The sequence below is a fragment of the Hevea brasiliensis genome, chromosome 15 (genome assembly GCF_030052815.1).
Source record: "Hevea brasiliensis isolate MT/VB/25A 57/8 chromosome 15, ASM3005281v1, whole genome shotgun sequence".
Taxonomy (NCBI): Eukaryota; Viridiplantae; Streptophyta; class Magnoliopsida; order Malpighiales; family Euphorbiaceae; genus Hevea; species Hevea brasiliensis.
In genome coordinates this window covers 51,275,050-51,344,523 of record NC_079507.1, presented here as the reverse complement: position 1 = coordinate 51,344,523, position 69,474 = coordinate 51,275,050, and the positions used below count along the sequence as shown (strand labels likewise).

The 69,474-nt window shown below is 32.8% G+C and overlaps 4 protein-coding genes, 1 non-coding gene and 1 pseudogene across 12 annotated transcripts; 3 read left to right on the top strand and 3 right to left on the bottom strand.

Moving 5' to 3' along the window:
- Positions 1–11,783: 11,783 nt before the first annotated feature.
- LOC131173950 (phosphoglucan phosphatase LSF1, chloroplastic-like) lies at positions 11,784–17,319 on the top strand (annotated as a pseudogene).
- Positions 17,320–18,920: 1,601 nt separating this feature from the next.
- LOC110660904 (carbonic anhydrase, chloroplastic) lies at positions 18,921–21,953 on the top strand. Of its 3 annotated transcripts, none has more exons than XM_021819355.2 (9): positions 18,921–19,266; positions 20,153–20,214; positions 20,326–20,472; positions 20,588–20,636; positions 20,759–20,875; positions 21,008–21,061; positions 21,141–21,226; positions 21,330–21,435; positions 21,627–21,953. In XM_021819355.2, exons 1-9 carry the CDS (start codon positions 19,075–19,077, stop codon positions 21,789–21,791), a joined length of 978 nt encoding a protein of 325 aa, XP_021675047.2. In that variant the 5' UTR covers positions 18,921–19,074; the 3' UTR covers positions 21,792–21,953. The 3 variants fall into 3 exon arrangements, with proteins under 3 accessions (XP_021675047.2, XP_021675049.2, XP_021675048.2); XM_021819357.2 differs by lacking the exon at positions 18,921–19,266 and adding an exon at positions 19,829–19,851; XM_021819356.2 differs by lacking the exon at positions 18,921–19,266 and adding an exon at positions 19,935–20,029.
- A 13,630-nt stretch (positions 21,954–35,583) lies between these two features.
- On the bottom strand, positions 35,584–38,616 carry LOC110660902 (transcription factor WER). The gene is made up of 3 exons (XM_021819354.2): positions 38,316–38,616; positions 38,091–38,220; positions 35,584–36,057 (listed from the first exon to the last, which is right to left on the bottom strand). Exons 1-3 carry the CDS (start codon positions 38,431–38,433, stop codon positions 35,682–35,684), a joined length of 624 nt encoding a protein of 207 aa, XP_021675046.2. The 5' UTR covers positions 38,434–38,616; the 3' UTR covers positions 35,584–35,681.
- Positions 38,617–45,272: 6,656 nt separating this feature from the next.
- On the top strand, positions 45,273–51,101 carry LOC131174160 (stress response protein NST1-like). Its single transcript, XM_058137275.1, has 2 exons — positions 45,273–45,711; positions 49,875–51,101. The coding sequence occupies exons 1-2, from the start codon at positions 45,465–45,467 to the stop codon at positions 50,135–50,137; spliced, it is 510 nt and encodes a 169-aa protein (XP_057993258.1). The 5' UTR covers positions 45,273–45,464; the 3' UTR covers positions 50,138–51,101.
- Positions 50,381–50,487, bottom strand: LOC131174367 (small nucleolar RNA R71). The gene has a single exon (XR_009144615.1). It is a non-coding gene; the product is annotated as a small nucleolar RNA R71 (small nucleolar RNA).
- A 6,442-nt stretch (positions 51,102–57,543) lies between the features above and the next one.
- LOC110660901 (protease Do-like 1, chloroplastic) lies at positions 57,544–66,035 on the bottom strand. 6 transcript variants are annotated; one of them, XM_021819351.2, is made up of 9 exons: positions 65,492–66,034; positions 65,274–65,396; positions 63,384–63,555; positions 62,948–62,985; positions 62,152–62,350; positions 61,857–62,009; positions 61,575–61,709; positions 57,970–58,050; positions 57,544–57,715 (listed from the first exon to the last, which is right to left on the bottom strand). In XM_021819351.2, exons 1-8 carry the CDS (start codon positions 65,935–65,937, stop codon positions 57,973–57,975), a joined length of 1,344 nt encoding a protein of 447 aa, XP_021675043.2. In that variant the 5' UTR covers positions 65,938–66,034; the 3' UTR covers positions 57,544–57,715; positions 57,970–57,972. The 6 variants fall into 6 exon arrangements, with proteins under 6 accessions (XP_021675043.2, XP_021675042.2, XP_021675044.2 ...); XM_021819350.2 differs by having other exon boundaries at positions 57,674–57,903; XM_021819352.2 differs by having other exon boundaries at positions 57,674–58,737.
- Between the last annotated feature and the right edge of the window lie 3,439 nt (positions 66,036–69,474).

Here is a 69,474-nt window from a genome sequence, read left to right as displayed (position 1 = left end):
TTGCTGTGCATATCTAGCTCTGACTCCCAAGTGTATCCCTCCACAGATTGACTCCTCCATAAGACTTTAACAATAGGGATCTGCCTTGACCGAAGCTGTCTCATCTGATAGTCTACTATGGGTACTGGTTGCTCCTCAAAGGTCAAATTCTCATTTAACTCCACTGTGTCTAGTTGCAGAAGATGAGAAGGATCGGGAATATACTTTCTAAGTATAGAAATGTGGAATACTAGGTGGACATGAGAAAGGTTTGGTGGTAACTCCAGCTGGTAGGCAATTGCTCCCACCCTATCTGTGATATCAAAATGTCCTATGTAACGGGGTGCGAACTTGCCTTTTTTTTTTTCCCCAAATCTCATAACCCCTTTCATAGGAGAAACCTTCAAGAACACATAGTCACGCATTGCAAATTCTACATTTTTCTGCTTTGGATCTGCATGGATGGTTAAAACATTTTACATCTATCTGCCCTTATTGTAGTACGCCAGCTACCATCCTCCTTCTGAGACTAAACCATCACATTTGACTACTCGTTTGCCTTTTTTTGACATCTTAAGCGCTGACTTTAACTCCACTGCTCTTGACTTGATATCTCATAACTTCAATCAACTTTGGCACTTACCTCACTTTCATTACATCCTAATGTGTCTCTTAGTGACTTTAGTCCCCATTCCTCTGTTTTAATAATCTCTGCTCCCCAAAGACATGACTTATGTTCCTTATCCTATAGTATCCTAGGAGATGCTTTCCTGTAGCACCTATCATATGCATCTCGTTCGAAATCTTTACTTGTCCTATGACTTCAATGATCAACACCTATGCATCTTCTCATCCCCCATGATACTTCAAATTTCTAATCTACTTCGTGTTATTAGTAAGGTCCTTAAACCAACTCCTATCAATCTTATGTAACTAGTCATGTAGAGTTCCATTCAAGTGCCAAGTATACCCTACACCATCTATCAACATTGGAAAGTGAACTAGGTCTCTTTTCCTATATGACAAAAGTGTTTGCATTCCCTGATAACTCGTTAACATGACCTTATCATTTTTCACTCCTTATCTACAATGAAAGTATCTTGACTTCTTTCTAATGCTTCGTATTATGCGATGTACTTTCTGTTATATTGACACTTAGATCGATGCTTTACTACTTCTTTAATCTATCATCTCACCATAACTTGTTTTAAACATCCCTTAGTGTTCCTATCATACTTATTCCTTCTTGTCTTCATCATTGTAACCATCTACCAAGCTTTTCTCCTGTCCTTTGGATCTTATTCACTTCCTTTTCCTTCTTTTTTTTTTCCTACTATTATTGATATCTTGCCAACCTACTGTACTTATTCTTTAACGTTTGACCTCTCTCACCCTTATACCTTTTCCTTTAAGGATGTTCATCCCATCATAAACTTTAACATACTTTTTATTTCTTAGTCCTATCTTGATTACTAGTTTCATTACTTCTGGAATTCTGACCTTATGATTGTTTCCTACCAGCACATCCTTTACATTATGTATCACTTGTAATTGGCCATAGAAAATTCTTCTTATATCTCTTAGCCCAACTTGACCATCTAGACATTATTATTCCCTACTACCCTTGTAGGAAATTACTAATTATGGTTAGATAGGAGACCTTGAAGCTATAAGTTTTACCTGAAATAACATAGCTGTGGGAAATGTGTGCCATGTTATAATTTCAGACAAGATGTTTCATGTATTCATTCTCCTTGATATAGCCACATCTACTGCCCACAGCTTTCCAAACTTCAGTCTCAAATTTATCCATCAGTAAGGTTTCATCCATCCTTGACATTAAGTATGCACTTACCATCATTTTCACCTCAGGAGATTAGGTACATACTAGCACCCATCAAATTTTCAATTAATTGGGTTACCTTAATATAGCCTCTCTTCTTAACATAATCTCCTATAACTGAAATACAAGCTAGTTTGGAAAGAAGGAGAAATCTTCTCCTTACACTTGGTTATATTCTAGAAGGTAAAGCACTAATAGATTCTTTCAGATATACTCCAATCTTACCGACAATCATTCCTCTAATCCATGTACTTCATAATAACTTGTAATTACATCTATACCTATCTTGTCTTATCCTAACCTATGCTAGCATTCTGCTACATATTATTATATGATTACTCATGTTTTCTTTCATAATTATTTTGTTAGTCACATTAAAAATACCTGCCTAACTCCAATTATAAACTCTATAACTAATGTCTTGCCATTCTAACTTTTTTACAGCAAGTCTCTATGCTATCATTCCTCATTCTTTTCCCTCATCATGCGTATTTGAATTCTTTATGCTGATTTTTGTTCAGCTTACTTCTACTAACCTTGCTTTTTGTCTGATAATACAATTCAAGTTACCACAGCATGCCGTACAGCTACTACCTACTTTAGTCGCACACTTCACCTAACTTGCCTTATGCTTTCAACAACCAAAAAGTGTTCTTATGTCATTGCCCCATTATTCTACCTTGGGGATAGAAAATAGATAAGATCTAATCCAGATCCTGTAACTCTAAGCCCTAGTTCAGGCTCCTACCATTACATTAATTATGACCTGCTCTAAGTTCTGCACTTCTGGGTTCTATATCTTGACAATGTCCTTCCTAATACCATCCTTTTCTATGCTTTCTATCCTTAGTTTTCTGTTTATCTCATTTACCTTTCTTAGAACCACATTCGTCTTCTCGGTATCTTGGCTTTATTCTTCCTAATCTTATCCTAGTCTGGCTTTCCAGTTTATTCTTTCTGAACCTAATTGTCATGTCAGAGACTTATACGTTTCACTAATGGACTCTCCTAAAATTGATTTCAATCATGCTTACTACCATAACTCTTATCTTTGTACTTTTTAGTGACTCTGCTAGGTTCTCTTCACCTTTGTACTACTCAGAATTGGTCTTTCGATTCGACCACTCTGATTAGCACTTCCACTGTCATTCGAATTTCTCTCCTTTTACATCTGAAAACTAACTATTCAAATTTTCATTTCTATATTTTCTTTTATCTACTGATATTCTATGACTTATTTTCGCTGATTTGCAGTCATTGTCCTTACCTCTACTTAACTACAAACTACCCCCTAATACTTCAAGGAGGAAATCTATAGGGATTCTATTTTCTTATATCCACTCAATTAGTCAAAACTTATAGTACTGAGTACCATAATGTTAGTAGTATGCCATAAAGCATATCATTTTGTATGTATCTTATACATATTTTATTAATAAAAGGCAATTTCACTTTTCCGTTTACATAATATATTTATGTGTAATAGAAAAGGTCCATTGATATTTTGTTAGAAATTCAATTCTTAAGTTGTTAAGAATATGAGTGACAATATTTCTAGCACAAAGTATCATAAATTGGTTCATAATCGAGGATACTTCACAAAGGACATGACTTATCCAGAAAGATTGTAATCATGTTTGTTCCCAAGTTATTTATATGAGATATAAATAAGATGGAGTGGTGAGTCTCATGCCACATAACAAACATGATAGACACTTATATATGATAAGTAGGCCGAACCGGTGACGATTATGACAAGCACATGGAGTTTATTCTTGTCAATGCATTGTCATATATCATATCAGTGTATATAATTTTTAGACCTGAGATAACACAGCTATCTTGTATATAGGTGGTTTGAGTTTGATACTACTTTCATACTTGTATTGTGTATGGGTATATGGGCATGTGTTGACTCCTACTAGTTATATATGGAGATAGGTGTTGATCAAGATGGAATCCATTACCCTAAGTAAATAGAGATAAAATCCTATGTTCATTTAATTGTTCTTGATATTTCAAGTTCCTGGCCAGGACAAACAGATTTAGTCAGAAAAGAGTTTCTGACAAGAAAATCTAATTAATCAAGAACTGGAATTAAAAGAGAACATAATGTTTATAGCAAATGGGGTTTGACATTAACCATGACTCCAGCTCGAATTGGGATTTTGTAACGGAGAGATTCTAGTGCATGGTAACATATGATTAAAGATTCATTTAAGATATTCCTTATTACTAATTGGGTGGCCATGACATACTATGTTAGATGTCAACCATAGTCTATGAGATGCCTGAAATGATTTAGAGAAATCATTTACGGTAAGAAGGAGTTCTAATGATATTAAGAGTTAATATCATTTCTCATTGCCAATAAGTAATGAGCCTAGTAAGTCACACATCTAGACAAGCTAATCACTATTTAAAATGTAATTTAATTGATTAATTAAAGAGTTTAATTAATTAATTAAAGATGTTTGGTTTGCAATAAGATTGCAAAGTCTCTAGCATGACTTGAAACCAAATCTAGATTATTGGATGTATAGTATAAATTAAATTTATATTTAATTTGATTAAATATGAATTTAATTATAAGAAATTAATTAATGGAGATTAATTAATTAATTAATTTATATTTGATATAAATTGATTTAAAGAGGAGAAATTATAATTTTGGGTTGAGAACTCAAATTAAAAAGTAAGGGCAAATTAGTCTTTTCACATGGTGACATGTGACACCATGAGATGGTGACACATGGCACCATATGATCTTGCCACTTGTCTTCCTATGATGGAAGACCACATGTCATGATTTAAATGGAGCTTGACACTTGGCTTCATAGGATTACATCAAACAATAACAAGATGAGATCTTGTGATGACATGTGGTAAGGGAGTTAGGGTTTGACCTAAGTATATAAATAGAGGTTATAAAGAAAAATCAGCCACACTCTCTCTTTTCTATTATATGGGATGGCAACATGGTGTCTCCTTCTCTTCTTCTATTTCTCAATTGATTCAAAGGGAAAAACTTAGATTTCCTCTTGAATTAAATTATTAGAAAGTATTTCTAACACTCAATATATTCATACAACCTTCACAAAGCATAAACCCCATCTTATAATTGGTTGACAAGGCTTGAAAAGCCAATCTAGAGGCTGCCATTGCTACTTTGGTGCATGCTTGTGGTGGACAAACTAGGGGAACAACATTTGGGGTCGTAAGAACATCCTAAGATTGCATCAATTGTGCATCAAGTTAGGGTTTAATTGAATTAAATATTACTTCATAATCTTTAATGACAAATGAAATTTTAATGCATGCTAAAATATGTTTTGGTATGCAATTGGGTATTGAAAGTTGATTAGGTTCATAGAAACTTGGTATGGTGCATGTAACTTTAGAAATAATTTTTGAAATTCAAGGTTGTAATGCCCAAAAATCACGCTTCCACTCCTTCACATAACCCATCATTCAATTCACTAGCTTTTCATCCATCATGAGCCAATCACTTATAGTTCCTATAATGAAACTTATACCCTCTTCAGGATACTTGAACCAATTACTCTCTACCACACTCTACAGTCCCATTTGGGACACTATTCTTTAGGTCACCATCGCTAGTAGTAATCTTCTGGCTTTCTTGAAAACATAAGATCATACTCTACATCATAACTGACTGCAACAGGGGTATTGCATCTGCCACCTTGCCAAAACCATGTTAGATCATTTACTCTCTTATCATACCACAACTTTTTAAATTATCATTTCATAGGCTATGAACTTTATTCCTAGTCTCTGGTCTTCTTTAGTTAATAAGGTTGTACTTGGCATCTTGCTGACACACGAGGGATATACTATTCTTACTAAGCTTTAAGCAAAATGTCTCTTGTAATGCTAAAACTGTCCAAAGCCCCATATCAGAGACCAGATGATCCCACTAAGTAGGTTTTATCATTACACTGCAGCCATACTAAAAACCTTTAGTCTCGTGCCACTTATGTTATAACTCTGTGCTCAAGTTAAGATAACTAAGTCACTGACTCTAGTTATCACCCAACTGCGACCTTTGATATTCGATTTCTAGGGTCTTAAACTGCTAACTAGGAGTCTCAAACTCTTCTGCATAAATAGAACTCTGTTTTGGCATAACTATACCAAAACAGAGGCTATTTGCAAACACCCTCATCATGGTGCACCACGGGAAAACACGCAGCTTTGTACAATAATTCCATGTCGGTACTATAATCTGTAACTTATAGCACAAACATCGAGAATATAGCATAGTTACTATGGTACATCCCAACAGACAAGTTTTCTCAATCTCTTATCTCTCTCGAATCCACTAATATCATAAACTTTTTCTAACTGGGCTATCCACTGATGACTGCCAACAGTGGCACCCTTGCTCCCATCTAGGGCAGCTATATTGTCATAATTCACCTTTAAGTATCCACTAGATAGGCACGCTAGTTAACCATATACTGACAAACACAACATTTCTTGGGGTATGTATTCCCATGGCAGACCTTAACACGTCTACTAACTCTAGTTCACATCATTATGTACTTTATAAAAACTGAGACACTAAATTTAAGTACTCTTACACTACTCAAGGAATAACGTTGAAGGTAGAAACAAGGATTTACAGAAGAAGATAAAATAAGATCCTATACTCCGCATGTGACCTCCTAAAAAGACCCTTTTTAAATTCCTAGACATGCACTTCCCATGAATTAGGAATCTAAGCTTTGATACCATTATTGTCATGACTCAATCCCATGGGCCGGACTGACATTAGGACTCGGGTCAGCATAAAGCCCCTAAAGTCCGTAGTAAGCCTAATTGTTCATTAGCCAAACCTTGAAGGCCATATACAAGCCCATTTTAAGAAATAACCAGACAAAGTCTGGCCATAACTTGAATTATCCAACAGAGAGTTTTTAGCTCGTTCTACCTATAATCACATAATACATATATTCGGGGAGCTCAGCTCACCCTCACCATTCCCAACATAGCAATATAAATCAAATGGGAGCTCAGCTCCCTCACCCAAGGTGAACATTCATCCACACATTCACACATACATAGATTAATAAGTTTACAATTCCAAAATAAATATTCTTTTATAGTCCCATACCAAATAAAATATTTCTAATACATGCGAAGATCTAGATTTTAAAATAAACAACACGAAATACGAAAATAGCAACTAATGGACCTACGAGGAAGAAAGCAGGTTAATGACAAAGAAAAGTCCTCCTGTAACTTGGAAAAATAGGGTGAACAGAAGTGAGCGTTCGACTCATAAAGTAAGATATTGATTTATATATAATTGCTATAACTATCTAGTACTAATACATCCCTAAGGATGAAATGCAGCATAGATCAGCAATTTCAAACAATTTCATCAATACTTGCACAAAGAATAATTTGGAGCACTCACACACCCATGTGTCACACCAGTATAAATACAATATGGGAGCTGATCCCCTATATAGCTCTCTTAATCCAAGGCCTGCCAGCGAGATCAACTCGAGCCGGACTTTCTCTTATAATCCAAGTTCGGGAGTAGCGAGATCAACTCAAAGCCGTACTCACCCTGACTTATCACAAAAGGACCAGGCCCCAAGCGAGACTAGCTCAAGCTGATTTGCCCGTCCTACCTATATCCACCACTAATATGCCACACGGACACCAACACACGCACACAGCTCTAAATTACCCCACGCGACACCCACATCAAACTATCAAGTAAAGATGCAACACAAAGCATGCCTATAGTAGCTAATACATATATCTATAAGTGATGCATGGGCATATTGTGACATATAATAACAATAATATTGAAATTGTAAATAAAATCAATATCTACTCACAATACTTCACAAGTTACTGCGACGGCTAGGCCGAGAAGAAAGGTTGGCCGGGCTCACCCAAACAATTACATTACAAATTGATTAATATCTACTTAAAATAAAACTTTGAAAGAGTCAAAAACAACCTAGGTTTTGCTGAAAATTCAGCAGAATTTTCCCTATACCTAGGATCTACTCAACCTGCAAAAGGGATCAAATAATACTTCTAAATTATACACCTTAATCCATATCCCTTCAGCATCATATGATCCCTTCTGGGTCTTTCAAAAATAGGCAAAACTCATATATTACACATAAATATAATTATTTAAAAATTCAAAGTGTTACAGGAAGGAGGTTGGCACCTCGTAGAAAGGGCAGAGAACAGCTGTTGATTGGCAATGGTAAGTGAACTAAACCCACAAAGCAAAGAGAGAGACAAGAGAAGTTTTCTCTCTAACAAACTAAAGAGAGAAGGTTGATATTATCCTCATGTTGATGGAAAGTATAAAACATGATAAGTAGATAACCACATTCCTTCTTTTTGACAAATTTACATCCTTATTTGTATTATTCAATTTTGGACAAAGGGGCTGGCAGGACTACCTCCCCCTAAAAGTTCAATTTTTATTTAGAAGTAGTTTGATTGCAAGCATGTCTTCAATAGACTCTTACATGTAATTCCAAAAGTTTAAAATTTTAATTTTTTTTATTGATTAAATTAAATAAAAAATTTAATTAGCTCATATTTTAAAATTTTAAAATTTTTTTCCAACAATAATTAAAAAAAAAATTAGTGATTTATATTTTTTAAATTTCATTTTAAATAATAAAAAATGAATTTTAAAAAGACAATTTGTGGGCAAAGCACATTTAACACGTAAATTTAAATTTTATATTCGTGACTTGTCCCCAAAATTTAAATATAAGACACTTACCATTTATCACTGACTTTCTAAATCTAAATGCTGCGTCCGATATTGATATTACTTATAAGTATTTATTTCCTCAATCAATATTCATTAAGATGTAGTTTGTTTCAATTTTTTACCTTTTATTTTTTTTTCTAAATTTACTTTTCATTTAAATCTTTTTATTTTTACTATAAAGCAAAAATTATATAATAAAATATATATTTGATAAATATTTAATTTGATAAACTTTTTCTGATATTAATTCACTCATTGTGATGGAGTGGAGTGGAGTGGTAGATTACAGTAACAGGCGGCAATTGGAGGATGTTCCGTCACTTTAAATTATTGTTTTTTTTTAATAAAATGCATTTTTTTTATAATTTACTTTAATTAAAATTCAAATTAAAAATTTCGAAATTTTAAAAGAGATCTTAACAACCTTAATTAAATCTCATTGATTATATAAATTTTAAACTCCTTTTTATTTGCGGAAAACATTTTTTCAGAAATATTTTTTTATAAATATTTTTCATATTTTTTAGCATTTGAGATACTAAAAAAATTAGTTAATAAAAGATATTTTCTTAATTACAAAAATTAAACTACTTTAAAAAAAAATAACTTACTCTTTTCGAAAGATAAGGACACTTTAGCTTTGATAATTTTATTAAAATTTAAAAATATTTATACAAAAATGCATAGCGTTACAAAAATGCATAGCATTTGTCTTAATTTATAAGCTACTCAAATAAGCTTATAAGTAAGTTGAGAGAGCTTGGCTTTTACTTTGGTATTTATAAGTTAGCTTGATAATGTATTTTATCATATTATCCTCTTTTAATTTTTAAAATTTTATTACATATCTCATTTAATATATTTTTTAATAATTTTAATAATAAATATATTTATAAACTATTACATTAATTATTTATTTATATTTTAATTAAATACATAATTATTTAAAATCTTAAATATTTATACATTTGTATTAACTTATAAGTATTGAGAGCTAATAAATTAATTTTTGTAAGTTATACCAAATACTATTTTAACATTTCAATTAGATAATTAAAATTATTTTTATAAAAATTAATTTTAAAATTAATTTTTATAAATAATATTTTTTATATATAAATTATTTTACTATGTCTTAAATTTATAAACAATTTTCTTTCAAAAAATATAAAAGAAAAAGGTGAATTTGGTCTAAGTGCTACGCAATAAAACCTTTTTCTTTGTAAAATTAATTAATATGTATTTTCTCAAATCATTTGGGATTTTGCATTTTCTCATATTTAAATTCTAATTAGAATTAATTATTTTAAAAAATAAAAATATTTCCCTTAAAAAAAATTAAAAATTATACATATAATTAAGTTTTGAAGAGGGTGAATGGTGTGTGGGTCCAATAATAAGACAAATTTATGCTCCCTCAGTACAATTGTCCAAATCAATCATAGTTTCTTGTCATATTTCAACCAAAGAATTCTCCCGCTTTGTAGCCATCAAGAGAAATAGCGGTGAAGGACAAAGAGACAGGATTCTCAATCCCTTTAATCCTTCTACAACAAAGTGTGAACAGAAGAAAATGGACACTCATCTTCAAGATTAAAAAAGAAATTGCCATGGCCCCTTACCAGACAATAACATTTACGGTCAATAATTTTGCCCCTAATATGAGAAAAAAATATATTAATAATAAAAAACTTCTATGCAGTAATATAACGATAGAATAGAATAATTTTTTAGATCATAATTAATTTATTTTTATAAATAATAAAAGTTTGCATAATTATTATTATCTTATCAATTCTTTATGGTTTCATTTCGTCATAATTTTCATAAAAAAAATTTAAATTATTTAATAAATAATTATTGATATGTTAAAAATTACATATATATGATTACTAATAAAAATTTCATGTACTAAAAAATTTTCGTATGCTACTTTGATTGTATTTATATTTTAAGATTATCTTATCAATTCTTTATGGATTTATCAATTGGAAATCTTGAAAGTTTCATCATGCACAATGAGACACAATGAAGAGATTGATGTGGTTGTTCCCAAAATCGCAGCTTGAGCTTTATTTGTAACCTTAAAAGACAATAACATTTATAATCAATAATTTTTCCTCTAATAGCTTTTCAATAATTTGATATAAACACAAATATAAGATAATTAATTAATTAATTAATATTTAATTTTTTTATATAATTAAATTTGATTAAAATTTAAATTTAAAATTTCACTGTATTAAAAACGATTCAAATACCATTAAATACTTAAAGTTTAATGATCAAGTAAAAAAAATTATTTATTAAATTTAGACCATAAATATTAAATCAAAGGTGCATGATAGAGAGATACTTAACAACCGCTTAAAATATAGCAGACTGTATGGTAAGATCATCCAACAAATAATTACATTAGAATGATTCTGAAAAATAAATTAATTAATAAATAAAATGTTTAAATTATAGTTTGATGTATCAAGTACAACAAGTTGCATCTTTTCTATTTAATCACCAAATTTTGTTTTGTTCACTCCAATTTGATGATTTTAATATACATAAAATATCTCTCGTTATTTAATATTATACAAAATAAAATATTTATATTAGTAAAGAAGTAATTTTTATTTATAAAAATTTTAATATTTAAATTTTATTTATAAAATAATTGATAAATTAATCAATTAATCTAAATTTTTTTAATTTTTTATCACAATAATTTTTATGAAATTAAATTAAAATTTAATAAATTTAAATTTAATAATTTTTATAAAAATATTTATAAAATTAAATGATTATATGTGATAATTCCCTGCACTAAGTGTTAAAGTATTTGTTTGAAAAAAAAAGATAAACTATTTATTATGAAACGCAGCGTTTTAGTGGCTGTTAATGAAATGCTGCGTATTCAATAAAGAGGAGCTGGCCTGCCAAGCAAATGATGAAACGGTGCGGAGAAGTAATATGCAAAACGGTGTGTGCCGGAAAGATTCAAAGCAGCGAAAACAGGTAGGCATTCCCGCGTTTCTCAACAGAATTTGTTACAGTTGGAGTTAGTTAGTTAGATTCTTTAGTTTTTCTGTATATAAACCAATATTTCTTTCAATGAAATTCAGTTGGAGTGAGAAACGTTTCTTCTCTCAAAATGTCCTCCCTGCAACTTACTGGTTTCAGTAGACCTCTCCATCTCCTCCTTGCAACTTCCTCCTCTGTTTTCTACGGCAGAGATCTCTGCTTCGTCAATAGCGTCTCCATCTCCAAGAAAGAGAATCATAAGGTTTTTCGGCTTAGTAAAGGTGCTCTCAGGGTTTATGCAATGTCGAGTGACGGTAACGATTCCTCTTTCAAGATTAATCTCAATCAGTACACGGTCATTCTCCAGAAACCTTTTGGTATTCGCTCTGGTTTATCCATCGATGGCAAATCTTCGTTCTCACACTCAAGAAAAGGGTATTTAACTTTTTATTATTCTTGTTTGGTTTCCTTTTTTTCTTTTGTTTAACCTTTTGGAAATTAAAATAGGTGAAATGCTTAATTTGCAGGGTAATGCGGCGAGGTCCAAGCTAGTTATGGTGGGAGACACTTTGAAGAAGGCCACCAAATTGTATACTGGAAAGATTGTTCCGATCAACGATTTTGGAGATGCACAGTAAGAAATACTCTTCATTTCATTATCATACAGTTATGATGTTGATGATTGCTCAAGAATTTGTAAATAATTAATTTAATTGGGGAGTGAATCTTGAATTCTTCGTCTTATAGTGATGATAGGAAAGTAGTTCTGATTGATGCATTGGTTAGAGGGAGCACTGTGGTTTTCTTATTAACTGATAGCTTTGTATTCTGTTAAGTCTGTTCAAGGAAGTTCTGGAAGTTTCTTTTATTCTGCTGTTAACGGTTTTTCTCAGATATCATACTCTAGTTCGTCTTCTTATTGTTGTTATTTGATGGTCAATATAGTTCTTATTAGTATTTTATTGTCCAATCTGATACATGTAGTGAATCAGGACTCAAGATGGTAGACTGTTGGATCCTGTTTTGTTCTAATATAAATTTTAATTCCATTCTTCCTGTTTTGACTGTTCGTGATTTCTTCTGTTCAGCAGTTTTTCATTTTCACTTTCTTCAGGAAGATGCTGATGGAGAAGAAAGGAGTTTTTGATTTGATCCTCGAGAGACCCTTTTCCCCTTTTCCGGTTCATCACTTTTTTTTTTTTTACGAGAGAGGGAGCACTATTTTTTATTTTTTAGTACTATCAGTGTATCTAATAATTAGCCGATATAGACATAACGTTCATTAGAGGGCGTGTTCCTGTAGCTACTTGGAACAAGACTATCCTATCTTCAAATTTGAAAACTTCTTTTGAAGGAAGCGGGAATTCTGGGTTCATAATATTTTCTTCGAATAACATCTCATGGATGGAAAATTTTGAATAATCCAAACGGATATGTGGAATCATCTGCAGAGAAAACCATACGTACTCCTGTGAGCCAATTTGTTTGTGTAATTTCTGAGGAGGTGTCTGAAGATGGAGAATGGGGTTATGGAAACTTTCCTGTGGATGAGTATATCAATGCACTACATCGTTCTGAAGGCGAGCTATACTACGATCATGGACTTGGCACACGTTATAGTAAGGTGTGATGTTAAACTTTTCTTTTGCATATCTACGTAGCATTGGTACTCAGAACTAAACACTTCAGTTCAGTTTTGTATCTCTGTTCATTTTACTCTTCTTGTCAGATTACAGAGCAAATATACGTTGGATCCTGTATACAAACAGAAGCTGATGTGGAAAAATTGTCCAATGCAGTGAGTGCCTCTGCATAAGTTGAGCAGAATTGTCAAAATTTAATATTCCTGCTCTTTTTGACTCTGCCAAGTTATTCAACATATCTGTTACTATTGATATAGCGAGAGCGGGAATGTATTGATGTTGAATAAAAAAGTGGTTATTTTATCCAACATAAAGATGGGAAAACCAATCATTTAATGTGATATTGAATGAAGTATTAGTTTGCAGGAATTTCTTATTGAAGTTTGAAAATAATGTTTAACTCATCTGGTTAAAAATTTGTTCAATTGTACCAAGACTGTGTCTGCCTGATTATCTTAACGTTACAAGCTTCGTCGTCGCTTGTGTATGCTTTTTCTTGGTTTTGATGTGTAATGCTAGCATCTAATGTTATACCACTCAATATACCTTCATATAGCCATATATCATTCGTTCTCTAGCTTGTTTAAGTATGCCTTCTGAATAAGAATTTTTTAGTTGGTTTTTTTCACTGAGTTACTTTGCAGGCATGGGCCAATTATTATTTCCAATTCCGTATCTCACTCTTAACCCTTTAAGATATTTCTGCAACAGGGGCTTACTGCTGTACTCAATTTCCAGAGTGGTACTGAAGCAGGAAACTGGGGAATCAATTCTGATTCAATCATAGAGTCATGCCGAAGATTCAATTTTCTTATGATCACCTGTCCTGTAAGGTAAGTAAAAGGGTTCATGCCACACTTAGTTTGTTGACGAAGAAAGACGCCTATACCAATTATTGGGATAGTTCACTTGTTTCCATGCCAAGGTGTTAATAGAAATTTACTGATCCAAAGAAATGAATTATGGATGGGCTGGATAGATAAAAGATTTTAATGTACAGCAAGGAAAATGTTCCTGTAATATTTTTGCAGATATGCAGATTCCTTTGACCTGAGGAAGAAATTACCATATTGTGTTGGGCTTCTATTGCGTTTGTTGAAAAAGAATCATCGTGTTTTTGTCACTTGTACGACCGGCTTTGATCGATCTCCTGCTTGTGTGATAGCATACCTGCACCGGGCAACTGATATGTCCCTTCATGCGGCTTATAACTTTGTCACTGGATTACACTCATGCAGACCTGCTAGGTTCTTTTTCCTACCTTATTTCTTATTTTCTTATTGAGGATTGTTTATGGTGCTCCAATTATCTAAGGTTGGGTTCTCAAAGTAAAAGGTAGCGTTTCAACCCTATCTCACGTTTTTGCTATCACTCATGTCCAAATATCAGTCATTATGTGTATTATATCAGAACTGTGTAATTGTGATTGCTTAGGGTATCTTTTTTTTGTTGTGCACCATGAAATAGTGTAAACTATATAAAAAAATAAAGCAAATACACAAAACAATAATATTTACGTAGTTTACCCTCTCAACATATGCCTACATTTAGGAACATGCTATTGATAATAATAAATAATTAATTACAAGCTCAAGCTAGTATCCATCAATCTAATTATATCTAAGAGAACCTATACTACATAACTGCTAATAGTAAATACATTAGTAAGTTCTCTCAGTCTCTTCTAAATATAACCTAATATATTTACTACTTTAATAACTACACTACAAAAGGTATCTTCAATAACATGCACAAGAGCCCTCTCATCAATGGAAAACAATTACTTCCTTGAATTCTATATCACTTCTCCACCTCAGGACTGTAATGGGCAGAAACCCCTCATCAACAGGCAAAGTCACTTTCAATGGGTAAAGCCAGATAACCTTTCATCATTCTTCAATTTATAGTTTTAGTCACTCCAATTCTAATTTAATTAGGAATCCCACTTAATTTAGGAATAAAACTAAAATAGGAATTCTACTCTCTATAGAAAATATACAATATTTCTCTTACTCAAATTAAGAAAATGTCTACTAGATCAACTAAGATTTTGAGTTATAAATCTAACACTTTTTTAGCTTTAGAATCATTCTTATTTTCTGGTTCAATAAAATCTCTACCAACTGGAGTCAAGGGATTACTAACTTGGTTATGCTTCCATGTGCTAATTATGGGAAACCAGTTCTCTCTCTCTCTCTCTCTCTATCTCTTTGTGTATGAGTGTGTGATCCTAAACCCCAGTTTTGACCTAATTATATAGAATAATTGCAAATGGACTTTAACAGTTGAAAGAAATTGAAGAGTAGCTCATTGCCATGAAAATTTTCTACTTCAATTTTTTTTTTCTATTTTAAATTCTATAAAGCATATTATATATGAATCTTAATGGCAGACCGGCAGTTGCATGGGCAACATGGGATCTTATAGCTATGGTGGAAGGTGGAAGACATGATGGACCAGCAACACATGATGTGACTTTTGTGTGGATTGGTGAAGAGGTAACTCATGACTTAGAACTCAAAGAACAAGCCACTGCTTGTCTCTTTATATCATACTGAAATTTGGCTAATTTGTAAAGAAGTTTGATGCACGTAAGCTTCAATTCCTTTGTCTAAATAAAATTTACTGATTATAGAACAACTTGTTTGTATGGCTCTGCATAAAAGGGAGAAATGTATCCTTGGTCGGAGATGTTACTGGAAGTTGGGAAGAACCAATGAAGGCAAGTCACTTTGGTGGTCCAAGATATGAAATTAAAGTAAGACTTCCCCAAGGAAAGTAAGTATTATGCTTCCTGCAACGGTTCCTTGATCAACTTTTGAGGTTCCAAAATGTAAGCTTTTTTGTGTAAGTTGCTACATGGCATCTTGGTTCACATATGCGTTCAAGAGTTGTTTAAGATCATATATCTTCTTTTCTTCAAAATAACAGCAGTTACACTTTGCACCTGGAGCTAAGCATCTTATACTTGAAGCCAAACCAGGTCTAAAGTCTTCTCTAATTATAATGAAAATTTTTTGTTTTATTAATTTGGTCTTTCAAAGTTATTCACACTATGGATAGGGTTTTTCCAATCTTTTTTTCGGATGTTGTTACTTGCTGAGTTTTGCTATATTGTCAAGTGATATAGGTTGTTGTTGGTGACTGAGAGGTGTTTGGTTCACCTGTTAAGTACAATTGATAGCCGTTAGACATATTGAACAAAGTGTTTGGTAAGTTAAAAAAAATAAAGCTATTGATGGGTACTCTATGCTAATATTATGTGATGGACCTGTCATCCTAATCTGAAATAATAGCTTGGACAGCTTTGTTTTAAATATTATCCGTGTTTTCTATATTATCCTTGTTTTCTTTGCCCCATCAACATACCTTTTGCACAACCTGCAGGATTGTTAACATATCATTGTTATAGTCAGTCGTTAATGGGAAATGACATTATTTATTTTGAAATATTTGTCTTGGAAAAGTTATTTCTAAACTGTCATAACATTCTCTGCTTTTAGGTACCACGATAAGTACATCATTAATGGGCAATGGCAGTATTCAACAGCTTCACCAACAGAAACTGATGAAAGTTGAAATATCAACAATGCAATTGTGGTTGGAGATACTGCAAGTGTGAGGCCTTCCATTTAACAACGAGAGAAGGTGGGTGACTGACATCTTATTTATATGAACTTGAAGTATATTGTCTTGAAACTTGGGGAGGTAATAATAAGAACATGAGGGAGGGAAGGGAAATAGAAACTTGTGTTTTGGTCTAATGTACTGCATTTTTTGTTCATTTGATCCAAATTTTAGGATGCCAACATTGCGAAGGTGATTGAGAGGCCATTGACAGCAAATGAGCATTTTATGCTGTCAAAAGCAGCTCGTTGTATTGCTTTCTGTCTGTCCAATCACACTAGTTCCGAAGTAATTGAGCATTTGAAGTAATTGCTGCATATGTTCAACATTTTTTTTTGTAAAGAATTAGCTAAAATCATTATGCCAATTTTAAAGACATCACCATTACTCCAGACAGAGATTTTGTTATGTGATACATCTTCATTGAAATAAAACATTTATGGCTTTCAATTAAGAATCCAAAAAAGACAAAAGAATGTCGACACTTTGGCCTAATAACGCTGACATACTTTACTGACTATATATATGCATACAAAGGAATATAAAATGAGCCACTGATCACTTTCCTTGAGGTTTGGTTTCTAGCCAAGGGGCAAAGAGGCATTGGTAGAGATGATCATGCATGGTTTTAATTTAGTGGATCGTAAAGGCACAATCGAAGAATTCTTTACTCGCTTATGTTTATTGTTCCATGCATCTATATTACAACCGACCACATGCTTGGTTTGTTTCTTTTCTCCCTTGCACTTATAACTCTCATTATTTTCTCCTTTCTCATTCTTGGCTATTCTTTTTCTTTGCAAATTATTAATCCTTTGTTCTAACTTTATTGGCTAAGTTTAAAATTAGTTTGAAACAATTGAAGTAAATTACAATTTAATTATTAATCAAATTTTAGCTTTTAATTTAATTATTAATTTTGCTTTTTTTTTTAAAAAAAATTAGCAAAAATTAGTCAAAATTATTAAAATTGAAAACTTAAATATTAAAATTACCTTAAATTGCAAAAATTAAAATAAATAGATTAAATTATAATTTCACAAAAATTTTTTAAATTATTTTTGTCATTAAGGCTCTTTATTTGATCCGAACGCTCACTACATTTGAGCTATACAATGAAAAATGGTTTTATTACTCTTCTTGACTCTGAACTTAACACTCATAATTTCAAAAATGACTTTGCTGCTTAATTCTAAATTTAAAACATTACAATTCTGAAAACGATTACAGTGCATTAGTATTTTAACAGTGTCTTCTAAATTTCATTTTCAAAGATAGACATATCAAGCCAGCAATTAGCTTCATGAGTAGCTATCTTAGCTCAGAGAAAATAAGTGGCAATGCATTGTGCATTAGTGACATCAGTGGGTCAAGGATTAAGGATTAACACATATATGTATACATCACATTCACAAGCCGAACTTCTTACACATCTGCATATAACAAAGATAAGTGGCCTTGTTCTTCAGTTTTAGAGGCCAGAGTTAGCACCAGAGCCATGTTTTAGGGATAGGACCTTATCTCCAGGATCCATCACCCATTTTTTCTCCCACATTTCCACCATTGATACATTCTTTCAACATCGTCCTCTCCAATGCTTACACGTGTCAGCCCTTTTAGCTACATATTATGAGTGAATGTGTCTTGCTATTCTTTCCCACTTAACTTTCATTTGATTCAAAACCTTATGATTTTAAAAGCATTAGATTAAAATTTATTAAATATTAGATTAATTTTTAATTAATTTAATAATTAACTAATTACTGCATCATTATGGTGAATCTTACGGGGATATCATTATAATTAACAGTTAAAATATATTTGTTACAAGTAAAATGATTGTATAAAATAATTCCTTTTTAACTTAAGACTTCAATTTGTGAAATGGAGAACAACCACTATTGAATGCATGTAGGAAGATAAGATGGTCACATAAACAGAATTTATATAGGTAGGTGGTGGATAGAATTAATTAATATTGAATATTGAGATGATATATATAAAGGTAGAGAGGTATTTCCATTGAATCTCCAACGTCCAAACCTAATCTACAAGGCCAGAAGTTTTCATTCACCCAGCTTTCCCTTTCATTATCCCTATATCAATAGCTAGCGGCAAGAGCGTGGACTAGATGTGGTGATTGAAAATGGTATAAAGCCACTCAACTCGTGTCCCGTGGCGCAATGTCGACGGCTTCCATTAACGGCGGGTGCCTCACCTCCCTCTCTCCTTCCCAATCTTCTCTCCGGAGAGCCACATTACGTCCCTCTATATTTGCTAGGCTCAACTCTTCTCCTCTTTCTTCTTCTGTCCCTACCCTTATCAGAAACGAGCCTGTTTTTGCTGCCTCTGCTCCCATCATCAATCCTACTTGGGTATGATCTATATCAATCCCTCTTTGCATATAATATTTGCATTAATTCCACTGAGATTATGCTACATTGAATTACATTCATTCAAAAAGTATTATCACTATGCTTTATAAACATGCATTATCTCTCATATTCATGTAGAATTACTCTTCACATTTTAAAATAAATTTCACACGTTAATTTATAAACATTAAACACATGCATGGTGGCTTGAACACATAGATCTATATATTTTAAATATATTTACCATTATTCTTGGAGATTAAGGATGTGGCTCTAATGGGTGCCACCTTTACACAACAAGTTGCACAATTTTTGTGGTTCCATTCTCATGTTACTTATGACTACACAACTAACTGTGTCCGACAAAAACTAAACGATGTGTCAATTTCCTTGTGGCAAACAATGCAATATATTTTCAAACCATAGGCCATTCGTGACACGTGTATGGTCTGATTCCCCACCAAAAAAATGAGACATATAACCTGCTTAATAAACTTTAATGTGAAATGAAAAGGAAATTTGTATGATTACTTGGCGGACTCTAGGGCTTACACAGAAGCAAAGATTCTAACAAGAATCATTAAGGTCAGCTAAAGATTTTTTTTTTTTTACACAATTATGAATAATCTTATAATAGATAAAACCCATATAAATAGGTCCATCTAGCCTTTATTTAAAACAATCCCAAAATTTTCTTTGGTCATTATTTCTTTCATCTTTTCCTCCTCATAGTTAAAGGAATTAAATTTACAACTGATAATAGGTATCTCTCAATCCATTCTCTTGTACCGATATGCTTAAAATTCATTAAAGAATTAAATTTTATGGTTATATATGATATAATATTTGTAACACCAGCTGATGTGTTTTGGCGGGGAATTGGCAGAGAAAAGAAATGGGAAGGAACTCGTACGAGGAGGCAATTGAAGCCCTCAAGAAACTCCTCAAGTAAGTCAAAGAAGAAGCAGTTTCATCCAACATTTAACTGAACTTGCACTTTATGCACAACACCCTTCAATTCTTTTTCTTGTTTACTGAACTTTCTTGGGTTGGTTGCAGTGAGAAGGGAGAACTTAAACCCGCTGCGGCCGCCAGAGTACAGCAGATAACAGCTGAGTTACAAACTGCCTCATCTGACGGCAAACCCTTCAATCCAATTGAGAGGATGAAAGAAGGCTTCGTTCACTTCAAGAAAGAGAAATATGAGTCTGTTATTTTATTCATTTCTTTCTTATACTTTCATTAAGTACTTTTGAGTTAGCTATATAGGATATATACAATATGATCACTGCTTAAAACAAGTTTATGCCTTTTTCTGCAGCAAGAATCCTGCATTGTACAGTGAACTTGCCAAAGGCCAAAGCCCCAAGGTATATAGAAATGTTCATTCACTTGTTCAATTCATTTACTATAAGTGTATGAGATCTCTCTGATTTTTTTCTTGGTACTCTCTCTCTCTCTCTCTCCTCTTTGAATTTTCAATTTATTGCAGTTTATGGTGTTTGCATGCTCGGACTCCCGGGTTTGCCCATCACACGTGCTGGATTTTCAACCTGGGGAAGCTTTTGTGGTCCGTAATGTTGCTAATATGGTTCCACCATATGATAAGGTTGATTTAACTTATTAAATTTTCTTATTACACATTTTTATTTTGTAGTATTTAATTTAGATAACTTGTTCTTTTAATAATTGTTACATATTCAACCAATCTATTGAGTCATGGCTTTTTATCCTCCAACAGGTCAAATACTCAGGGATTGGTTCTGCGGTTGAATATGCGGTTTTGCACCTCAAGGTGAACCCACATATTCAATTATGTAATTTTCCAATTTTATTGCAGCATAAGTGTTAATTAGTCAATTAATCTTCCACAGGTGGAGAACATTGTGGTGATTGGCCACAGTGCTTGTGGTGGAATCAAGGGGCTTATGACTTTTCCATTTGATGGGAAATATTCTACGTAAGGCTTTAATCTTTACATTAGCCCTCATTGTAAGCAAGAAATGAAAGAAATTTCCAATATATATTAAGAAAAATTCATTCAAATTGATTGAAAATTGCAGTGACTTCATAGAAGAATGGGTCAGTATTGGTTTGCCTGCCAAGTCGAAGGTGCTAGCAGAACATGGAGGTACAGATTTGCCACAACTATGCACACATTGTGAAAAGGTAAAACCTTCTTCATATGCTTCTTTGACATTATTTCAAAGAGATAACTCGAAGTGGGTTTGCTTCCAAGTTTTTTGATCGATCATGCCATGCACTTAATTTAGACTTTGTTTCTTACCAATTATATATATATATATATATATATATATATATATATATATATATATATATATGTTTAAACTTCAATGCAGGAAGCAGTGAATGTATCCCTTGGAAATTTGCTGACCTATCCATTTGTGAGAGATGGATTGGTGAAGAAGACTCTTGCATTGAAGGGTGGCTACTATGATTTCATTTCAGGAAGTTTTGAGCTATGGGGGCTTGAGTTCGGACTCTCTCCCTCTCTATCTGTATGAACATAACAACCATTATCTGTGTGACCGAATCTTTATCCTCTCACCATTCTCTCTTTCCCACCAGATCATCATGTACTATGTAATTATTATATGCCTAAATGAGCTATAATTTGTAATAAATATTATGTGGAGATCACTAGCTGCGGCTGCTTTTTTCTCTTATGAATATGCATTGCAGACTATATATGTATATTTCCATGTCATGTTTGAGTGTGGTTTTCCTGCAACGGTAAAGTTATTCAATTTGTAACCTAAAGATCATGGGTTTGAGCTGTCAAAGGTTCAAGATTTCAGGCCGATTAGTTTATTTCACGGAATGTGCAAAATTGTGTCAAAAACACTTGCACTCTATATCGAATTAGTTCTAGCATCAGTAATTAGTCCTCAATAGAGTGCTTTTATCAGAGATAGGTAGATCTTAGACTCTTCTCTCGTTGCTAGTTGTTATAGCAAACACATAAATTTAAAATATACCCATAATCGTATAATTACATAATATATATATATATATATATATATATATATATATATATATATATATATATATATATATATAAAGAATAACACATTATTTATGTGGTTCAATTGTAAGATCTATATACACGGGGCAAGATAAGAGGAAAAGTTTCATTTTGATAAAAAGAGTAATGTACAATCACTCTGAACTCTCAAATACTAACTCTACTAACCCTAGTATATTTCTTGAATATCTCACAACTCCCTACAAAGGTATTACAATATTTATAGTAGTCCATATCTATGTCTTTTGTTACGACTATAGACCTCAGTTTATTCCAATTAGGTAGCAGCACGAAACTTTCGGATCTGGTTACGATTAGAGCCCATAAAGACATATCTAAATTTCAAGCTACGTAAAAAATAACACTAGTGAAGTCATAGACCATCACAAAAGGAATAGGCAGGGTTGTTTCATTTTCAAAGTGAATTTTGAGAAGGCATTTGATTCAGTAAAATGTGACCACATTGATTTCACCTTGCAGTGCATGGGGTTTGGACACTTTGCGGATCTGGTCTTGTATCTCTCAATCGAGGGTCTCCATTTTAACCAATAGCAGCCCATCAACTGAAACTCTCATGAAGAACAGTTTGTGGAAAGTAGACCTACTATTATCATTTCTTTTTAATGTTGTTGTGGAACTTTTGTGCCTTTTGATCAAAGTGGAGTGCGATAAGGGTGATCTCCAAGGTGTGTCGGTTGGTTCAAATGGTTTGGCTATTACTCATCAACAGTTTGCCGATGATCATTTTCTTTTGTCCATCTAATGTGGAGTCCATTATACGTATCACCAGAACTCTACGTTGTTTTCAATATATGGCGGGTCTAAAGGTGAAATTTCACAAAAGTTATCTTGATGGTGTCAATGTGGATACAAGCATGCTTGAGACGATTGCTAAGTTGAGTTGTTGCAAAATTGGTTCTCTTCCCATAAATTGCCCAGGTTTTCCTTTTGGAATCAGTGCGAGACACCTATTTGTTTGGCATCCAGTCATCCAAAAAATTAAAAATCATCTGTCATTTTGGAAAGGGAGGATTCTTTCATCTTCGAGGTGTTTAGCCTTAATCAAGTTTTACCTATGTAATTTGCCTATCTATTATCTATCAGTCTTTAACATACCAAAACAAGTAGTAAGGAAAATTGAAAAGCTGATGAAGGGATTCTTTTGATCCGACAGTGGGGAACCGTAATAAAATACATTTGATTAACTGGTACATTCTTATGAAACCAAGGGCTAATAGAGGACTTGCCATAAGAAATTTGCTGCTTCAAAATCAAGCACTTTTATTTAAATGGCTATGGAGATTACAGAGTGATCAAAACTCTCCTTAAGCTGCTGTTCTTCAATCAAAATGTACTTTCCAATCCAAAAGTGGCATTCTGTTGGCAAATGGGCCCTTAATTTCTCAATTTGATATTTAGTGCTCCATTCGATCTCCACTATCTAGTCTCTCTCTTATGGACAACCTGAATTTGTGATTAGAAATGGCTCTTCGGTGTGTTTTTGGCACAAGAATCGGATGTCCCATTAAAATTTTTATTTGCAAGATTATTCAATCTATCTGTGTCCCCCGAAATGTTAGTGAAATGGGCATCTAGCATTGTGGTTCTTGGGATTGGAAATTTTCTTCGTGCAGGAACTTGTTTGTTTGGGAATTGGAACTTTTGGGTCGGCTACTAGCTACTTTAAATTTATTTGTAATTTGCCTTTCCAAGAAGGATAGGTTGATTTGGAAACCCACATTAAATGGATCTTTCACTGTGGACTCTCTTTACAAGTGCCTCCTTAATGCCTATTGCCACGATGACTCTAACATGCCCTTTGTTTGGTTAGGCCTCGCACCAACGAAAGCGGAGGTGTTGGTTTGGTTAATATGTCATGGGAGACTGAGCATAAAGGACTGGCTTTGCCATTTGAATATTTTATCCCTGTCACAGAATGTGTTTTCCCTTTGCAATGAGAAATGAATTTTTATTTCAAATTTTCCTACAATATAAGGTTTCTTGGTCAATTTAGGCATGGTTTGTTGGGGTATCCAAATGTGCATTCCATCCTTAATTGAAGCTCTTTTATTTGAATGGCTCTCATTTTCTGTGGCAAGTTCCAATCAAATTTTTGGGTCACACTCTTTTATGCCATAATCTGGTTGCTTTGGATTATGCGAAATAACATTGTTTTTAATGCCTTGGATTTCAACACTCCATCCATTTGCTCCCTTATTTTGTTTTGGGTATTTTTTTGGAGGAAGTTTTGGATATAACCATTCCTTTTACTGGCCTTGATTAGATTGTATTAAATCTTGGATGAATCTTGTTAAGCAATGTCCTTCTATTACATGGTCACTTCCACCATCTAACTGCCTTGAATAGAACGTGGACGGGTCTTCATTGGGCAAGCCTAGACGTTATGTTGTAGGAGGGGTTCTTCATGACTCTTGTGGTGATTTTGAATATGTTTTGTCTTGTCATGTAGGTGTTGAGGATTCAAATGTTACTGAATTAAAAGCCATCCTTAGGGCTCTTGAATTATTGTCCTCCAATCCACAACTGAGTTTAAATGTCTCCCAAATTTTCATCGAATCATACTCATCCAATGCTCTGTCTTGGGTTCTCAATCCAAAGAAGGCTCCTTGGAAATTATCATCAATTCTTAACTCTATTGCTAATCATAAGGCCTCATGCCCTTTGATTGTGTTCTCTCATGTTCTCAGGGTGCTAATTGTGTTGCGAACTCATTTGCTAAGGTAGGGCTTAGGCGATCAAATGATTTCATTGCTATCTTGTGGTCTTGCTATTTTGATTATTGGTTGGGCATTTTGTAATTCCTCCTTTGGGTGATCTTTGGGTTCAATTATCCTGCTGTGGTCTTTTGTTTGGCGCCTTACATAGCGCTCTCCATGTTGCTAAATTTTGTTGTCTTGATTGAGCTTTATTGGTCAGTTGATGGTTATCTGCAGTATGGGTCTGCTCTTTTTTGGTTGTGGTTAGATGGACTCCTGTTTTTGTCAGTATCAGGTAATTCCTGGTTTATAATTGCTCTGTTCATTTTGTTTTAGTGTGCCATATTTGTTCTTATTGGTGCCACATTTTTGTGTTGAATTGTATGCCTTTAGACTTCTTATTTCAGTATTGTGGCTTGTTCTAGTTTTTTCACTTAGCATTCTAGTTCCTAGGTGAGGTATTAGGGTGATCTATCAACTGGGATTAGTTGGAGCTGTGTTTGCTAAATTTTTTATGATTTTTATTTTAATAAAAATTTTGCTTATAAAAAAATGATCTTTCTATAAAATAGGGGCCGTGTGTATTATTTTGTGTATTACATCATCCTGCTAAGCGAGGACACGCTCTTCACTTTTGTTTCTTGAAATAATTAATATATGAAATGGGTTATGCACATTTAAGACCCTTTTATCAAGAATCGGAACTTCTTAACAGGTTTGGCCCATGTTTTCTTTCTTCTTTAGTATCCAACTTAGCTAATTACACAATTGATTAGTATAAACTAATGACATGTTGCATGTTAGCCTTTAACCAATCTTTTAATTAACTATGGATCATAGTTTATTAATAGAAATAAAAGACTGATAACACTGGAGAAACTTCAGATTCCTAGACTAGTGTAACTATGGATTAATTCGACCAATCCCACCACTCATCTGATGAGTTTTATAAAGCAATTTTCAGAACCACAATTAATTCACCCAGTAAATAGTATATTCTGTTAAAGTATTCATATTGTCCTATTTTAGTTCAAGCTTACTAAAAAAGAAAAATATACACTAAATACACTATTAGACAACCGTTTTTCTTGTTTCATCATGTCTTGTCTTATTTAATTTGATATGAAAAATGCAGCTTTAAATTAAAAGATCAAATTTTCTTCATAAATTATGAAGTAAAAAGTGATGAAGGATAAAAATAAATGATTAAGGAGAAAGTGACATGTGGAGGCGCATGAGTCAAACTCCTATCTTTTTTAAATATTTAAAAGGGGTACTCCATTAAGATTGTAAGTAATAAGAGCTCGTAAAATATTTTTAACTACCGAAAACTTTATTAAGTACTAAAATCATCAATTTATACAGCATAATGTTGAAATTAAAATGCAGAAAAATCTGCTATATATCAGTCTAATATCAACTAATATTTGATTGGTTTATTTTCCTAAAGAATAGCAAAATATAAACTGAATTTGTTGACAGATTCAAAGACATGATACTTAACACTCCTCCTTGGCTTTGGAGCTGCATACACCAAGCTTTTGTCTTAAGAATTCATATCTAGCTTTAGGTAGAGCTTTAGTTAAAACATTAGCACGTTGATTTTCTATCTTGCAATGGACCAGCTGCACTTCTCCTTTTTTCTATACATCTCTTAGAAAATAAAATTTTATTTTGAAATGTTTTGTTTTGCCATGGAACACCGGATTATTAGCTATCGAAATTGCAGCTTGGTTATCCACAAATATCTGTGTGCTTTCTTCTTGCTTCATATGCAAATCTGTAAGAAGTTTTCTAATCCAAAGTGCTTGATTCACAGTAATAACAGCTGCCACATATTTTGCTTCTGCTGTGGATTGTGCTATGACTTCTTGTTTCTTCGAACATCAAGAAAAAATTCCAAAACCAAAGCTAAAGCAATAACCTGAGGTGCTTCACATATTATCAATGCATCCAGCCCAATCACTATCTGAATAACCATGAAAACTGAAATTTTCTACTTGGTTGAAGTTTATTCCGTAATCAACTGTGCTTTTAACGTATCTAAGAATCCTCTTCACTGCTTGAAAATGAATTTTACTAGCACAGTGCATATACCTGGATAGCAAACTTACTGCATACATGATATCTGGCCTAGTTGCAGTCAAATACATTAAGCAGCCTATTAAGCCCCTATACATCCTTTCGTCAACTTTTTCAGCTCCATCTTCTTGACAAAACTTCTCCTTTTGATTCATTGGAGTTGCAGTTGACTTGCACTCCTCCATATTAAATTTTTTGAGGACTTCTTTTGCATATTTCTACTGGCACACAAAAATTTCATTTTGCTTTTGTTGTACCTGCATACCAAGAAAGAATGTCATATTGCCAAGATCTGTCATCTCAAAGACATCTTTCATTTCTTCTTTAAACTTATCAATCAACTCCTTTCTACTTCCTGTTACAAGCAAGTCATCAACATAAAGAGACAACACAAGTGTTTCATCATAAACATTCTTGATATACAAAGTAGATTCACTTAGACATTTTTCAAAGCCTAAGTTCTTCAAGTGTGCATCAATTCTGTTGTACCATGACCTTGGCACCTGCTTTAGGCCATAGAGAGCCTTCTTCAATTGATATACCTTCTCTTCTTGTCCTTGAACAATGAAACCTTGTGGTTGCTCCAAGTGTGCATCAATTCTGCTGTACCATGACCTTGGCGCCTGCTTTAGGCCATAGAGAGCCTTCTTCAATCGATATACCTTCTCTTCTTGTCCTTGAACAACGAAACCTTGTGGTTGCTCCACAAATATTTCTTCCTACAAATACCCATTTAAGAAAGCTGATTTGACATCGAGTTGGTGTACAACTCAACCCTTTTGTGCGGCAACAGCTAGCAACATCCTTATGGTATCCATCCTAGCAACTGGAGCGAAAGCTTCAGAAAAATCTACCCCAAACATTTGAGCATACCCTTTGACTACAAGCCTTGCCTTATACTTGTTTATAGAACCATCAGAATTGAGCTTGGTCCTACAAATCCATTTAACTCCTATAGCTTTCTTATCTTTCGGTCTATCCACCAATTCCCACGTTTGGTTTTTTTCGATCATGTTAAGCTCCTCCATTGCAGCTACCCATTTTTGATATGTTGTTGCATCTTCATATCCTGCAGGCTCCATCACAGCAACATTACACCGTTGATAAATGTCAGAGAGTGTTCGGGTCCCTCTAATAGGTTCATCATCGACATCATCGTTCTCCACATGAGGCTCAGTCTGCTGGTCTATCTTCAAGTTCCAGTTGTCTAACTCATGAAATTGGACATCTCTACTGATAATAACTTTGTTGTTTTCTGGTAAGTAGATTCTGTAGGCTTTTGAGCTTGAGCTGTAGCCTACAAAAATTCTAGGTTCTACCTTTTTGTCCAATTTGTCTCTCTTAACCTAATGAATGTAAGAGAAACACAAGCAACCAAAAGTTTTCAGATTAACAAATTCTGGTTTGTAGTCGTACCAAGCTTCAAATGGAGTTCTTTTATGCAAAGCTTTTGTTGAAAGTCTGTTTAGTAGATAAACTGCTATATTTGCTGCCTCAGCCCAAAATCTTTTTGGTATCTCTTTGTCATGAAGTAAGCACCTTGCCATCTCCATAATTGTCCTGTTTTTTCTCTCTGCAACACCGTTTTGTTATGGCGTGTAAGGTGCTGTCAACTGATGATCAATGCCTGCATTTTGACAAAATTTGTTAAATTTTTCGGAGCTATATTCAGCTCCATTGTCTGATCTGATCACTTGCATCTTCTAGCCACTTTGAGTTTCCACAATGGCTTTGAACTTCCAAAAAATGTCAACAACTTCGGATTTAAGCTTCATAAAATAGATCCAACAGAATCTTGAGTGATCATCAATGAAAACAATATAATACTTATTACCATTCAAAGATGATGTCCTCATGGGTCCTGCTACATCTGTGTGTATTAATTGTAGTTTTTGAATTGCCCTCTAAGCTTTATTTTTTGGAAAAGGAAGCCTTGTTTGCTTCCCATATTGGCAAGCTACACATGTAGAAAGCTCCTTTTCCAACTGAGGCAAGCCTTTCACAAGGTTGTTTTTTTTCATAAAAAGTACAGCTGCATGATGGAAGTGCCCCAATCTCCTGTGCCAAAGCATAGTATTCTTGTCTTCTTCATGTATAACTGGTTGTGCTTCTTGCATTAGATCTAAGGCAAAACTTTTGTCTTTCATTTGAATGTTGAACACAACTCTGCCTTTGGCATCTTTAATAATGCAACTTTTATCTTCAAACAGCACCTTATATCCTTTTTCCAACAACTGAGCAACACTCAAAAGATTTTGATTAATTTCAGGAACATATAAAACATCTGAAATTAATTTCAAACCTTTGTGACTTTCAACAGCTATTGTTCCTTTGTCTTTTATAGTAATATATGCTCCATTCCCAATTCTGACTCTGGAGATAGTAGTATTATGAAGCTCTCTAAAGAGTTCACGATCATATGTCATGTGGTTGGTACAACCACTATCCACAAGCCAACTTTTGGTTGAGCTACTAGTGGTAAGGCATGATATTACAAACATCTTCTCTTCTTCATTTTGATTATGAACAGCCTTGGCTTCTTCATGTTGTGGTTGAGCCTTGCATATTTTTTCCATATGTCCTAACTGACCACACTTATTGCATTTAACATCAAGCCTCCACCAACATCTTCTTTGTGGATGATTGTCCTTTTTACAATAAAGACAAGATGGAAAAACTTGAGTGTTACTTTTGTTGTTATTGTTGTTGTTAGCAGAACCTCCAGGCTTGCTGTTTCTTTTCTTGTTCTTGCTACCATTGTAGTTTTGTGATTTGGCTTGCAAAGCACCCTCTATAGTTCCTTCTTACCTCATGAACCTCCTCTGTTCCTGCGCCTATAATGCATTCAACAATTCTGCCAAGGTGATGCTTGACAGATCTTTTGAGTTTTCCAAAGATGATATTGTAGTTTCAAACTTTTCAGGAATCGCGACTAAGATTTTTTACACAATTCTAGAATCAGAAAAGTCAGTACCCAGTAGTCTTACCCTGTTAACTATGCTGAGTAGTCTATCTGAATATTCTTTGATTGTTTCTGATTCTTTCATCTTTTGCAACTCAAATTCTCTAATCAAATTCAACACTTGCATGCCTCTAATGCTCTTGTCACCTTCATATTTTTGCTTCAAGAAATCCCAGATTTCTTTGGCTGTTTTAAGAGTCATTATTCTATTAAAAATTGTGGAAGAGACTACTGCAAACAAGCTTGCTCTTGCTTTTGATTTTCTTTGTCTCTTTTCTTTATGACTTTTGATTTGTGCAACGGTTGGATTGTTCGTCAAAGGAGGAATTTCATACTCCTGTTCTACAGCTTCCCACACATCAATAGCATCAAGATAGGCTTCAATTCTAACAGTCCATACCTGATAATTTGTACCATCAAACACCGGGGGAGCAAGTGCAGTGAATGAAGTTTCTGAATTCATCTTCAATGGGTTATAGTTTTGTGTTTGTGCAGGAGGAATGTTTATGGGTTGTGTTTTTGGTCCCTCAAGATGTAGTTATGATACCAATTTGTAAGTAATAAGAGTTGGAAAAATATTTTTAACTACTGGAAACTCATACTTTATTAAGTACCAAAAACACCAATTTATATAGCATAATGTTGAAACTAAAATGCAGAAAAATCTGCTACATATCAGCCTAATCTCAACTAATATTTGACTGGTTTATTTTCCTAAAGAATAGCAAAACATAAACTGAATTTGTTAACAGATTCAAAGACATGATACTTAACAAAGATGACCATAGAAGAGATGGTGATGATAAGGATCTAAATTAGACAAAACGCAATCAAGGTCACTAAGTTAGTTAGAAATCAACCAAGTTGATCAGATCAGGTGGATTCCAACTGAGACAATCAGATCGGGTGGAGATGAGCTGACTTGGCTTAGTTAACCCAACACCACTAAACATAGACAAAAGGATTTCACATTTAATACTTATCAAGGACAAGACACCAATAACTTGCCTCCATTTGTACAATGATAGCCAAATCAATATCCATAAAGAAGAAAATAACGAATGCATCTTGAAACAAATGAAGATTCAATGAGAAAAAGTAAGACCATAAGCACGTCTTACCATTTAGAAAGCTTGAAGAAAATAGAGAAAATCTAGAAGCAAAGTGAAGAAAGAGCCAAATACCTGATGCCACTACGCATTAAGATCAAAGCTAATCTTAGGTTGATCCAAGTGGTTATACATGCATTTTTCCAACAAACGCACATTAAATGCACAAACAACTCCTAATGAGGAGATGCTTGTGATTCCCAAGGATATCTGCATTGATTCAATCTTTTAAAATTTTAAAAGACTGTCTATAGAACAATCAATTGTCATCAAAGAAGAAATACTAAAATGTAAAGTCAAAACACTCCAATTTCAAGAGGAAAAACCTTATGAACTCGAAAGTGGAGGCAACTAATGAAGGATAAAAATAGATAATTAAGGAGAAGGTGACACAAGAAGGGTTTTTTTTTTAGAAGGTGACACATGAAGGTTGATAGCAAAACTTCTTCCTTTTGGAATAGCTAAAAAGGACCACTTTAGACTAGACGTGATGACAAGGGTCCAAATTAGATGACATGCAATTGAAGTGACTAGGTTGGTCGGAGACCAAATGAGATGATAAGATTAGGTCAATTACAATTGAGAAGATCAGCTCGGGCGGAGGCCAACCAACTTGGCCAGGTCGACCTAACACTACTCAACTTGGACAAAAAGATTTCACATTTAATGCTTTATAAGAACATAAACCAATTTGTCTCCATTAGTTCTAACATAACATCTGAAAAGACTAAATCAAATCATGCAAATCGCACTTACAACTGATAGCCCTACTGTAATTTATAGATAGCTTAACATGATAAGCTATCCAATAGGGCTCATGCTTGTTAGCTATATAAGAATCAGTTACTAAAAGAAATAAGTTTTTGAAGCATTTTTTTCTTAAAATATTAATTCTAAGAATTAAACATTCTTTGGCTCTCTCCTTCTTCTTTCTTCTTACCATCGTTAAACTTAAGTAAAACTGACTTAAACATTAGAGTGTTCCCCCTAGTCTCTACCATTTTCTTTTTGCCTTTTCATTACTTATTGCAGGCCACATAGGGGAGAAAATTCAAAAATTATAAAAAAGGACTTGATTTCAAAATAAAACATACATTGCGGTCCTTTTTGACAAGGTTAATGCAACTTTCTTATCTTTGTAAATTATGAATGTGTCATATTTTATTCTTTTCATATTGCCCAAGCCATCTTGAAAACACTAAGTGTAACGCCCTCACTTTAGATAATCCGTACATTCTACTATTCCGGTGACCAATGTCTGTCCGGACAGTCATAATATCTGGAACTATATTTAAACTAGGGTAAGGAGTCATAAATAACCTAAATAATGGTAAGAAAAATTAAGGAAAATTTTAAAAATGAAATGCACTAAGGTTAAATGAGCCTAAACTACGGTGTTGGGTGACCCCAATAGGAAGCTACTGTGAGGACAGTTAGCAACCCTAGACCCGGGGAAAACCCTGTGAAATAATTTTTGAGACTCCAGTGAAGAGTTATTGAGGTTTAAATGATAAAAGAATGCCAAGAAAATGTTAAGAAAATTTTATCAATCGGTACAGACAATTTTAGCTTAATAAGCTAAACGAAGCGCATTTTTTTCATTTTGTCTTCAAAGATGAATTTTGACCAACTTATCCATTCAAGTAAGTGAGGTATATGACATAAAATGTGAATAAATATTGAAGAAGAATTTAATTAAAAATAAGTAAAAAGAGAAGAAAGAAAAATGAAAACAAATAAAATAAAAATGCAATTATGATATCATTATGATATCATTAAAAATTTATCCACCAATTACCATTCAACAAATACGCATAAAAGTCAATAAAAGAGATAAGATTAAATAAAAATTTTTGCATCTTCTTCATTTCCTTCTTTTGGCCAAAACACATCTCTCACCTCCCTCCATTGTTGTCCTTCTTCAACCTTGCTAATTCCTTGAATTCTCACCCCAAAGTTCATAAATTCCTTCACAAAAACTTGTCACCCAACCTTGCTCAAGTGTTTGGCTGCCAAGAGATTAAGAGAAAGTGAAGATTGGACATATTAAGATTGTGCTCTAAGAGGTTAGTGCCCATTTCCTTTCTCTCTCTCATTATATTCTTTAGTAGAACATTGAAATGAGTTAGGATTTGTGAAAATTGAAACAAAATATGCATGTTTGACTAGCTTGAATTTTCGGCAGCCTTGTATAGGTTAAGGTTTTGATGATTTAGATGAATTGAAAATGGAAATTGATGACCTCTTGACATGAATTTAGTAATTAGAACATTGAAGTGTATGTGTAGTGCAAGAGTTGGAATTTTTGAAATTAAGGTTTTGAGTAAAATTAGGGTTTTGCTCATGTAATAGTGAATGAATATTTTAATACTCAATTAGTGACCATTTGGTAAGGTTTGACCATAAAATGAAATGAATTGTGGCATTAGATTAGGGATTTGGTATGCTGCTCTGTTGTGTCAGTAGGTCTGGACTAGAGTCCAATGTGTTTGGGCAGCCATAACTTGGTTTGTGTAGCTTCAATTAGTGCAAGGCCAATTGGACGTGAAACTAGGGTCATAATGCCACAACTTTGATAAACAAACCCTACTCAGAAAACTAACTTAGGATGACCTAAAAATTGATCAAATCTGGGTAACCAATTTTGGACCTGGTAAAAATGACCAAATGAATAATATTTGTTCATATGGCTATAACTTTGTGTAGGAAGGTCTAAATGATCTAATTTTTGAACTAATGGAAAGCTTAGATATTGTAGAACAACTTTCATGGCACAAACTCAAAATCTGACCTTAACCAATTGAAATTGCTAGTCAAAATTAGGTTACAAAAACTGCCAAAACCAAATTCTGCCCAGAAAATCTGGGAACAAACTAATCCGGCCAGTTATGGTAAAAAGACCATAACTTGAGCTGCAAAACTCCAAGTGGAGTGATTAAAAAAGGAAATTAAAGAAGACACATTAAGGAACAACTTTAATGAAGGAAGTTTAGCCAAAATCCCACTATAGATTGGTCCAATGGAACAGTAAACATTGACAATGAAATCTGAAAATTTGAAATAACTTTTAATGAACTTTGAATTGAGATTGCCAGTTGAAGCCAATAAGTGTAAAATTCAAAATGTAGGATTTTGGTGTAATTAGAACTAAGATATCTATTATGTATGAAAAAGTCAACATTTATGCATGAATAGTAAGGTGAATAGTAACCACCAAACATTAAGTGTAAAGAATCAAATAATTAACTTTGTAATATGCCCTAGTATACCTATTATGATTGGTTTAGATAGGTTGGCATGCCAATAGGGTTCCGATAGCAGTACTGCATATGGCTTTATGCCATTCTGTGATTTGTGACATTTTATGATATTATGGCCTATTGCCATTTTGCTATGCTTGATAGACTTTGCCTTGTGCCCGATGCTTATTATGATTTGTTAGTCGTTCTGTTGCACACCTGGTAGACACTTTGTGACCGATGGTGTGACGGCCCGAGGTACTTGATACCCAGTGCCAATTTACCCGTTTATCTAGTCCAGTCACTTGTATAGGTTACTTGAGCAACCAAAAGTAAGTTTTAATAAATTATAACCAAATAATAAACATAAAAAGTACTAAATGAATAATATTACAACTAATTACTAGAATTCAGTCTGAATAAAATATTACCACAATCTCAGCATATTCAATTATTTTAGTTTATTTTTATTTTATATTGGCACCACTAAGTTGTATTGCTTAGCGCGTAGCTTTTTACCATGCGTAGGTACTGGAGATACCAAGCGGGAGCCCAACAGACCTCAGACTGGGTGAACATTTAAATCTGCATCGAGTCCACAGTCACCTCCACTACTGTGCATTTTGGTAGGGCCACTAGGCTTCATTAGATATTTTATATTTTGGATTTTGTAATTAGATTATCATTTTGCCATGTACATTATAAACTCATGTACTTATAGACTGTTGTAATTAGTTGTAAATTATGTTAATAAATAACATTTTGAGTATTTCTCCATGAAATTGAGTTTTATTATGTTATAAATGGAATGTATGAAATTGTGTTGAACCATTGAGAATTGTTGAAATTTTATTGATGGTTACTGGAGTTGAGAATATGATGAACATATTAGGAGTGTTTTTAATAGGTTTCGAAGAGCTATTTTTTCAATTTATAGCTGGCACTATGCCAAATTTTCTGTAAAATTTGTGAAAATTCAAATTAATCAAAATTTGGATAAATGACATAAATGATATGAGTTTCACTTAAAAGCCTTTAAATCAATAAATCAAGAACTGTAATTGAGATAAGATAAGAGTAGGTGCTCCAGCATACTATGTGACATGCCTTGCTCAACTACACTGTAGACGGGTAAAATGTGTTATACTCAGGATCCAAAGCCGAGAATAAGTATATTTACAATTATCTCACTTACTTTGTCTTAAATTTCACATGATTTCAGAAAAGGAGTTATTTGGCAATAAAGATTATACAATCATATCAACCAAGATCAAAAGAATACCCATCCAAAAACTCATCTCTAATTCTAGTGAGCTCTAAAGGATCATCATAAAACCAAAAAGAGCTTGTGTAGGTATCCTTAAAGGTCAATTCATGTGTATTTGACACTTGAGTAGCTTTTTGAATCCCAGTATTAACTGTAATTTGATCAGTGGTTGTGCCTTCACTATATCCTGAATTTGTAGCTGCCTTGGAGACTGTTGAGCCAGAAATAGCAACCCCACTACTTTGTTGTTTAATGTTGAGTTTGCCATTTTGATCTTTTGCAGCCAACTTTTTAGTCAAATGGGTATTCCAGTAATTCTTAACTTGGTTGTCAGTTCTCCCAGGTACCCTCTTGGCAATCAATGACCACCTAAAAGAATAAATAAATAAATAAGAGGAAAAGAGAGAATGAACCCTTTAATAGTAGATTCTAAATGCAAAGTTCTCATGTTAAGATGGTTTTCCATTCTACTAAAAGAAAAGGAAAAAAAAAAAAAAACACTTCTCCATTAGACAATAAATTTATAAAGCTAATACAATTAGATCAAAGAAAGAAACAGAAGCACCCATTGAGCATTTCCCTATATATTTTTTGTTTTTCTTAATGGAAACTTAATGATTCAAGTGAAAGCAAGGTTTCATATAATTCCATGTTGAAGGAATAAATAATATATAGATTATCATTTAGTAATTGCTTTAAGAACACATTACTCTTGAAGGTCTATCATCGACTGACCAAAAAGATATAAATTTTTTTTATCAGCAATGCAAGATAAAACGACATATTTCCTCTATCTCATTTCAAATACTTTTTAAGGTTTTTATAAAAAAAATTGTATAATCTCATTTCATAAAAAATATATTTATATACTAATAATTAATTAAAGTACCCTTTAGTATCCTTAAAATGTAGAAAGGTGATAAGAAATAGAGAAATGTATTAGAAATAATAATAGACAAGTGTAAAGTTGAAAAAAAAAAAAAAAACTTCCTTGATTTTCTAAAATGGCAATTAAAGTGGGACAAAAAAAAATGTTCTAAAACATTATTTGAAATGAGATGGAGGGAGTAATTAACACCCTGTTTGGATCATGGTTTGCTATTGTTTTATAATGGCCGGTATGATTTCTCTCCTTTTTTGAGAAATTGCTCATGAAAAAGGATGGTTTTAGGTTGTAAAATGATGGTTAAGAAACCATCATTTTACAGCAGCTTTTCAATTTATCGATTCGATGGGTTTAGATGATTTAAAGTTTATGTATTTCCATTTTATCCTTACACATTTATAAAATTTTAATTATATCACATTCTTTTATCTTCAAAAACAATAAAAGGTATTTTAGTAATATTTATATTTATTTTACCATATCATATGATACCATCTAGGATTGTACATGGATTAGTTTGAGCGGGTTCAATGCCATTCGCCAAATCAAATTGACAAAGTCGATTTTGACAATATTCAAATGGAAACCAACAAATTAAATTACAAAACCACATTTATTTAGTTTTCACATTAAGAGAGTTAGGTTCGGTATTTACTTATTTTAACGTTTTTTAGATTTTTATAATTCAACTCCTATTGAACATTTGGCATGTACATATTATCATACACCAATTGAAAAACAAATATTAATTCAAAATGTATTATTCAATAAAAATAAATAAGAATAAATAATGAAATAAGGTTATTCACGTTTCTTTTATGTATATACACACACATTCAGTTTGGTTTAAATTTTTTACTATGTTAATTTGAAACCCAAATGAAAAATTCAATTTATAATTATTTTCAAATTATAATTAATACTTAAATTTATAAAACCACTAATTTCAATTTAGATTCACATAGGTTGATTGGGTTTGTTAGTTTAACAGTTTTGTTGCACACTCCTAATATCATTTAATCAAATAAGAAAAAATTATTAAATTATTATTTATTATATAATTTTTTCAAATATGTTGATAATAAAAATTATATCATATAAGATGATATGATACAATATTATACATTAATTAAACACTCTGTACTCAACTCAAACAGTGAGCAAATTAGGGCAAATTAGATTTATTAATGTCTAATTTGAAGTTAGATCCAAAATAGTACAACTTTTCCCACAAAGGTATAGAAAGAAACTTTGAGGAGAAGCTGACAGTTTGGGCTCGAAATTTGAGTATGGCAAACCCAACACTCTCTTAACTTAAATATAAACCACTTTCTTGTGATACTATCTTGAGTCTTAACACAAATAATTAAGGGGAAAAAAGCAACTATTGAGGATTCGAGGTGGGTAGTATAAAATTAACATAAAAGAAGGACATAATTAAGCAGCTGAAGCAAAGTTGCCAAGTGAAAACATGTTAATAATGTGTAAATGCATTTTTTCAAAACAAAAGAAAAACCTGTTTCCAAGGAGATTGTGAAGTCTAATGATAAGATCTTCTTCTTCCTCAGTAAAATTGCCTCGCTTCACGTTTGGGTTTAGGTAATTCATCCACCTTAACCTACAGCTCTTCCCACATCTCCTTAAGCCTATATTTCAACAATTCTCCAGGTTAAACAACAGAAAATAAAAAACCCCCCCAAAAAAAAAGCAAGAAATGAAAGAAGAAATCGATCCCAAGTACCAGTCTTCTTAGAAATATGATTCCATCGTCCTTTCCCATGAACCTTTATGTAGTCTATGAGAATCTTGTCTTCTTCCTCTGTCCATAACCCTTTCTTGTACTGATTCTCTGATTCCATTGTCTTCTAATTAGTTTGTTTGTTATTCACTTGTTCTCGTAGTAGCTGTTGGTGGATCGAGAGAGAGTTTTGTGTTCACTAATTCTTTGTGATATTGTTTCACATATGCTAGAATAAAGGTCAATAAGGGTCATAATTAATATCTTGAAAAATGATGGTATCCTTTGCCGACCCTTAGCATTAACTTGATATGGGCACTCATCTTGACACTGTCATGTCTGCTTTAGATTTTTAAGGCGTTTCCTTCCGGTAATTATTTCACACAACCCTTGTATGAATGACAGATAACTTTTCATCCTTGATTGAAATCCACCAAAGTATAATAAAACTGTTATATATATAACTATAACAATTGTGTTTTAAAATTTCTTGTCTTTGTGATCCATCTATCATTTAGATAAGAAAAAGATTTTTTTATATAATTAAATTAATTTTGATTAGAATTTAAAATTAAAACTTTATTGTTTTAAAAATAATTTTAATATTATTAAGTTAAAATTGATAAAAAAAATATTTTTTTGGATAAATTTATTTATTATATAAAATTTTTCTTATTTAAACTCAATTAATTATAAATTTAAAATATAAAAAAATATAAAATATATCTATTAAATATATAAATTTTATATATTTATATCTTAAATTTATAATAAATTAAATTTTAAAAAGTATTTTTTTACTTACATGAGCCAAATTAGTCTAATTTAAGGGCGGTTTACATACTAATTGGATCTTGAAAAATTGCATTTATGTAAAAGAAAATGATTAGATACATAGTAAGTTTTGCTTGTTTTCACAGTTGTATTATATATATGAATTTCCAGTCACCGCTAAATATCATCTCGAGGAAACGTATACGAAAAATTTGATAGCTCATCCAATTAAATTGATTGGATGGTTGAACAGAACTGCTTAACATTAACTGCTAAATGATGATAACTCTTTTTATCTTCGCCGATTGCATTCAATGAACCTTTACTTTATTGGACAACTGATGATTTTTTTCAACAAATTTGAACTTGCACAGCCTCTACGGTGAGAGCTCCCTTTGAGAATGCTACTCGCCAAAACAAAAATGATTAATCCAATATGAGTCGGAGTTGACAATGAATTTAAATATTTATCTTAAATATTTGCATAAAAGTATGCGTAAAATTAATTAAAATTTATTTATAGAATATATAAATTTGATAAATTTATTTTTATATAAATTTAAAATTTTTATAATTGTAATCTAATAAAAATAAAAACACCAATCACGATGGTAATGATGATGAAAATTTATCATTTATTTCATATATCTTTAAAAAATTAACTATTTAATATTTTTATTTTTAATTCATAAATTATTGTCCTATTGTTTTAAATAATTTTTCTGGTAGTCAAGTTATTTTAAGTAATTTTTTCGCTGATTCAACTATTCCGTAATTTAAGTAATATTTCTATTTAATTCATTAATTTGAAAAACATAATTATTATTTTTCTTTTAACTAATTTGATTAATAAAAAAGTTAATTTAAAATAATTAGAGGGACTAAATAATTTATATATAAAAAAAGAAAGACTTAATAATATATTTTAAAAATAAAAAAATTAAATATTAATTTATTAAAATATGAAATTAAATAATAATTTTTTTTAAAATGATAATGTATCTACTAAATGAATTATATGCAAACAGATCAATAATTTACACAATTTTATTCTTTTCCTATTCTCACATGGTAGTATTCACCTCTGCTCTAAAATGAAAGCCAAATTATCCGCAGGGAAGAAAATTATCAAAGGGTTCGAGAAGATGTGTTAGCAAACTCATTTAAAAAAAAAAACACTCACTGTAAATAAAAAAAAAAAATTCAAATGAAGAGCTATAATTGTTTAAATGTGATTTAATTGTTTCCTTAAGTAACGTGTAAAATCTTAAACGATAAATAAAAATAAACGTAAGAAGTATAGGGAATAGAAAATAATGCATCTTATGATGCTTCTATAGTTGTAATAGGGTTAACTCCTAGAACTTTAATTCAATAGGAAATTTTTTTTATCATTTAATATCAACGATCTAAGGGAAGGAAAGCCTTCCCCTCCCAAACCCTTTTAAGATTTCAAAAATTGATATGTTGATTAATAATTTTTTCTTGACTCTTCAAAATTAATTTAATTTCTTGTTATGGTCAATTTGAAATATAGAAGTCATTTTTCATGTTTAAGATTCTTTTTATTTTAGTTTTTAGTGATAATCACTAGTTAGGGTACAAATGAACCAAGTCGCTCGTGCGTTACTCGAGGTTCGGCTCGATAAAAGCTAAGCTCATTTCGATTCGATTTCTAAACGAACTAAACTCGAGCTAGAATTTTAAGTTTGTTTAATAAACGAGCCAAGCTCAAACTCAACAGTATTTGACTTGAGCTCGAGTTCAAACTTGGCTCGTTAAACAAATTCGCGAGTTGGCTCGTTGAATAGGCTTGCGAACTGACCCGTTGAACATGTTCATGAGTAGGCTTGTCTATAGGCTCATTTACAAAAACATTTATATTAATTATTATAATTTTATAATATTATAAATATATTTATTTTGTTTATAATTATTTTTAAAATAATATATTCTTTAAAAATATGCTATAAACAATACATAAAATATATTTATAATTATATAGTTATTTATACTTCAGATTTTTTTTAAAAAAAAAAGTTAATTTTTATATGAGAATAAATTTAGAATATTAGATAATAAATACATAAAAATTATTGTAAACTGTTTTATCTGTATTAAATTACTAAAGAAATTAAAATTACATACTTTTGACGTTAGTGTGATTTGAAACATGAAGCATATCTCTCTCCCTCTCTTCCCTCTCTCTTAAAATTTTAAGCTTTTAAAAAATTAAGTTTCAAAATTAACATTAATATATCTAACAATTATTATTACTTTCTTTCTATATGTAGTCTCACTTTCAATCTCTTTAATTAGTTTTCTTTTATGTGAATTTTAAACTTTTAAAAGATTAATATTCAATTTTAATACTAAACTATTTATCCATTGTTATTATTCTTCTCTCTCTAAGCACTTTCTCTTTATGCATCCTTTAAAAATTTTCCTCTCCTAAATCTTTTCCTACTTAATATTGTCCACTTATTCCCTAAAAATTAAATTGTTAATACGTTAAATTTAAACCATAATACTATTGAGTTTAGTTATGAGTCATGAAATTAGATTATGTGTGTGTATGTATATATATAAATTTATGTAATTAAGTTTATTATAATTGTCATTGATATATTGATATCATATAATATATTGTATTTATATTACATAGTAATCTTTTTAATTAAATCATAATATTATTGGGTTTAGTTAGGTGTCATGAGATTAGATTGTGTGTGTATATATATACACATGTAAGTGACTTGATTATAATTATAGTTAATATATTGATACCATATAATATCTTGAATTTATATCATATAGTAATCTTTTTAATTTGTATCATATATTGAGTTCAGTTAAGAGCCATGAAATTAGATTAAGCGTGTGTATAATGTAAATATAATTTTTAATCAAATTTAAACCTTAAAAATTTATAAACGTAATAATAAATATGATAAAATTTTAATTATACATTACATTGTGTCATTAAGCTTTTATTATAGTAAATTATTTATGTAAAATAAAAGTAAGTTAAAATTTAGAAATAAAAGTTAATAAATTAAAAAAAAAATCAGATGCGGGACTTGTCCCACATTGGATAGCACCCCAACTTAAATGCTTTTTGTTGGTTAGCTAGCAAGCCAACATGTGGGTCCCAAATGGGTTCCTTAGTATTTTTTTTTCAATTTTAAATTTTTTTTAATTAAGATTAAATATATTTTAATTATAATTAATTTAAATTTTAATTTACTTTCCTTTAAATTAAATTTTATTTTAATATAATAATATTAACGAGCTTGAGTCGAGCTCGAATTCAATCTTGAGTTTAGTTTATAAACAAGCCAAGCTCGAGCTTAGTTCATTTATATTATAAATGAGTTTAATACGAGCTGAGCTCGAATCGAGCTCGAGTTTAATATATATGTAACGAGCCGAGCTCGAGTTTGAATATTAAATCTAGAATCGAGCTTAAGCCGAGCCTAAGCTTGAAAAAAAATATATAACGAGCTTAGCTTGAACTATTCAAAGCTCAGCTCGGCTCGGCTTGGTTCGGTTCGTTTACACCCCTACCACTAGTTGATAGGTGTTGATTGTTCAAACAACTACTAGATGCTATTATTTTGTTATTTATTAACTAAGTTGACTTAGTTGTTGAAGGGCAAGAAGTTATTAAGCTGACATCTAACAATTAAAAAAAACATCCTTTAAAATTATAGCTTTGTTCACCCATGAAAAGTTTATTTTTGGGATTAAAATTATGTAATTATTCAATTGGTTCTTGTATTTCTACAATTTTTCGAAAATCCTTACCTCAGCTTGTTTAATGGATAAAATGATTTTCAAGCAATTGCATCTATTAAAATTGTTGAAGATCTTTGCCTTAAACATACCTACAATCATGAATATTAAAGTGAGCTTGTATAATGTCACCCGTTTGTAGATGGTAGAAAATTGTTGATCTAATTTACTAAAAAATCAAAGCAATTCTCACCCATTTACAACATTGGTTTATGGAAATATATATATATAATCATATTATATTATAATGAAATCTCTTTTCATAATGATTATACAACTTTTCTTGGTACGGCTTAATGCCTAGAGCAGCTATAGAAATTCAAAGCCATAACAATTTGTTTTCTTGTGAAATTGATTTGACTCAATTTATACATGTCAAAAACACGTATAGCCTTTCTTCACGTGTGAACTGGATTGTGGGTGTGCCAGGAACGTGTATGATCTCAATGTAAAATAAATGTACACCGGTCTGACTTCTGAATAGAATGATTAACGGAAAAGAAAGGACCTAATTTTTTCTTGGGTTTCCTAAGATCCATTAGGATGCGCTTCGCTAGGATCTCTACTCGTTCAGCTTTTGTGAAATTGGAAAAGGGCTTGATCGCTTGAGAAAACTTGAATGAGAGCTTGTGCATTAAAAAGTAAAATTGTGCTTAAAAAGTAAATTGATAATTGCAAAAAAATGTAAATGTTGCATTGGAAAAGTAAATTGAGCGCTTGACTAAAAGTTAAATCTATGCATTGGAAAAGTAAATTGATCGCTTTGCAGGAAAAGTAAATTTATGCATTGAAAACGTAAATTGATTGCTTCGCAGAAAAGTAAATTGATCGCTTGGAAAAAAATTAAATCATTATTTGAAAATTAAATGGGTTGATTGCTTGAAAGGAAATATGAACAGAAAAGTGGTAATTTGCATTAAAAATTGAAAAGATCGCTTACAGGAATTGAAACATATGTAGGGAAAATGTAAATGATTGCTTGAACTAAAAATAAAATATTGATTGCTTGGCTAGAAAAATAAAAGACTACATGAAAAATGTAAAGATTGCTGAATTAGAGATAATTGAACTAAGATATTATATCTATCAGGTGTTGATTGATTGGCTGTGTATTATTTATTGTGTCTTTGCTTCTGTCTAGCATGTCAATTTAAAGGAAAAATCTTGCTTGGTGGCCAAGTTAGGTGGTTACCACTTTCTCTACCACTTCCACTATTCTCTCCTACTAGCCCATAACTTGCAACCTCCAATAACCACTTATAACCACCCACAACTCTCATAAACACCCACTATACCACTTTCTCCACTTGTCCATTTGCCCACTACTCCATTTCCATGCTTGTCTTCAGTAGATATTTTAGACACTAAATAAACAACACCCACTTGCTTGGGTAATTATTTAATCAGTCTGGCTCTATATAATTAATACCCACTGACTGTTAGTCTTCTGCCAGCTTGAGCGATAGGCTTGATCACATTAAATTGGTAATTTAATTTAATATTTTAGACCTATTAATTAGCTGGGATCCAAAAATATTAAAATTAAATTGTGGTGTAAACAGATACCCCAATGTGTATAGCTTGAGGACTTAGGCTGTACATGTGTGGAGAAGAGGTTGAATGTCATCTTGAAGGACACTTGGCTATCTTGAACTAGACTTGAAATTTTGTAGCTTCTTTGCTGCTTTTGTTATCTTGCTTCTATGAAGAAATTCTGGAAGGATTTAATCCATTGAATAAAAATTGATAATAATAGTGAGCTAAAATTTTACCCAATAAATTAAATAAGAGAACATTTTAATTCTATTAAATAAAATTTAATTAGTGATGTATCAGCGAAAATTTATTTAATAAAATTTTCTTATGACTAAGCTCACATTTTTCTCTCAGCTTTTTTTTTTGCTCTTTCTTTCTTTTTTTTTTTTTTTTATCTTACAACCCATGGATCAATTTTCTCACAACCCAAATAGACCTTAAAAATTAAAATAATATGGTATTTTAATTCTTAGAGGTATGCTCACAATTTATTTTTCTCTCACCCAATTACAATGAACCTATCAACTCTCTTACCATAGATGATAACCCAATCTCACAATTTTCTTACCCAAACACAATGGACTTTAGCTTTCTCTAGATGGACTTGATTCACAACTCTCATAAACCCATTAACCCTTTGACAATATCAAGCCCATTCTCTCAATTATGTTAACCAAATACATTGGATCCAAATAATTTTTTGATTGGACTAGATCTAATCTCACATCTCTCTTGCTAATGGGCTAGAAATCACAACTCTCGCTTACCAAATCACAAGCCCATTAGCTCACAATAGTACCTAAACCTCATACAGACCCAAATCACCCAAAGCACACCTTTCTCACCACTCTTTCTCCTAATTGATTTCTCTCTCTTACTTTCCCATTCTCTCGCTAATTCTCTATCACTTTCCATCGATCTCTCTCTCTTTCACGCTCCCAATCTCCCAATTTTCTTTCAATTTCTCTTCCCAATCACATATAATTCTCAATTTTCTCCCAAATTTTCCTAAGAAAATCACCAAGCACTACCAATTAAACTACAAAAATGGACAAGCAAGGTGAGGAAGGAGTCCTTGCCACCGATAAAGGAAAGAAAAGAAGAACCATTGCCAGCCAAGGGAGGACCCAATGCGGTGCAGCACAAGGAAGAAAAGAAGAGTGGGCGGCTAAGGAGAAAAGAGGAAAAATAAAAGAAAAGAAAAGAAAAGAAAGGAAAAGGAAAGAGACGAAAGGAAGAAAAAAGAAAAGAAAGGAAGAAGAAAGAAAGGAAAAAGGAGAAACAGGAAGAAAAGGTATGTGTTCTCTGCAATTTTTGGTGATTTTGATTTATCAGAAATTTTCGGGTAACAAACAATTGCTTGATTTGATGAGCATGATGTGAAATTGTATTATTCTGAGTATCAAAAAATTTATAGTTGATGAATTGTTGATGAATTTGATAATTTTGCATGAATTTTTTAAGTATCAGAATTTTTTAGGTAACAAATAAACTTGATGCAACTAGCGAATATGAGTATCACAATTTTTCGAGTAACGAATAATTGATAGAAACTAACAAACTAGGATATTAGAAATTTTTGGGTAATAAATTTGATGGACAAGAAGAAATTTGAGTATAAAAAAAAAATTTCGGGCAGCATACCTTTGAGTAAAACTAACTAATTTTGAGCATTAGAATTATTCGGGTAACACAACTTTGAATGAACTGATACTGTACTGTATGATTTTTACTTGTTCCATGTAATTGATGGATGATACTTGTAAATTAAACTTTTGTGAATTTTTCTGGACATTTGATTATTGAGAAAACCTTGATCATATGTTGAATTGTGTGACCCAAACACTTGTAAACCTTGAACAACATCTTTTTTTGTTTGCGGATTGTGTTTTGATTTGACCCTTTGTGACATTGAAAAAATTTTGGCCTAACGTTTTTTATAGAGGAAATCCTATCAAAATTTATATAGAACCCAAATCCATCTTATAACACTAATATTTTTGCATATCGCAAACTGCATAAATTAACACTTTGCTATTCTTTTTTGGAAAATTCTAAACCAAACTGCTTGCAACTTGGCTTGTAGTGCTATGATCAATTTTACTGCTTGCCCATACAGACAAACTGTAAAAATTTCTTGCACAGTTGTACCAACTTGACTTCCTCTCCACACAATATAAATGCCTTTCATTATTTCCCAAAATGTCTTCCACTACCAAACTTGCAAAAACACTTAAAGCACATACCTTCACTTCATGGTACTAAAATTTAGTCCAATCGTATCAACCCATACCACAAAATCTTTCATTTCATTTAAAGAAATCAAGCCACCTTATAGAATCAACTAATGCATCCCAAAAGAACCCTCTCTAAAAATCTAAGGAAATTCCCAAGAAAATTTTAGCAAGGCATTCCTATGGAATACAAGCCAATGCTAAAAATCTAAAGCTCAAGCCACATTGCTTGTAACACCCTAGGCAAATCCCACATCGACAAAACACGGGAGAGATGCTGGATTTATAAGATGGAGGTTCCTAACCCCTATTGACGCGTTTTAAAACCGTGAGGGCTTCAGCCCAGAGCGGACAATATCACTAGTGGGCCGGGCCATTACATTTGTGGTATCAGAGCCGCTCCGCGTGCAACCTTGAACGATGGTGGGGCAAACCTCAGCGAGGACGCTGAGTCCCATAAGGGGAGTGGATTGTAACACCCTAGGCAAATCCCACATCGACAAAACACGGGAGAGATGCTGGGTTTATAAGATGGAGGTTCCTAACCCCTATTGACGCGTTTTAAAATCGTGAGGGCTTCAGCCCAGAGCGGACAATATCACTAGTGGGCCGGGCCATTACATTGCAATTCAACTTAAATACCCAAATCATTTGTAGTCATTCAACTTTAACTTAAGCATATATATACTTCACCAGAACCTCACTTCTAGCTGCCCTCCAGCGTTGGTCATAGGAAACCATTCTAGCAAAGCTATATTATTGAGTAATGAAAGCTTTAAGGCAAAGATAATACCTTTCAAGCTTCATTGTTGACTGTATTTGTGCTTTAGCAGCTAGAGCTGAGTTGGCATCCCATTAGGTGCTACCTCTAGTGTTGCCATCATGGATAAGCCTTCATTCACTAACCCTAGTGAGTATCACCATCCTTCTTATGCACACAAACCAATCCACTTACTTGCTTGCTTTGAATTGACTTTCCATGGATTGTTCAAGTTCCCCTAGCATAGCTATGGCATCCCATACTACCACAACTATTACTCCAAGTACCTCCATCACCTTCTTTTACTTGCAGGACTTGACTTTTGCTTACAGTGACTCCTTTGTCTGCTTTTGTACCATTTGCTTCAGTTAACAGCTCTAGAACTTCTTTAGTTGTTCAGGTACAACACATATCTTTTTTTTTTACTTGCTAACTGATGAGGAAGCTTGCTTAAAGTGACTTGAAACTTCACTAAGTGCCAGATGCCAACAAGCTAAGAAATAGATCACTAGAAGACAACAACTTACCTAGTAAAAAAAAAGAGCAGTAAGAACAATGAGATTATCTTCATGCCCCTTTTCCTTTTGTAGCCTTCTTTGATGGAGTTGTGACTTTTGTATTGTTCTTCTGAGGTTTATTTATTGCACTTGTAACTCTTCTTGACTCAGAATCTTGCTGATGATTTGGACAGCTATGTTTTTAGCTTTTGAGACATGATGATACTTGATGACTGGGGCTGAGTCCTTTATTGTGCTACTGTCACCCACTTCACTATGTATATGAATTATCTTTAGTGGGTACCTAACAGGCTGCAAAGCCCTCTACATGCTTTATCTGATTTGTCTGTGCGGATAGAAACAATAGAATTGCTTCCTAAAACTCCCCCACCATACTATTGTCTTGACTTTGATGATTCTGCAGACCTAGCTGCCTTGAGGCCAACCTCATGTTGGCCAACTTAATGGCCTTGTACCATTTCTTCTTGAGTTTTAGATTATGCTATCTCTAGGATACTAGGGTAGTACCTCTTGAGATAACATCCATTGATACATTTTTGTGGGGAACTCCATTTAGGCTAACTAACCAATATGCGTCATGTTTCAAAACTATGTGCATCTTGAATGGTCCCTCCTAGTTGGGTGACCATTTTCCCAATTCTTTATCTTTTATTCTTGGAGGCAAGATGACCTTTCACACCAACTTGCCTTCCACAAAGCTTTTCTTTTTCACCCATTTGTTGTAAGCACGAGCCACTTTCTTCTTCTGAGCCACCATTCTGTTAAAAGCATCCATCCTAGCCTCATCCAGATCCTCCAACTCCATAGCCATAGCCTCATTATACTCATCTAGAGTGAAGCCATACCATCGTACCACCCTCAGAAACAACAATACCACCTCCATAGGTAAGATAACATCATGACCATAAATCAAAGAAAAAGGACTCATTCTAGTGCTTGACCTCTTAGATGTCCTATAAACTTACAAAGTCTCTGAAAGAATGCGATGCCAATCTCTAGGATTATTCTCCAATATTTGCTCCAAAACACTACTAATAATCTTATTGGATGACTCGGCATGCCCATTAACTTGGGTGTAGTACGATGAAGATTGTAACGTCTTGATCTCATAATCTTTTACAAAATCCTCGACCACGCTTATAGTGAATATAATTCCATGATCTATAGTGATTGTCTTAGGAATCCCAAAGCGATGATAGATAATCAAGGATTAAAACTTAAAATCACCTAGATTTAGAAATAAACCAGGGATTTAAAAGGATTTATTGATTGGTTACAAAACTTAATGGTTTTTACGTAAATCGAATATCATACAAAAGTAGGCTTAGTTTTCTTGAAACACTCTTTGGTTTGCTTAAAAAATATATCAAAGGACCTTAGGGTCAATCACCTTCAAACTCTATTTTTTCTTAAAATTGTATAGACCAAGATAAATCCCAATTAATTTATACATAAACCCCAACTCTAGAATCATTTTTACCATTAATTAGCCTTTAATTTTAATGACCTATTATTAATTTATTTTAATTACATTTAGTTTAAGGGTTTATTTACTTTGTTATTTCCTTATTTTATTTAGAATTGTCAATTTCATCAAGTGTATTTCCATTTGTGTTTTATTTCATTGATCATTATCCCAAATAATCGCTTCATTTATAGTTTGGTAATCAAACGTAAATCCATTGGGAACAATACTTGATTTATCAATTTATTACTTGATATAACCCGTATACTTATGGATATCAAATATGAAGCTTTTAGTGCTGTTGCCAGGGATTTGATTTTTATTTGATATTGAATGATTGTTTATTTAGTTAATTTGGGCATTTTTATTTTTAATTTCTTTTACCATTTTACTTTGAGAATTTGTTTATTTTGTTTTTCATGTGCTTTTATTTTATGAGAAAAACAAAAAGTGAAGAAATCAGTTTATTCTTTGACCCAGAAATAGAGAAGACAACTAAAGACTTAAGAGCAGAAGCTAAAAGGAGAAAAGCACAATTTAGAGCTCAACAACAACAACAAAGAGAACAAGAGCAAGAACAACCACAAAAAGCAATGGCTAACAATAACAACAATGCCAACAACAGTTCTGTGAAAGATCATGCCTATCCTAACATTGAGGATTTTATGCCTAGTATCACAAAACCAAGAATAAAAGCTAATAACTTTGAATTGAAGCCTGCACTTTATCAAATGGTACAATAATCACAATTTGGAGGAAGTCCAAGTGAAAGTTCACATGTGCATTTGGCACACTTTCTTGAGATCAGTGATATATTAAAGATAAATAGAGTTTCAAATGATGCAATTTGACTCAGATTATTTCCTTTCTCTTTAAAGGACTAAGCTAGAGAGTGGTTACATTCTTTACCACAGGGTTCTGTCATAACATGGGATGAACTTTCTCAAGCATTTTTAGCTCAATATTTCCCACCAAGCAAGACAGCTAAGCTAAGAAATGAGCTGACTTCTTTCAAACTTAGAGATGATGAGAGCTTGTATGAAGCATGGGAGAGATACAAGGATTTACAAAGGAGATGCCCACACCATGGGATTCCTAAGTGGATGCTTGTTTAACACTTTTATAATAGTGTTTCTCTAGCTATTAAGAGTATAATTGATGCATCTTCTAGAGGTGATCTCATTTAGAAATCTAAAGATGAAGCTTTTTCTACTTTCGATAAAATTGCTTATAACAACTACCAGCGGAGTTATGAGAGGAATGAGATAAAGAAACTAGCTGGTATGTATGAGCTTGATGCCATGAATATGACTAATGCTAAGTTTTGATGCTTCAACATGAAAGATCATGAGTTTTAATTCTTTTCCTTGTGTATCTATTTTACTTGTCTACTTTTGCTACCATCTGGGTATTATCTTAATATTTAATTGAAGGACCAAAAAGTAAAAATCATTGATAAATAATCAAGGATTAAAACTTAAAATCACTTAGATTTAGAAATAAATTAGAAATATAAGAGGATTCATTGATTGGCTACAAAATATAATGGGTTTTAAGTAAATCAAATATCATATGAAAGTAGACTTGGTTTTCTTGAAACACTCTTTGGTTTGCTTGAAAAAAATATCAAAGGACCTTAAGATCAATTGCCTTCAAACTTTATTTTCTCTTAAATTGGATGGACCAAGACAAATCCCAATTAATTTATACATAAACTCCAACTCTTGAATCATTTTTACCATTAATTAGCCTTTAATTTTAATGACCTATTATTAATTTAATTTAATTACATTTAGTTTAAGGGTTTATTTACTTTGTTAGTTCATTATTTTGTTTAGAATTGTCAATTTCATAAAGTTTATTTACATTTGCATTTTATTTCATTGATCATTAGCCTAAATAATCATTTCATTCATAGTTTGATAATCAAACGCAAATCCTCAAGGAAATGATACTTGACTTATTACTTTATTACTTGATACGACCCATATACTCTTGGGTAGCTAGGGATGAAGGTATGTCTATTGAGTGTGGGTTGGTGAAGGAAATAGTAAGGTTATCTTTGGAAGAAGAAGAGGAAGGGGGTCTGGTTCTCTATGAAGAGACTGGTAGTGAGGGTAAGGAGACTCAAGGCTTGTGCTTGGTAGGGAGGTTTTATACAGAGAGAAATATCAACTTTATGGAGATGAAACAAACTATGGCTTCCCTGTGGAGGCCAAGAAGTGGAGTGTCTATTAAGGAACTTAAAAATTCGCTCTTCTTGTTCCAATTCTTTCATGAAGTGGATGTTTCATATGTTCTTGACATGAGTCCATGGACATTTAACAATCTTCTTTTGCTATTTCATTGTTTAAAGTTAAATAAGCAGTCACAAAATGTGAAGTTATTTCACTATTTGATCTGGGTTCAAGTTCATCAATTGTCATTGGGGTTAAAAACTGAATATGTAGCTATGAGAATTAATGATTATGTGGGGGAATTTATGGAAGTTAACAAAAATAATTTCAATGGTCTTTGGCAAAGCTACATGCATGTTCAGGTTTGTATAGATATCCGACAACCTTTAAAACGACGTATGAAGATTAAGCAACTTGAAGGAGATTGGGTTTGGGTGGTGTTTAAGTATGAAGGGCTACCTAGCTTCTGTTTGCTATGTGGTAGATTAGGGCATACTAAACGCTTTTGTGAGCTTCTTTTATGCCATTAAGGGGAAGTTGAATGAGTTTATGGCCCAAGGCTGTGTGCTTCACTAAGGCACAATTAGTATATTGGAGAGCAATGGCTGAGGTACACGCCACTAGAGATTTGGTGGGGGGAAGAGGATAGGAAGGAGAATAGTAGGTGATGGTTCGACTTTCGGGTTTAGTGGAGAGGAAGTTTAAGGGAGGTAGGGAGAATTGGTATGGTAAAACATGGGATTGTGTTTGTTCGAGCTAAAAATGTGGAAAGAAAAAAGTTAGGGAGTTAGAGCTATCCATGACTCAAGATATTATGAGCTAAGAGGTTAGGGTTGTGGTCAAGGCTAAGAAGCGTACACATGATATAATGGGCTTCCAAGAACCAGCCCAGGATATGCAAGTAGATCCATATTTAGTTCTTGTTCCAATCATTGTAGTGGTGGGAGTTGGGGATTAGGCCCACTGAGGGCCATGAATTGTTTAGTCTGGAATCCTCGCATGGTTCAATCTTTAATGGACTTGGTTCGTTCGAATAAGCCCATGTTTGTTATTTTATTAGAAACTAAAGTTAATAGAAGTCAGTTAGAAGGGATTTGCAAGGCTTTAGGTTTTGAAGGTTGTTTTTATGTAGAAAGTATGGGTTTAAGTGGCAGAATGGCTTTGTTTTGGCAAAGGAAGGGGTGGGTTAGTCTGTTGAGTTTCTCTCGATGGCACATAGATGTCTGTTTTGTTTGCAAAACTTTCACAATAGAGACTCACGAGTTTTTACGGTCAACCTAATAGAACTAATAGGACTGATTCATGGAATTTATTGCGGTCTCTTAGGGGTTAGTCGAATCTTCCATTGTGTGTGGCTGATGATTTTAATGCTCATTTAAGCCCTTATGAGAAGAGAGGAGGTGCACCTTATCCTAATTGGTTATTATTTGGGTTTCGGAGTGCGGTGGAGGATTGTGGCTTCATTGATCTCAAGATGGAGGGATATCTATCTAGTTGGGAGAGAAACAGGGGTTCACCAAATTGGATTGAAGAAAGATTGGATCATTTCCTTGTTACGGATATGTGGCTTGAGTTATTTTCTAGTGCGAGAGTTTTCAATTTATCTTCTTCCTGCTCGGATCGTAGCCCTATTTTTAAGTTATAGGTCTGTCTTTGGTCCTTATAAAGTTCCAAGATTTCATTTAAAAAATTTGTGGTTACGTGAGAATGGCTATAGGGGGTGTTAGTTTACATTTAATTCTCAACAAATTGAGCAGAAAATTTTAAAACCAAGATCAATTTAATTAATGTTATGGAATGGTGGAATTTTAAATTTTATTGTTTAACAAATTAGCTCAGATAGATTGAGGAATTTACTGATCACCGAGCGGAATTGTAGCAAACCACCAGTCATCCAGATGTCCAACCTCTGATGGTATCCACACAAACCGATTGTGAGAAAATTCTCTAAAACTCCTTTTAGAGAAATTGTGGGTGCTAGCTCTCTACCTATCTTTCTTACTTTCTCCTTATTTTGAAAATGGAAGACAAGCTTCCTATTTATAGAGAGCAACCTTTTTATAATTATAAATTTAACCCTTTAAATTTATTAATTATAAATTGACACCTATAGGAATTAAAATTCACAAAATTAATTCCTATAATTCTAGAAATTTTAAATTAAGTCTACACTTAATTATTAGGATATTAAATAATCTAAATAAAATTTATACTTCAGTCTTTAAGTCTCTAGAATTATTTTTATCATGTTCATCTTGATAACCCAATTTAATTCCTCACTTATAGTCTTTTTGTGTGTGACCCATTAGGTTCCTAATATATTGGTAATAAATATAATTAAATAAAATTAATACTTTAATTTTATCATCAATTCATAATTGATTAATTATATTTGTAGATCATTATTGACATCTAGCAATGTGTAAAGACCACCAAAATATTAGAATTTGTCAAAGTGGTTTGATTAACTTTTCTGTGATCAATCTATCAGTGTAATTAATATCCTTTCATCATAATATTTCGATTTATACATTGATGCATGGAATGTGTCTGTTTTGTATAAATCATTTATGTCTTCCCAGTATGATTGATTAATTAAATAAGATCTCAATCTTATTTTACCTTGCGCAAGGATTTAACAATCCATACTGACTAGGAAAAACTGAAATATTTTCGTTGATTACCTAAGGCGAAGAATTCTATCTTGACAATTAAATATCTCCATATAGTTCATACTGTATCCAATGGCTGTCACATTAGTTATCCTTATATAGAATTATATGTGACTAGTATCAAAATACAGTAATTCCGATATAAGATAACTTAATGTCTCAAGTATAAGGATCATTTACACAACTGTCACTTGAGTCTTTCCATAGACACAGGTAAACTTTCATATGGAATCCTCGTGCAGATCAGTTCAGTAAACTTGTCACCATAGGCACTTACACGTTGGTTCTAAGTATCTCATATACCTCAGCTTAATGAGAATTGCTGCTTCTTTTCATGAAGAAAAAAATGCAACGTGTACTAGTCTTAATGACTATATCAATGTCCAGTCTTGACATAATATTGACCAGGAACAATTTTTGAAATAATGCTATAATGCAGTTGGAATCTCATAATTATGCAACATTATAATTTCCACTACCATGCATAAAAGTCCTATGGACTTTATCTTTATTAAATAATATTCATTAAAATTAAATTGAACATTTAAAGATAAAGCAGCCTTTAGTATGGCAGGTGGGTAATGATTGTATCCCAACTAAAGAGTTGTTATTGAGCAGAAGGGTTGAGGTGGATGGATTGTGTCCAGTATGCAAACAAGTGTTGGAGACTGTTGACCATATTTTTATTAATTGTGCTGTAGCTCAAAGTTTTGGAGAGGGTCTGTTCCTTCAATGTTAGATTTTCACCCCTGTTCTTAGAACAATTTGTCTTGGGTTATGTCTGCGTTGTATGCTGTGTTTTGCAATCAATATCTGGATGCTGCACAATTGTCCTGTATGGTGCTATGGGCTCTATGGAGTAACAGGAGCAATAGCCTGTGGAATGGAAAGTTTATATCTGCAGGTCAGATTGTGAATATGGGATCAACCTATCTACATAATTGGTTGGCTGCTCAAGGCTCTGTTGTTGGCCAAGGTTCAGGTTCGATAGTGGTTCAGCAAGGGGACGGATGTGTGAAGTGGGTGCGGCCGCCTCCAGGATCTTTAAAATGCAATGTGGATGCCTCGCTGCTATCTCGTTTGCAGCGTTTAGGTACGGGATGGGTAGTTCGAGATGATGCAGGAAGAGTATAGCATGCTTGTCAAATGGTGCTCAAGGTCCGCAAGATCCTAAAATAGCTGAAGTTATGGCATTTCGAGAGGCCTTGGGCTGGCTGAAAGAGTGTTATTGTGGCAATGTTGTTTTTGAGTTGGATTCTTTGCTCCTTGTGCAGGAGATTCGGACAAGGCAATCAAATGCTTCTTATTTTGGGTCTTTAGTTGAGAATTGTTTGGCACCATTGGATTCTTTTCCAGATACGCCTGTGGTTTTTATTAAGAGGTCAGTGAACTCGGTGGCTCATTTGTTAGCTACTATGGCAGGTTCTGCGTCTGGCCTGAAGGAGTGGGGTCCTATCCCTCCACTTGTTCATGATGCTTTTATTTGTGATTTGCTCTGGTTATGAAAGTTTCTTTTCCTTAAAAAAGAGAGAGTATTAATTTTTTTTAATTTAATCCTTATCTTTACTAAACATAATAACTATTTGTATAATTTCCTAAAACTCATCTTAACACCTCACTCTCTCTCTTAATTAAGTGAAATAAAGGAAAATTTAATCAAATTAAGGAATATTTTGTTATAGTTTAGGTGATTTAATTACTTCCATAATTAACGTGCAAAAACTTTAAACGACATATAAAAATGAACAAAGGAAGTATAAAATAAAGCATCCTATGATACTTACATAGTTGTAATAGAGTTAGCTCCTACAACTTTAATTCAATGGGAATTTTTTTTCTTTCTATCATTTAGTATCAACGATCTATATGAAGGAAAGCCTTGCCCTCCCAAACCCTTTTACGATTACAAAAATTGATATGTTGATTAATAATTTATTCTTGGATCTTCAAAATTAATTTAATTTTTTTCTCATGTTCAATTTGAAATATAGAAATCATTTTTTATGATTAATAATCTTTTTATTTTAGTTGTTTATGGTAACCAATAGTCGATAGATTTTAGAGTGTTCAAACAACGACTAAATGCTAACCTTTTGTTATTTATTAACTAAGTTGGCTTAGTTGTTGAAGGTTAAGAAGTTATTAGCCAACATCTAACAACTAAAACAAACATCCTTTAAAATTATAGCTTTGTCCGCTTATGAAAAGTTTATTTCTAAGATTAAATTATGTAATTATTCAATTAGTTCTTGTATCTCTATAATTTTTAAAAATCTTTGTCTCTGCTTATTTAGTGGATGAGATGATTTTCAAGCAATTGTATCTGTCAAGATTGTTGATCTTTACTTCAAACATACCTACAATCATAAACATTAAAGTGAGTTTATATGATGTCACCAGTTTACAGATGATAAAAAATTATTGGTCCAATCTACCAAAAAATTAATACATTTCCCACCTATTTACAACATTAATTGATGTATGCAAAGATATACGAAAAAAAAGATCTGTATTATAGCCTCAATCTTTGTTTGGTCTCCTTGGGATTGTATCTCCTACATGCATTCCATTTTTCAAGCTTTGTTGATAAGCATTGATATAGGAGCAAGTTGATTTTTTTTTTTTTTAAAATCTTTTGGGCTTATCCCTATCTATAATCTCATTATATTATAGTGAAATCTCTTTTCATAATAATTATACAACTTTTCTTGCTACGGCTTAACGCCTAAAGCAGGTGTAAAACTTCAAAATCATAACATTATAGGGATAGAAACGGCTAGAACACCTAATAAAATCACTCTATTCAAATACAAACTATTAATACTTCAACACATTCCAAACCTAATTATTAATATTACCTATATAATACTCAAAACTGTTTAACTTTATATTTTTAATTAATAATCTCCATAAAATATATCTTTTTAATAATATTTATATTTTAAAAATTTAATAATTTTATAAAATATTTAAATTCTATTTATTTAAAATAAAATATATAAAACTTTATAAATATTATTATAAAATATATATTTTATATTTAATTAATTATTTATATAAATAAATTCTATTAACAAATATCTAATTTATAAAATTCAAACTTGACATAAATATTATTTTTTAAATCTAAACTCATTTCAAATCTAATTATATATTATCCAAATCCGTGTTATTAAGATTTATTTAGTTGGGTACCCGAAAATAACCACCCGTTGCCATCTAGTTAGATTTGGTAAGGGGGGGGGGGGGGGAGGGAGTAGGGGGATTCAAACATAAATACATTAGCTTCACTAAATAAGAAGAGGGAAATTGTGATTACTAACTAAATTATGCCTTGGAAATATAAACCCCCATAACTCAATCGATGTAAGGCCCAACAAAATAGCCGAATCAAAAATATATACCCATCGCCTAGTGGCCCAGAACACTGTTGATCAGCGGCAAAACATGGTAATTTCATTCCACATTTCATCTACAATTGGATGGCAATGCTTCAGCGTCCAGAATGAAAACTTTCACAAGTTTGCAGCCTTTCAAGAGCCCAATGGCATATTTTCTAAGGGATTGAGATTAAATTCAGACAACTTATGCTTTATCAATGTAATAATTGCTATCGGAGACAATACAGTAGTTGATATATGTACAGCAAGACCCTTCGTCCTGTAACAATCACAAAATAATGGCATTCCCTAGTGTGTGTACTCAACGATTTATACAGGCAAATACCTTTCATGACTCTTCAGGCTTTGGTTCAAGTATAACTGGAATCTTCTCCTTGTGATCACCCCGCAACACCTCCACAATCACCTGAATATCATAATAGCTCAATATAATACAATATAAGAAGAGTTGTTTATCACAAGAATACTTCCCCCAGTCGAAGTATTGCAAGCAAACAAAAATAATATCTAAGATCAAGCTTCCGATGGTGATGACTAGAGGGCCACAGGCCGGTTCCAGTTTGTGGAGGGGACAACCCTGAATCGGAATCGGACCTCATGGGGCCAGTTCTGATTAGGTTTGGTCCAGTTAAATTAGGCTGAGCTTGAAATCTTTTTTAAACAAGCAGGTTCAAACCGGAACGGTCTGCTGATTCTGGTCCAATCCGATCCAAAAGGAGGGACCAGGACTAACTCTACCGCAACACAGTTTTGTTTTAGTTCAGACCCAAACTGGACCTTATCCATGTTTACCAATAATATTCAGAAAAATAAAAAAATTCACCAGAATGAAAAGTTCACATATCCGATGAGAGTATGGACACGAGAGAGAGAGAGAGAGAGAGAGAGAGAGAGAGAGAGAGAGAGAGAGGAGAGGGTTTTGTGGAGGATATCGTAGCTGATAATGGTAACACCCACAGACAGTACTTCCACCCAGACTATTTTGGCCAACTTCTTAGAAACAGGAAGTCAGGAACTTTGATGTTGCCAAGGCCCACTATATAATTTGTTCAGTAGAAAGGTTAAAGAATCGTATACTTGTGCTCCATTCTACCTAACTTACAAACAATAACACAAAACATTAGATTACAATGGCACATTTGAAAGTACTAAATCCGAATGCAAAAACATGGCTTTATAATGCAGGATAGGAAGATGCTATTCCTAATACAATTTACGAATCATATTCTATGTAAAATTTGAGAAATTTAAGAGTTTTATTCTTTACGAATTTTATTCTTATTAGGTCTATTATTTAGGAAATTTATTATTTTTTAGTTTATTTTTGTTTAATTTAGTATTTCTAATTAAGATTGAATTATGATTCTAAAATCCTAATGTGATTAGGATTCCATTGTTATTAGATAAGTTTTATTATGACAATTTCTATGAGATCAATAATATCTTAAGAATTAGTTCTTTTTCTTAAGAATTGGTCCTTGATTTCTCTTCTTCTTGGTTTTTTCCCTTTATTTTACATCAATTTTGGTATCAGAGCCCAAAATCAATCCAAATTTGTTTAGTTACCACAAACTTTCAAGCCTTTACACCTGTGTTTTTGCCTTCTAAAATCCCACTCTTTCCATTGTGCCCTCAAAATTTCTCTCTACCCTTTGTCCAAAATTTTCAACCTTATTTATTATTAAAAAAAAAAAACAAATAGAAAATAGAAAGTTTTGAGAAATAGCACAACCCAGCGGGCACTCCCCCCTCAGCATACACCACCATCCGGTCATCAAACCCAAGAACTGCCACCACCATCCACTAGCGACATCCCAGCAACCCTTTCAGCGCCTTTTCGATCACCTACAATTTCTTGGAAAAGATGATCTAACTAGGTCAAATCTTGACCCGAATTTAGACCTGCAAGTTTTCCAAATTTCTTTGACATCTGACCCTCCCCAACCCTTCTCCAATCGCTAATATGCCCATCTCTATTGTTGGAACTACTATCCGACTTCCCAGCTACAAAAATCCGTTGGGTCAGTTCAAGGAATCTGCTGGATTTTTTTTTTCTGATGAAAATGACTCCTCAATTGCAGAAGTTTCAGTTTTCTTCAATGAGGCATGCTTCCTTCATTTGAAATCATAATGTGGACTGATAAATTACAAGATAATATTGATGATTCTAAGGTACAAGAAGAATTATGGGATGCTATTCAAAAAATACAAGATAAAATTTATGATTATTATGAACAACTTGATAAAGTGTGTTATTTGATTGATTTGTATAGAGGTCCGAACTATGCTTCTTGTGTTTAATTTGATGAGTATCGAGATATTCAACTAATTTTACAATATAAGGAGAAGCACTCGAACAATGTAAAAATGAGTATTATGATCAACAGGCTCATCAACAAGTTAAAGATAAAAAAACTTGAAGAATTTGAAGTATGGAAAGATGGACATCTGTTCCAATCGAGAGAACAGTTGGACAAAGTAAAAAATATTGAGAATATAAAAGCAAAAAAATCTAGAAAAAGCAAACCAACAACAAGAGAAACTTGAATTTGAAAAGCAATTTGAGATTGAAGATGAAATTAAATAGGAGCAACCTGAAGAACCTAAGATCTAAGAATCTGAAGATTTTGAGTCTTGAACATGCACCAGTTAGAAAGCCTATTCTAGAGCAAGAAGTTGATGAAAATGCAAAAGCAAAGCTTGAGGAGGATAAATTGCATAATAAAGAAGATCACTTTATGAAAATTTCAATGGAGATTGAAGAACATCAAGTTATTTCTATTGATTTGAAGATTAATCCATTTGAATTTATTTGTCCAGATCCTTTTAGAGATGCAAAGGAAAGTATGAAGTGCTTGATTTCAAACTTGTTGCTACCATTCAAGAATGAAAAGTTGATTATTCTCCTAATGCAGTTTCTAATTCTAATTCTGATTCTCTCGCACTTCAAGACTCGAAGACGAGTTTTTTCCAACCAGGGAAGAATAATGCAAGATAGGAAAATGATATTTCTAATACAATTTAAGAATTATATTCCATATAAAATTAGGAAATTTAAGAGTTTTATTATTTAGGAATTTTATTCTTATTAAGTCTATTATTAGGAATTTTATTATTTCCTAATTTATTTTGGTTTAATTTAGTTCCTAATTGCGGAATAAAGCAAAGCTTGAGGAGGATAAATTGCAGAATAAAGAAGATCACTTTATGGAAACTTCAATGGAAATTTTAGAAAATCAAGTTATTTCTATTGATTTGAAGAGCTTTATACTGTTAATCCATTTGAATTTACTTATCCAGATCCTTTTAGAGATGCAAAGGAAAGCATGAAGTGCTTGATTCAAACTTGTTGCTACCATATAAGAATGAAAAGTTGATTGTTCTCCTAATGCAATTTCTGATTCTCTCGTATTTCAATATTCAAGGACGAGTTTTTTCCAATTAGCGAAAAATAATGCAGTATAGGAAGATGATATTCCTAATACAATTTAGGAATTATATTCTATATAACATTAGAAAATTTAAGAGTTTTATTCTTTGGGAATTTTATTCTTATTAGGTCTATCATCTAGGAATTTTATTATTTTCTAGTTTATTTTGGTTTAATTTAGTATTTCTAATTAGGATTGAATTAGGGTTCTAAAATTCTAATGTGATTGGGATTCCTAATTCTATAAATAAGACCTAGGGTTTCTATTGTTATTAGATAATCTTTATTAGGACAATTTCTATAAAATTAATAATATCTTGAGAATTAGTTCTCTTTTACAAGGATTGGTCTTTAATTTCTCTTCTTCTTAGTTCTTTCCTTTTGTTCTACATCACTTTCCTTTCCTCCTTCAGTCACACACAAGAATAAAAAAGAAAAAAAAAATTCAAGGCAAAGGAAAAACGAAATATCAGAAAAATGAAAGTACATTAACACTATACCTGATCGCCTACTTTACATTGGTCAAGAATTCTGTACAAGTCACTGCCATTTGTAACTTTTTTTCCATTCACAGATGTTATGATATCACCCAAAATAAGTCTACCATAGGCATCACGTTTGGTGGGTTGCAGACCCTGCAGAATAGAGATTCATGCTTTATAAGAAGAAAACCTCTGTAAGTCAGAGAAAATATCAATCTCAATAATTTTTATCCAGCAAACAGAATCTTAGGTTCAATATTGCATGCAAGTAGGATGTTGAAAAGAAGTAATAGAGCATACTGCTTTGCCTGCTGGACCATTTAAAGGAGCATCTAAGACAAGCACCCCACTTACTCCCAACTGCTCCACAGATTGATCAGGTGCAAACTTAATACCTAAAATAGGTCTCGTAACTTTTCCAAACTTCACCAACTGTTCAACAATGCCACTTACCTTGTTTTGCACAAATGAAGAAAAATAAATTATTATAAGCATGAAAAAGGCAGTCCGTTTCTGCTTTTTTGCTTAAATTGCATGATGTCTGTGCTGAAGCTTGTTGTGAAAAGCAACTGCAAAGTCTTAAGTGCTAACTCACAGTGTCAACGGGGATTGAAAATCCAACGCCAGAGGATGCACCAGATGGAGAGTATATGGCTGTATTTATCCCAATAAGGTTTCCTGAACTATCAAGAAGTGGCCCTCCACTATTACCAGGATTAATGGCAGCATCTGTCTGTATAACATCCTGAATGGGACGGCCAGTAGCAGCAGAACTGATTTCTCTACGAAGCCCACTAGAGAATAAAATAAAAAGAGAGAGAGAGAAACATTGGCTCATAAATATGAACACATATAAAATTGCAAATATATGTATAGAAAATGGCTGCATTACTGATATTTTCAGCATCTGCTTATATTCTTTATTTATTTGTTTTTTTATCAGTTAATGGCATGTTAAGCGCTATCCCTGCTATGAAAAGTCTCAAGTATGCAATTTGAAGAATGCAGACTAAGTCTTCAAAAGAAGCACTTCATAAAATCAATTCTAAAGACTTTCTACACCAAATTCTCTTTTCCAGGACCTAACTTCGGTGGGACTATAACTGGGATTATGGCCTTTTATCACTTAATGCCATGTTAATTGATTAGCTACTGATGTATCTATTTCCATCAAGCACCAAATAGAAAGAAATTTATATCATTAACATTAACCACATGCTATTTCAAAAACTTTTCTTCACAGATCCAAAAAGAAGAAAAATAATGGGAAAACAAGATCACTGAGGCCAATTCCATTACTATTCCCATAAGATGGACTCATGACAAAAATCCATAATTTGCAATGAAAGTTATGTAGACAAATAAAGAAAAACTTTACAGAATTTTTGTACCTGATGACACCAGTTGTTAAAGTGTGATCAAGTCCAAACTGCAAAAGACATAATAACATCAAATCAGGAAATCAGATCATCGACCAATATAAATTTGGCAATGACCAAATGCACCATACTCATTTACACGTAATAACTCATAACAAACAAGCCAGGACAAAATTGAGCACTAATGGTTACAAAACCATTGCTCTGACATTGGACAGAATCCTGATTTGCAATATGTACAAATAAACCGGTTCACATTCACCTTTTAAACAGGGCTGCAAGCATTTTATAGGAGATCAACAGAAAACATCATAACATTGCTAACCAAAGTTTCATGTTATTTTCATAATTCCATGTTGTATAGTGTTAGCATATATAGTAGGTTAATATAGTCTTGAAATACCAGGAAATGAGAAAGAAGGAAAAGAAGGGCGTATATCACACTGACAGGGTTGCCGATAGCATATACTTTCTGACCAACAAGCAAGTCAGCAGAAACACCAACAGGTATTGGTCTTAGCTTGTCTTTGGGTGCATCAACTCGCAACACAGCAACATCCTTATCTTGGTCAAATCCAACAACTTTTGCATCAAAAGTTGACTGGTCAGCAAGAGTGACCCTGTAAACAAACTAGCACCAATTTAAATTTGAAGAATAAGGTGCTTACAAGAATTCAGAGAGAATATTCCCAACCTTCTCTGGTTAGTCAAATAGGTGTGGCCACAAAGGAATCTCACATGATATGGCAAACAGGAATAAGGACCGAATGAATGGAATTTACCGAGTGTAACATAATAAATTATAATGTACTCATTCACAATGAATAAAACAAGTATTTACTGGAAAAGATAAACTCTAGTGGATGCAATGTTAATTGTACAATCAAAATCCAATAATTGCATCCTCATCCAAACTAATAGCAAACTTCAGCATCTTACCTTCTGCGTCTTACATTATCTTTCCTCATGATGTTCAGGCAATCAAAATGCCAATAAGCAACTTTAACTGGAATTGACATGGACTTATCAGTTTATAATTTGCCCATGGTTCTAGGCTCTAGCACTGAAAACAAGTCATAATTCTCATGAACTAATAGCAGTCAACCAAATCTTGGTGCAAACAAATACTAAACACACTAGCAAGTGCACAAACAATTAGCATCAACCAAATATTAGTGAGATCATTTTTGTTTATTTCTTTCATTTTCCTAATGCTATTCCATGTCCTTTAACAAATTACATTTGGAATGTAAAGGTCCCAATAAATTCAAGAGTTTTGTTTGGCCTGTGGTCTTTCTTGGGATTAATACCAGTAATTTGTGGCAAGCAAGGAGGCCTAGCAAGGGAAAAAACTCCTGATGTATGGATTGATGTTAGCCTAGTAATGAATCCCATAACATTGCTCTAGCTCATTTTGTATTACAGCATTAGGAACAAGCTTTTTGCTAGTTTTACCCCCTGTCGAGTTCCAAGTGGAATCTACGGAAGATTTCCTACTGATTAAATTCAGGGATTCTGGAAGAAAGGAGGACATGCAAAATTTTCCCCTTAGGCCTTAGCTTCTCAATGACAATGAAACTTTTGGGATCTCAAAGACAAAGGGGTGCCCTGAGCCAGATATTCAATAGATGGGAGAACTTTAGTCTGTCAATGTTGTCTTCTAATAGATTTATTGGGCTTTAACTTAGATTTGAATTCGAGACCTCGTAACCCTGAAGACAACTCCAATACCACTGAGCTAAAGCACACCGGTTCAAATTGTCTTCTCTTTTATTTATATTAGCTATTAAATTTATTATTATTCAATAACTAGAGGAAGATAATAATTGTAATAGCTATCCTTCCCTTTATTAAATTTTTTGTTGGTAAAAAATATTATATAAACTATACATATAACAGGATGCTGTTTTAAAACTTCAAAATAATCTCATCCTTCATATAAGATGGAATAGTTAATGACTTCCCAAGTGAAGGCTGACTCTTATGCTTAAAACCTAGCTGAGCTGCATTGAGTAGCTGTTCAAATTATTAAAAAATCAATTAATTCAAATAGTTGAAACTAGGTCAATACAGCTTCAAATCCTACAGTGGCATCCACATTCAAGGCAATGTATTACCAATGGCATCAAACTCAACAACCAAGCTCTCCTTCCTATGCCTTAAATTAAAGTAATGAGAAACAACATTAAACAAGTATAGACATGCCAACAAAGAATTTACACCTTTTAAGTATTACCAAACAAAGAAATCAAAATTTCAAACAACATATACAATAAAACCGCAAAGCTAGTAATTAACACTGCTTCCATATGCAATAAGTAGATAAAATTTGACTCACTTGAGATCAGAAGCACCACGAATCACATGATAATTGGTAACTATGTGACCTTCTTTGTCCCACACGAACCCAGACCCTGACCCCTGCGGCACCTCCAACACATCCAAAGTAAATGCATCTTGCCTATATTTAAAAAAAAAATAACAATAACAAAAATCAGAATCTTAAATCGGACAGAAATTGTAAAAGTACTAATAAAAATAGTGAACAGGAAGCACTTGACGGCGAGATTGGTGATGTAAACAACTGAAGGAGTGTTCTCTTGAAAGAGGCGAACAGTAGCAAGCTCATCGGTCTGCAATTTACGAGCAGTAGTAACGACGAATGCGAAGGACGGGTCCACATCGGCGACGAATAGAGAGACGGATAAGGCAAGTGATGTGCAGAGAAGAAGCAGCAAGTCTAAAGCTGAAGAGGAGGAGGAAGAAGAGGGGCTTTCAGTGAATAAGAGATTGTGTGGGTTTAAAGAGAAAGAATCGTGGAATTGATTCAACAAACGGAGGATGCCAGAATTGATATTGTTATTGTTATGGTTTTGGTTTCTATGGAGGAGAGAAAGGCATTTAAGTTTTGAGAGAGGAAACGGTGGTTTTCTGCTTGGAGAGCGAGAAAATGGAGAGTAATGGTGGACGAATGTGGAAATGAGTGAAGAAGCAGCAGCCATTTCTTGCACAGTGGCTTTTCTTGGTTCTTTCAGAGAAAAGAGGAGTCTCCAGACTTTCCGGCTCTAACCATATGTAATGTATGCTTTCCTTATTGGTTGGGGAAAAAAAATATTATTATATTATACTGTCTCTAGAGTCTACTACACATGTCGTGTAATTATTCATCCAAAGTGATTACTGGATAGCATGCAACTGTCAAACAAATTTCTTTCAGTTAATTGCAGATGGTCTAAACTCTAATCACCTAAGCCAGAACTTGGCTCGGCTAAAGATACAGAGAGCACGTGCGAGTACTACTCTCCTAACCCCCTACAAAATAATAATAATAATAATAACAATTAAAAAAAAAGCCTATTTTAACTTTAAAGTAGGAGCAACAGTGATATAAGTGTTTCACGATTTAAATAAAATTTTTAAATTAAAAAAAAATCAAATAAATTATTTAAAATTTTAAAATAAATTAAATATATAAAAAAAATTCTTTTTAACTTTTAAAAGTAGAAAACCTTAACTATTTTGCATATTATTAATGGCCTAAATAAGTCATTTATCAAAAAAAAAAAAAATCTAAACAACTAAAGAGTGGTTCCCTGTCTAGCTTTCAGAGAGAAATCTCTCCTTTCTCTAGGGTTTTTAACCAAATCTGCCTATTGAGGGCCTTCCTCTTCTCCTTTATTGCAAGAAATGATAGAGCTTGTTTGAAATTCTTTTGGATTCTATATGAGTTTGTGGGTTGCAGCTCTGTGGTTCTATTGGAGCTACTATGGGAATATAGCATCTCTTTATGGCCTGTTTTGCAGAAAGGAAAGTTGAGAGGTCCTAATTTGTGTTGTGTTGTGTCTAAATAGGTCATGTCTCGTTTTGACATAACACAATTATGCTCAACCCAAACATGATACGATTATTAATTGTGTTATAAACTCTCAACTCAAACATGACCTGTTTATAAAATATGTCATACGACATGATCCGTTTAATAAATAGATAAGCTAAACAATGTTATAGCAGGCACACAAATCTAAAATACACACAATCGCACAATCACACAATATAGAAAAGAAAAAAAATTAACACAAGATTTACATTGTCACGACTCAATTTTTAAGCTAGACCGGCACTAAAACTTTGATAAGTATAAGGCTCTAAAAACCCGTAGTAAATCTAACTATTTCTAATCCACTCATAAAGCCCATTATGATTGCTCAATTTTAAGAAAATAAACGGATAGAATCCGGCCATAAATTGGACTAACCAATAGGGAGCATTAACTCACTGACTTGTATACAAATAATATCAATAATATGAAGAGCTCAGCTTACCCTAACAATCCTCATGTCACAAAAATAAATATTCGGGAGCTCAGTTCCCTCCATCAATAACAATAAACATCACATAGTTAATTTTACAACTCCAGAACTTAAGTTATTATAACCCAAATAAAAATTACAACTATTGGTCTATGTGGAGTTCTAGATTTAATTAAAAGACAATAATAGCAAAATAAAATATTTTCTATTTAAACCTGTGAGGAAAGAAAGTAAGTTAATCACAAAATAGGCTACCTATCACCTGGAAAAAAAATAGTTGAACAGGGGGTGAGCGTTCAACTCAAGAGTAAGATATTGATTTTAAATATAATTTCTATAACTATATAAATCTAATACATTCCTATGTATGAAATGCAACATGTTCACATAGTTCAAACAATTAAAACAATACTCACACAAAAGATAATTTAAAGCACATAAGCATCCATGTATCACATCAATACATATATAGGAGCTGATCATCTATAAAACTCTCTTAATCTAATATCTGCCAGCGAGGTCAACTCAAGCCAGATTTTCACTTAATAATCCAAGTGCAGGGGCTAACGAGATTAACTCAAAGCCGTGCTCACCCCAACTTATCCATATATATATAGATCGAGTCCCAATGAGTCAAGCTCCAGCCGCGATTACTCGTCCTACTTATATCTATATCCACACCATACTCATGCCAACACACATACACACACAGCTCCAGGCCATCTTAAGGCGACATCCACAACAAGTTTAATAACATATGCAACAAGGGAGCATGCCTAGCATTTAACTAATTATATACATACATATAAATGAATGCATGAGCATGCCTTGAATATAATTTAATAATATTGAAATTATAAATAAAATCAATATCAAACTCACAGATTATCTAAATATCACTGGAGCGGCTGAGAAGATGAGAAAGGTTGACTCGGATCACCTAAATAATTATATTCAAGAAATTTATCAATAATAACTCAAATAAGAAACTAAAGAGTCAGAGACAATCTAAATTTATACCGAAAATCTGGTAGAATTTTTTCTATACCTAGAACCTACTCAACCAGCAAAACAACTCAACTAGCACTTTTAAATCTAAGGCCTCATGCCTACAACACAACAACAATACAATGCTCCTCCTGGGTCTGCCAAACTAGGCAATTTTTATATAATTACACAATTCAACTATTTAGCTTAAAACTAACATTTTGCAAAAACTATCCAAATTAATCCAAAAAATTTCTATAATTAATCCTTGCAGTTCTTAACAATGCCATTTTGCTATTGCAATTGGAATTATAATTTTCTAGCTAACCACAAATATTTTATGGATTTTATTCTAAGCTCAACATTAGGTAAAAAGGGAAATTTGGAGTTTGGGTTTACCTACGCCAATTCTGATACCTGGAACTCATTCGGGGCATCTGAAAATGGTGGAAAGCACTATAATATTAACCCACTTTAGAAGTGGGTCAGGCAGCCTTCATGTCTGGCCTGAATTGCAATCTCGATCACCAATAGAATTTCTTTGAAATGAAAATATGTGGGTGAAGCCCACAATACTAGAAGTTAGAATATAATTTTTATTTAAGTAAAAAAACTCATTAAAGGCCTGAAAAATCACTGGAATGCTCGTGAGACTTATCAAATTTTCGATGTTAAAAAAATTCCAAATTGGTGTCGTTGCAAAGCTCTCAACGCATAGAAAGCACTGGTGGTCTCAGATTTTTTGTAGGATTTACGGTTTGGGAGAAATCTAGCCAAGAAATCAAAAGGGCTAAAACTTTCTAGGCTCGATTCGCATAAATCAATTGATGAAAATTCATGAAATTGGTGTCTATGGAAAGCTTACGAGGTGTAGAACAAAAAAAGAACAAGACCCAGTCCGATTGGTGGCTAGAATCGACAGAAACAATGAAGGAAGGTGAAACAGCATGCATGTGAAAGAGGGAAGTTGGGGCGCATTTTCTTACTGAAAAAAGGGGCAACAGTAGCAGGGGAAGGCCACTAGAGGTGCACCAGTGAGGGAGGAAGGCTGGGGAGGTGGTGGCCTATCATGACTCGAATTCTAGGCCAGACCGACATTAGGACTTGGATTAGCATAAGGCTCCTGAAGCCCGTAGTAAGCCTAACTAATTGTAGCCCAATCATAAGGTCCATAACTATAGCCTAAATTCAAAAAATCAAACAGATAGAGTCCAATGATAAATTGGACTACCCAATGGGGAG

Bases quoted from the DNA above. Each gene is read 5' to 3' on its own strand.
- LOC110660904 (XM_021819355.2), top strand. From the start codon at position 19,075: ATGTCGACGGCTTCCATTAACGGCGGGTGCCTCACCTCCCTCTCTCCT. The intron at 19,267-20,152 runs GTATGATCTATA...GGGAATTGGCAG, and splicing joins CCATCATCAATCCTACTTGG to AGAAAAGAAATGGGAAGGAA. The intron at 21,227-21,329 runs GTAAGGCTTTAA...TGAAAATTGCAG, and splicing joins TTTGATGGGAAATATTCTAC to TGACTTCATAGAAGAATGGG.
- LOC110660902 (XM_021819354.2), bottom strand. From the start codon at position 38,433: ATGGAATCAGAGAATCAGTACAAGAAAGGGTTATGGACAGAGGAAGAA. The intron at 38,221-38,315 runs GTACTTGGGATC...GTTGAAATATAG, and splicing joins TCATATTTCTAAGAAGACTG to GCTTAAGGAGATGTGGGAAG. The intron at 36,058-38,090 runs GTTTTTCTTTTG...TTATTCTTTTAG, and splicing joins CACAATCTCCTTGGAAACAG to GTGGTCATTGATTGCCAAGA.
- LOC131174160 (XM_058137275.1), top strand. From the start codon at position 45,465: ATGGACAAGCAAGGTGAGGAAGGAGTCCTTGCCACCGATAAAGGAAAG. The intron at 45,712-49,874 runs GTATGTGTTCTC...TCTTTGACCCAG, and splicing joins AGGAGAAACAGGAAGAAAAG to AAATAGAGAAGACAACTAAA.
- LOC110660901 (XM_021819351.2), bottom strand. From the start codon at position 65,937: ATGGCTGCTGCTTCTTCACTCATTTCCACATTCGTCCACCATTACTCT. The intron at 62,010-62,151 runs GTGAGTTAGCAC...GTGCAAAACAAG, and splicing joins TTTCAATCCCCGTTGACACT to GTAAGTGGCATTGTTGAACA. The intron at 58,051-61,574 runs GTATAGTGTTAA...TATGATATTCAG, and splicing joins AATGTAAAGTAGGCGATCAG to GTGATTGTGGAGGTGTTGCG.